This window comes from Plasmodium gonderi (assembly GCF_002157705.1).
Source record: "Plasmodium gonderi DNA, contig: Chr14, whole genome shotgun sequence".
Lineage (NCBI taxonomy): Eukaryota > Apicomplexa > Aconoidasida > Haemosporida > Plasmodiidae > Plasmodium > Plasmodium gonderi.
This window is the reverse complement of record NW_021628939.1, coordinates 17183-89271: the sequence shown is the minus strand read 5'-3', so window position 1 is coordinate 89271 and position 72089 is coordinate 17183. Positions and strand designations below refer to the sequence as shown.

The following is a 72089-nucleotide window of genomic DNA, read 5'->3' as shown; positions in this document are numbered from 1 at the left end:
TTTTTTTTCATTTGATCATATTATTCTAAATGAATGTGTGCTTTAAATGCTTAGTCTTTTTAATGTATATGCTTACATAAAAAGGTAAGGATATCTTTTTTTTTTTTTTTTTTTTTTTTTTTAATAATTTTTGTTTTGTTCAAATCTTATATTACATAAAGTTAAATAACATTGGTATAATTACATAAAAATGTAAAAATTAGCAAAGGTTCAATGAAATATATAGTTAAATGAGGGCAGAATAAAATAAATAAACTGTTTAAAAGCTGCTTATAATTTTTCATTAATAAATATATAAAAAAGGTAATAAAACGTTTAAAAGTACACGTTCTTTGTATTATGCTTAAACGAAAACTGCTTATTTAAATAAATGAATAAAACATTCAGCATATTAATTAAAACACTTGAACATTCACGTAGTATACATGCACAAATATATTTGTAAGAAAAAAAAAAAAAAAAAAAAAAAAAAACCTATATAATCGCATTTTTTCGTAAAACTACCACAAAAATGTTTATGTAAACAAATAACATATAAGGGGTGTGGTGTGTGCGTGGGTTTATATAAATTATTCTGAGTATATGTAGACCATAAGAGATAATGTTTCTGATTAAATGGAAAAATTTAAAAAACTAAAATATTATCACGAATATATATATAAAATTAGTCATTCGTAAATTTTTACCATTTTTTGTAAAACTTTAAAGAGTGGTCTCACCAACATTACATTTTGTTTTTAAAAAATACCAAGTAATTTTTTTTTTTTTTATATTCTATTCAGATTTTGTTGACTTTTGTGCTTTTTTCTTATTTATTTTTTCTACTTTTTTCTTGTAACGACATTTTTTTACTTTAAAACCAGTATACCCTATTGCTGATAGAGTTAACAAGGATGCGAAAATATAATATGTAACTGTTCCAAACGAGCTAAGAATAGCTATTAATATTACAGCTACGGCAATTGGTAAAAGAATTTTAGAATATTGGATATAATTAAGTATTTTTTTCTTTTCACTAATATCTTTCATTTCCTCATCATCTAAATCAGAACTGAATATGGATAATAATTGATCTTCATACATTTTATCAAATTTAATTAACATTTTCATCAACCACATTATTGTTTTTTTTTTTTTAGCGCTAAGTGATGATAATTTACTGCTTATATTGGAATTATCTTTCGACACTTCCTTTTTATGGGATATAGAATTATTTTCAAAATAATTAAATACATAAACTAGTTTTTCGATGTTGTCACTTTTTTTTAATTCTGATAGTATTTCTTCAGAATCATCAGAATATTTCAATATATATAATAATTTTTCCATTCCGTTATTTTGTTGTAATTCTTCAAGTATTTTTTTAAATCTATCATCATTTTTTAATGCATCAATGGCTGTTTCAACATTATTATAATACTTTAATTTATTAAGTAATTTATGCATGTTTTGAGCATATGACAATGCATTCTTTCTATTTTCAGTGTAAGGATTATTTCCTACGACATTTGTTTTTTTTTCAGAACTGGTTGTTCGTGTATTTTCTGCAATATCAATGAGTGGTTTTTCTACTTCATCTTTTGGATAATCATCTACAAGTTTTAGAACTCTCTTTTCAGCCTCAAAAGTTGTGTTCTTTAGCAAACCACTATACATTTTATCAAACTGTGTATTAGTTCTTTCATTTTTCTTTAAGTCATCAAAGTCATTTTTAGAAATTTTATGCATTATTTTTTTTCCATCAAATGTATTAAAATGTTGAGTTTTTTCTTTAAGATCATTGTTCTCATTTTTATATGCGCCATTAAATAGTTTATCAGAATAATAGTCGTCTTTTAATGCATTATATCGTTTTTCAAAATCATCATTAGTATTCTGTGAATTCGATGGCTCTGCACTTGATTTCTTTAAATTAATAAAATTCTGTTGCTTTTCAAAATTGCTAGTAGTAACAAATGGATTGGTCTCTTTTGTAGGTTGTTTCTTAAAATTAAAAGAATTGTGTAGTTTCTCAAAATCCCTTGTAGTAGAAAATGGATTTGGCTCTACTGTAGATTGTTTCTTAAAATTAAAAGAATTGTGTAGTTTCTCGAAATCGCTTGTATTAGCATGTAAATTGGGCTCTTTTGTAGGATGCTTATTAATATTTTTGTTATTTTGTACTTTTTGATAATCTTCAAGATCTATTAAATTTATATTTTTATTATCATTCTTATTTCCATTAAAAATGAATGAATTATGAAATTTTACAAAATCATCATCATATTCATATGGGTTCATTTGCTTTTTTTTATTTTCCTGCTTGATCAATGAATTTAATCCTTTTTGGAATTTTTCTTCTTGTATTAATGAATTAAATCGTTTTGCAAAATTTACATTATCATCTGCATCGTCTTCTTCTACGTCTTCTATAATACTGATCAATTTTTCTTTAAGGTAAGCATTTCTCTGTTCTGTTAGCATTTCTTCATCTTCTCTCAACCCCCTAGCAACTCTTACACACAATGTGCTATTATTGTTGCTTTCCTTATTCCATGTTTTTCCACAAGAAAATGTCTAAATAAAGGGGGAAAAAAACATTTTATATATAACCAAGCACGTATAATCATGCATTATAAGAATTTTCACCTTTGAAGGAAAATATTTACTAATGGAAACATATACATGCACATCTAATGATAGAAGAAAAAAAGAATGTGCATAAAATATTATATATAAATCTTTACTATACCTCATTAGAACACTGGTATATCCATACCAGAAGGGTAAGCGTAAAAATTTTTGTTAAAGATGATTCTTTTATTTTTCCTATCATGTGACCTTTTTTAATGCTTCCAAAACATTCGTAATATTAAAGATTTTTTATACATATATATTATGAAAAATTTCGCAATTACTAACAGTTGAGTTTTCTAAATTTTATACATTATAATTTTTTTTATTAATATAATAAAAATAAAATAAACATTTCAGCTTTTCCAAATTATATACATAAAAAAATATATTAAAATATGCATAAAAAGAAAAATCTAAATTAAAAATATTTTAACAAAATATTTATTATACATAAATATCAGTAAATAATAAATATAAAATAAAAATTAGTATAAAATGCAAAAAATATACATAATAATATTTTGCCTAATGCAATGGTAGAAAAAAGTAATAATATCTAAATTTAATTAAAAAAATTAATTTTTATTCTTAAAATTTATTTGAAAAAAAAATGGGGAAAATATAAAAAAAAGTGAAAACGTCATAATTATATTTTTTTGTATTTTATTTAGTATAAATTGGATAATGAAATAATAGGAAAAAAAACATTCCAGTTTTTGCGCATATAAATTTAAGGTGGAGATAAATATACTATTTTTCATTGTATTTTATATAAATAGAGTTAAAATAAACTATAAACATTTTTAAAATTGTAATATAAACCACGTCTCCATAATATATAATAATTTAATAATTTGTTTTAATATTAGAATAACAAAAATACTAAAATACGAAAATAATAAAAAAAAAAGCCGTATAGGGGATGATAAATAATTATAAATTCATGTGCCCATGAATTTATGTATACAAATTAGTATAGTTATTTCATAAAATATCCTTAAAATAGAAAAAATAATGTTTATTTAGAAAATAATCACAAACACTGCAAAAAAAATAAGAAATCTATGTAAAAAATTTAAATATGTAAAAAAATAATAAATTTAAAACTTTACAGTAAATATTTAATTACTATATATTATAATAATAAAATAATGAATTTTTACTAAAAACATCGAAAAGTAGTATTTCAAATGATGTTAATTAAACATAATTGCAATTGTGTAAAAATCGTAGAGCTCTTTTGTAACGTCATACGGAAAAAAATTACTCAAACCCCTAAAAATTTGACGAAAAGAAAACAAGTTTACATTCTTTTTGTTAACTCACGTTTTATCTTCTATTCATGAAAGGATGATCGGGGGTATATGTAGTTGTAAAATTAATGAAAAAAAAAAAAAAATATGATAAAATGCCTTATATATTTTATGCAAAAAATGAAAATTACACATGGTTCGTAAAAGAAGGAACACAAAAAGTGTAGTTTAAAAAAAAAAAAAAAGTAGAAATTATAATCAAAAAAAAAAAGAAAAACAATAGAACAAAAGTAAAAAGTCGGAAAACTTGGAATTATAAAATATTTTTAATAAAAAAGTTCTTTGAGTAAAACGTTGCTTAAGTTTCTTCTTATTGGTGGTGAGGGAGTCGCATACATTAATTCTGTTGTTTTATTTATATGAAAAATGATAGAAACTTTGTTAGATAATTAGTTTTTCTTATGTGACAACAATTGCATATAAATCTTACACTTATATAATATACATGAATTAATAATTTAATTATAATTATGGAACCTCGTAGTGTAATCTAATTTAATATTGTAATTTATACCTATATATATATTTTTATTTAACTTCTAAACATATATACACCTTAAATATAAATTTATTGTGCCATAAAAAAAGCCTAATTTGGAAAATTGAGATTAGATAATCTCCATGTCGATATAAAATTAATATAAAAACTAGTATTCCCCTAGCATCATGTAGGTATTGTGAATATGCCTTTTATGTACATGTTTTATCATATATTTTCTGCCATATAAAATCATAATAAAACAATAAACATCAAAACAGCATATGCCAATATATATCACAAATTTTAGAATATAAGGAACTGATTTATTTTTATTCTTGTTTGTCATTTAAAAATTAATTAACTTCAGCATTTGACATACTCTTCTTTTCTCCTTTTTGCTTTTTTTTTTAAACAACGTTTTTTTTTTTAAAAAAAAGAAAAGAAATATTAAATTGATTATTATATAAATTGTACAAGAATTATTTTGGGATACCAAATCGTTTATATATAATGAAATCTGTAACACAGTATACATTGTATATTTTTTGGTGTTGAAATACATTTAAGAAAAAATTACTGAAAGATATATATAAAAATCATCATTCACACAATGAAAATTATTAAAGATAAAATAAAGTCCATTTTGAATCCCCTCACAAAAAAAAAAAAAAAAAAAAAAAAAAAAAAATTAAGAGAAAGCATTTGAAACGTTAAAATGAAGTAATAAAATATTATTACAACTATAGTGTATGATAATACAAATTAATGTAAAAGATAACAAAAAATTAGTATAACATAGATAAAAATATCAATAGGTTTTTATAATGTTGAGCAAAATCGTTTAAAAGGAAGAATGTTTTTCAACACGTTCAAATAGTTAATCATTTTTTAATTTTATCTTTGCATTTTTATTATTATACTTTCATGTGTGTTTAGATATTACATCTTTTAATTTTTAAATTACAAAAAATGCTTAATATCTTCGAGTGCATAATAAGTACTCTTTTAGTTCTTCTAAAAAAGTGTAAACCATGCTTGTATATTTATATATTTCTAATGTATTTTTATGTCTGTCTATCTGAGTCGAAAATTTAGCCATTTTTATTATACATGTAAAATGGGGAAATTTCCTATATACACAGCACGACAGAATAAAATTAGTAAGTATTCTACAGTATATGCATTTTCACTATAATATTATATATATAATTGCAATTTGTTTTTTGTTTTTTTTTTTCATGTGTTACCTTTTTTTTAATTATATTTGTATGTATCACCAAAAAATTGTGAATGTACAATATTTATTTAGATTCGTTATACTACCGAGTTTTGTATTTGTGCTATGCTTTGAATTATGAAATGGTGCTATATATATAATTAAATTTAAATGGATCATAACAATGATATTCCAAATAAGTCGATGCTTTTAGAATTTTATTATTTATGAATATTATGTTGGTTGATAAGATATATATATTTTTCAGTTAAGGCAATATACATTAACTCATTCTGAATTATGAGTTCGCAATTGTTCTGTGTATGCTTTCATCGTATTGATAGGTGATCCAACTTTTAAGACGAATTTTTATGGCTAACTAGTATTAGGTCAAGGAAAACTAGCGTACATAGAAAAAAGTGTAAAAAGGATGTTATTAATTTACAATGAATTATTTTTAAACATAGTACATTATTAATAGTAATATAAAATGTTAGTATTCATAAGAGAACTTTTTTGATTTGTACTGTGTAATATAGTGAAGATTTATCAGATATTCTAAGGAATATGAAAGGGATATGTGACAATGTGGTAAAGTGGTAACGCTGGTGGTGAAACATGGGAATAACTAGTCATGTTTCCATAGATATCATCTGTATGAAATGGGGTATCTCAACCTAAATATATTTCTTTTTACATAGTATCGTATATATCCTTCATTATTTCATCATTCTAAAACATTATTTATGTGTATCATGATTAATTTGTTATCTTTTCATTTTAATTTAGATAAGAATATATGTGGAATTTTTTTCTATACCAATTTGGACTAAATCTTGAACGTTTGTTGTTCATTCTTTTTTAAGATGCCCCTCAAAATTAGGTGTTACCAATATGTTATATTCAATGTAATTTGAATACCATTAACAAATGGTTTAATAAGGTTTAGTTACCTTAAAAATTGTTGAGTAATCTACAGGGTATTGATAATTTTTTTTTTTTTTTTTATTTCACTTAGAGTTGGACAAAAAAGTATGGAACAATATCACATATATTATTAAGCAAGTTGAATCGTTCACTAATAAAGTAACATCGTATGAGTATAAACTTCCCAGAATGAATATCTATTGTATTATCCTTTTCATAACAACGAATGTCTGAAAACACATAAAATATGATATAACTGAAATGTTAAAAGCGATTATGTCTCATATATTTACTATTAATTTGTGATCTATATATTAAATTTTTTTTAAGTGCTTAGAACAAGGATTTGTATTTTTGGGATCCTTGTAAATGGGACTTATAGAATTGCAATACTTGCATTGTCTTACTGATAAGGAGGAATCATTATTATAAAAATAAACAAATCATTTGAAGATAATTTTTTAAAATAGTCGTTATGAAAATTAGGAATAAAAGGTATAATATATAAATGAATACATATTTTGGAAAATAAAATTCACTGTGTTTTATGAAATATATACTATTTAAACAAAGAGTACTTTAGTTTTGTTATTTGTATTAAATGGAAATGGAGCTTTATCTTCATTTTGATACATTTACCTGCATTGGGGATTATTTGAAATAGATGGAATTGCAATGACCTTTGGGATTTATCAGGATAATGTGCTAAGCTCAAGAGGGAAAATAATTTTCTATGATAAACAATTGAAGAGCTATTTAAATGTATATATACCAATTTTTGCATAGTATGTGAAAAATACATAACGAGTATGATGCAAATATATACTTAGATTTTTATGCGAAATTCTACTACTATAAAAAATATAGATATGTGCAATAAAATATGTGGGATATAAAGAACAAAAAATACATTTTATGTGAAATCTACAGAGATAAAATGAAGACAAAAACTGAGTCAAAACATAGAATAAAATTTCTTTTGAAGTATTCTATTTTAATGGTTTGCAAAGTATTATTAAAAAATGAATAAGACAAATAACAAAGACATACAGTAAAAAGAAAATTTATGTTATATTTTAAAAGTATGGAGTCAAAATAGTACTAAAATATTTTAGTGTATTAAGCACTTGTAAATGTAAGCGCAAAATAGGTTAAATTTTAAGAGTATAATTAGTTGGTTTAAAGAAATGTCTTTTATGCTATATATTTAATAATAACATACAGAAAAAAAAAAAAAAAAAAGCCTATGCAAAAAATATCACGTTATACAACTAAAATGTAAAAAAGGTTAATATAAAAAGAATTATTTACAAAATTAAAGAAATAAAAGAATGTGTAAAAAATAAGCGGCTTTTTCAAAAAATAACATCTTTAACCATCAACAATAATACAAAAAATTACATGTGTACCTAAATGTGTTTCATAAATCCTAATGCTTTACATTAAAAAAAAAAAAAAGAAGGTTTTATTAAAATAAAACAAATGTGTGCTAAAATATTTTTAAACAGTGGTATTTTATCTGTTATATTTTAATTGTCATTCTGCATAAAAAATTATTGATAATATTAAAAAAAAAAAAAAAAGATACATAGTGAACAGTTCATTAAACCTTTGGATGATATTAATTAGATAAATAATATCCTTAATTAAGAAACATCCATACAGATTAAAAAATTAATAATAAAAAAAATTATAATTTAATAATAATAGACTGCACATTTGGTTTGTGAATTTATATTAAAATAATAAGTCATAACATTTTCTGTTTTACGCAAATTTGTTGCATCTCGAATAAACGAAACAAATTAACAATAGTGTACAGCAAATGTCACCTTGTTATTTTTTTATTATATACATAATATTTTGCATTAAGTCGTGTATTTTATCATTTTTCTGAACGACAAAAATAATAAAATCCTATTTATCTAAAGTGTTAAATTATTAATATATTTAATTTTTAGTAATTTCTTGAATTTTATGAATAATTCAATTGTAATGATACATAAACAATTTTGACATATATTAGGACTAAAAGACCTGTTTATTATTCTAAGATGGATTTAATTGTAATTGCAATATAAATCTCAAAATACGTATGCCAAAAATTCATTAAGTGATATTAAAAGAATTTGTTATCTACAATATGTGTGATTACATATACATAGTTTTTTATAATTGTACCAAATCATTTAGGTCTTTTTTCAAATAAAATAAGTTAGATGACAAAATACAGAAAAGAGAACTTTTTTTTTTTTTTTTTGTTATTTTTATATTTTTGAAAGAAAAATAAAATGGTTTCCACTAAGGATATATGCCCCAAAATTTTTAGTACATTTATGAAGTTTATTTCATTACCTGATAACATTCAAAAAAACAAGCGCTCGTTTTATTAATAATGATACTACAGACGTGGCTAAGTCTACGCGTTGTGGCCTTTCTGGTAACACTGAACTTTCAAATACCATTAAAAATTTAAAAGAATGTTATAAAGCAAATGAGAAATAAGGTAGTGTATTACCTAAAGCATTATTCAACTTGTTACGAATCTTAAGTAATAGGAGTTATATAGATACTTTAGAACAAATTTTATCTTTATTGAATTTCACTGAATTATGTGAAATAAATATTTTATATTACAAAGAAAAAGGTAAATATATGTTGGCATATTTAGAATACATGCAGAAAACTTCACGATTTGAATTGAGCTTTTTAAAAATAATTGATAAAATGTTGTTACTATTGATGATGAATTACTATCAATAATAGTGAAGAATATTTCAATCATCTGAATTGTTAACGTGTTATGTACCATTTTATCTGCAACTATTATGATTATATTTATATTCATATTTTATAAAGTAAATATTACTTTTATGGAAATTATTAATATTTTTTACATTAAAAATACTTATTTAGTAAAAAATAATTCATGATTATATAACACACATAAAAAGATATGAATAATATTTTTAATGTTTTCATTTGACTTATAAGTTAAGATATGTCTTATACAGATGCACTAAAAGGAAGAAAAATATTCAAAATTATAAAGAAGAATGAAACTTTGATCTACCTACCTCACATAATGCATCATTACGTAAAAACTTTATGAATAATAATTATGTCTTAAGATATAAAAAAGCGGAATAAACAATATTACAAAATAAAATGTAACTCCAAATATATTGATTATAATAAAGATTAACTTGGTAAATAGATAAATTTATAATGTCGTTCATTTTGGATATAAGGGGAAAAAAACAAAAAACAAAAAACAAAATCGTTAGATAAATTCTATATTTTCTGTATTATAATGATTTGCATGCAATGAGCAAAAGACAAAAGTATATAATAAATTATCAAGTAAAAGTATAAACTGTATTAACATTTGTATAAGGAGTTAATTTTTTCATAGAACAAGTTACGCAAGAAAATGATACAAACTGTGGTCAAGCGTAAAATCCGAAATAATTTTTTTTTTTTTTTTGGAGTATCGGTTCATAACTTAAGTATGTGTAAAAAAGATAAATTAATGTATTGTTACATGGTTACGAGAAATACAAGAACACATTCAAAGGATAGGTTGAACCAGAAGAGTATATATTTCGAAAGGGAGTTATAGTCTATTATCATTGAAATTAAAAACACCATGATTGTAGAGGTGCCATTAGTTTAATTATATAATATATTTGAAATTGAAGAATTTATGAAATTGTAACGTTCTACAATGCATTGAACTTCCATTTTGATATATTCCTAATTTTTATTTTTTTTAAAAATAAAGATGGTTATTTTTTATCACATCAATACAGTTACACAGGAAATAGTAACTTCATATACTTAATGTGTACTACCTAATACTTAATATTAATGTACTTTTTAACACGAATATAATGCACATGATAAATATACAACATATGATGTGACATCGTACAATTTATACATATATTTTTAATTTCTCAAAGTGTATGATTTGATTTTATTAGAATTTATGGTATGATGGATACTTTATTAAATTTGCTGCGTTAAATATTAGATTGATATTACATTAATTATTAGGACATTGATGCTACAACATTGTATGTTTTACATAAATAAATCATTGACTACTGTATCTTGAAATAATCCTATAAGTATACATGTATTGAATGTTTTTGCTTTGTCCATATGGATGTTAATTTATCGAAATTATAATGCCATATTATGTGTGAAAAATTGGAGGCGGTTGCAAATAATAATAGTCATGAAAATATATGGAACACATTAAAATATCGCAATAAATGCATTAACAAGGAACTTTTTAGCAATATCTATAGAAACTTAAAATATTTAAACGCTATTACTAAAACAGAGGAACGCAGAAAAAGATATTAAAATTAGAGATGTTAAATTTATGGAAAAATAAAAGAAATTATTATAATAAAGCTGGGAATTAATGTTTTGGATGTTATAAAAGAATTATAAAAATGTTCATAAGATAGTAATTAAAAAGATGACATCAAATAAATGGTTGTAAACTTCCTCTTCTCAGGAATGATTCTAATCATCTAGAATGTTTAATAAAACATAAACAGTTGAGCAATTATTTTAAAAGCATTTATATTTTTAAGAATGTTATTAAATGAGAAAAAGTTGTTCTAAAGAAATATTCAGATTATCTGAAGCATAGTACTAATTTTTATATAGGGCATGATGGTTGATGTCATCATGGAAAATGGTATAATGATTATCCACATTATTTTATTTGTTTTGCGTCTCATCAGAAGGGCAATATACTAGAAAAATTAAAATGCACTTATCAAAAGCTTTCTGAAAACATCCACGAAATAGCTAAAGAACATGTTGTCAATCCAGCAGCAGGTTATGATAGTTTCTAAAATATAAATGTCAAATGGCATAAATGTACTAAAGTAATTAATATTGCAACAATCGATATATTATTTTAGAATGTTATCGATGTAAGTAATATTTTAGGAATGAAGCATGATATATTTAAGTCACATTATTTTCGTATTGAACTTGTAGTTTCTTCCATATTAGGAAAAGTTCAGGTTTTATCCCTATGCATTAAAGAAAGTAAAACTATAGCTTTAAAACATAAATTTATAATATTAATATTTATATCCTTTTTTAAATGAATAATTAAAGTACAAAATAGATTATACACATTTTTTAATTTTATATTAATCTGTCTGATCTGTAAATGGGTTAAGAAGAAAAGAAGAAAAAAAAAAAAAAAAAAAAAATACAATAATGATATTTAAGGAAAACACATAAAACATTTGTCAATAGAGGATTTTGAGTTTGTAGATATAAATTCCTTTAAAAATGTGTTTTATATGAATTTCCATTTTGCATGAACATCAATGAGTTCTGTTTATATTTTATGAGAAATGAGGCAAGGAAAGTAATAATAGGAAAAAATATACATGTGATTTTGCTAGTAATGGTTAATGTTGAGAGTGAAAGAACAATATAATAATAATTAAACAAAGAAGATATTCCATAGAAAAAATTAAATACGGTATAATTAAAAAGGGACTACATATAAAAATTTAAGATTGCTAAGGAAATGTTAAAGTTTGTGGACTTAAAAATAATTGCACAAAACAGTTGCGTGAACATTCATATTGTTTAATAGTAGTCAATTAACATTAAATTCAAATCGACAATTTTAATACTGAAAATATTACACATTAGGAATGTGATAAAAGAGAGACAACATTACAGATAATAAAGTTTAAAAGAGGGGATATGCATTAATTAAATTGTGAATGATAGAATGTCTAAATAAACATTGATGTATATATAATAATAAGGAACATAAATATCTTATATGTAAAAATTTGTATATGACATATATATTTATGTTAAATGGGGTAAAATCCATTTCTAACATATGTGTAAACAGTTTTTGAATAATTTGAAGAAAAATATTAAAAATTTAGCAAAATCGAAAAAGTAGACATTTCTATCAAATAACTCCTTAGGAATAATTTTATGAACTAGAAATAATAATGTAAAAAATCGCTTTTTTTGTGCATCAAAATATAGGTATTTATACGTCATTTATGCTTTATATATATATATATATATATAAAATTATAACATATTAAATTTTTGCATTATTTTATTTTATTTTATTTTTTTTTTGACTATGGAGAGCTTTCTTTGCACTACATGCCTTAATTGGTGGGGAAAAAAAATGTTTCTTTCTTATAGAACAGCATTAATAATACTTGTATAAGCACATTTCTATTTTACAAAGAAATTTAACATTTAGTTTTTTTTGTAACATATCATTTGTTACAATTAAAAACAATAATTGTTTTATTACAATTGCGCTTGCCTTATAATATAGAAGAATAATTTTACATGTCTAAATTTAAATATATATTATAAAAAATAAAATTATTAACATATAAGCACATGTGGCTTAATATCAAATATAAAAAGTTGAATTATTAGTAGAAAAGAGGTGTAATAACTTTACATATATATACACATTAGTACAAAAACTTTTTTCTTCATAACTTAAAAAAAAACTATTAATTTTATATTCTTATGTTCTTAAAATGAGAGAAATTATGCAGCATATTACTGTATCACTAAACTTCAAAGCTTAATACATTAATTAGAACAACTTATATATTTAATACCTTTTAGTTAATCTACATAATTGTGTTCCCATTACTGTAAACCTAAATAATTTATTCAAAATTTAATTGTATAAATTATAATATATGTTGTAGCATATTTAAACCATTTAAACAGTGTGTAAAAAGACGCATTATTGTATTCAACTGCATAAGGCGTGTTTACATTGTGAATAATTTCTTTATGATTTATTAAAGTTGCTTTACTATACATATATACTAAAAAATTGTTGATTCACGCTAAATTATTGCATATGGATGTAATGGCAAAAATAACACTATTAACAATTTTTTCTAGATTGTTATGCAATTAGTATGCTAATATTTAGGTAAGATATATATACGCGGTATTAAATAATTAATTTTTTCTATTTCCCCTATGCTTTATGTAACTTGTTTTGTATTTTTATTGATATTTACACCTAGCAGCTGTGCAACACTTTTATTTGTGCTACATATTTTGTAGGGGTTACACAAATGCAATATGAAATTATGCAACTTGAACAAAATAAACTGAACTATAAAATAATTGGATCATGTAAAAAAAAAAATAAATAATAATAAATAAAAAAATAAATTAATTTTATGAATACAGCCAAAATAACTAGAAATAATACAATTAAAAAGTATTAACAAAAAAATTTTATAGTAAGAATTTAAATTAAAAAATTATTGCTTGAAAAATAATATACACATTTTTTGGTTTTTGTTATGGAGTAGCCATATATATGTGTTGTAATTCAAAAATCGTAACAACTAAGATGCAAAACAATGTTAAATTATATTTCAATTTTATCGAACAATCAGTAGGGGGTGAGAAAAAAACAAAAAAACATATATATATATTAATTACACGTTATATTATTTTTTCACAACATCATAAAAAAAATATTCAGGATTCTATAATTATTTTTTACTATAGATCAACATTTAATTGTAAAAAATTTTCAATTCCTGAATAAATATATTAACAACATTAAACATAAAATTTACACAAATTCGGAAAAACTATACAAATCTTTAAATTAATGAATATCTATTTAAACAGTAGGACCATGAACTACATATAAGTTCTTTGGAAGAAATTATATGAACCCACGTAAAATTTTCTAAAATTTTCTCATTCATTTATTGTTGAAAATTCAGTATATATATAATTCTTCGAAATCTAAAAATGTGTATTAATTAAATGAATAATAGCTTAAAATGAATTTTAGTAGAGAAAAATATTTAGCATATTAATTAAACCTATATAATAAAATAGGTGTGAATGAATTTCTTTCACCGTTGTGCAAACACAGAATATGCATCCCTATTTAAACAACAAATTTTCGTGTTGCCAAGTAATTTTTAATATTAAAATGTGGTATTACACCTCTAGTAGTATATACATATATATTTAGCAACGTATTATTAGTGTATAAAAATACGCATATACAAAAATTATAAAATAATAGGGAATAAAATTGAAAGGCACTAACAGTTTGTAGGATTCTACATGTGTTGTTTGTAACATTGATTTTACATATGATGAAATATAAAAATAAATACCTTAAAATTTGAATAATGAATTTAAATAATATAAAAATGTTTTTAAGTATAATAAGTGTATTCTTTTTTGTAATTATTATTTTCTGTTAAAAATTAATAAAAAGAGTTTTATTTGTGTAATATAAAATAATTAATTTATATTTTTTTAACATTTTCAGTGAGATTTAAAAAGTAATAGTTTCTTTTAAATCTAATTGTTAAAATATATTGCATGCGATAATTTTATTAAATTATTTTTATTCAAATTTTTATTTTAGTGTAGTGTAATAGAATTTGTTTCATTTATATATAACACATGTATGTATATATATATTTATTTATTTAATACGTTTAAAATACCATAAATGGAGAACTATGAGGACAAATAAAAATAATTTAAAGAACGTCCGCTCACTACTGACAGTGTAAAAGACTATGTGATATTCTATTAATTGTAGTCATGAGAATATTGCTAATGTGTAACATGGGGGCGAAATCTAAAATAATATACTTTATTAACATTTGCACCTTCACTTTTTTAATGTGTGCATTATGGGTTTATTACAATGATGAGGTATTACAATAAAAGTGTTCAGTAACTATTTTTTATGATATTTTCCTTAACTTATTTTTTGAAACTATAGCATTTCAGTAAGTAAATAATAAATCATTTTACAAATAAATAAATTGTTTTTTTTTTAGAATATTTTTTCTAATTCAGTTAATAAAGAGCACAAGATAGCTAATGTAACATATTTTATAAGATCACGTCTATTAGCAGCATACATGGATAGCCATTTTGATTCTTTAAGGTTTAGACAATTTTGGGTTAATCACGATGCGGAAAGAAAATTAGCCCATAGAAACGAATATAAGTTAGCAAAAAACATTAGAATGGAATTAGCAAACAATGTTAAAATGAAGACATCAAATAATATTAAAACACAATTAAAAGAAAAAAAAGTAAAAGAGTATTCTAATTTATTTAAAGAAACATACCCACGTCGAAAAAAAAAAAAAAAATCCCTAGCTTATGTAATTTTTAAAAAGATAGATAAGTATTTTGAAAAAAGGGTATATAAAAATTTTATATATATAAGGAACCTTCAGAAAGATCCTACTATTAAAAAAAGTAGGTTAATAAAAATACTATTTAGAAGATATCGCTTCTTTTTGATTATGCCATTTGTAATGAAAACGTTTGGATTAATAATATTTATAATACGTGCATCAGTAAATTTGAATTCCACCCCAATCATAAAAACCATTTTGCTTACAATGAACGCATTAGTTTCACATGTTTTAAGTATCATCTCTATTATATGCCTCATTTATATAATTGTAAAAAGAGTACAATTTGATGGGTCATCAAAAAATAAGAAAAACTATTGTTATATGTGTAACGGTTACGTATAGAATGCACTTTTTTACAAAATTATATAAATATTACGATGAAGAATATTCCTTACGAGATAATTAAGTTCCACATTATTTCATCATTTTAAATTGACTTCAAAAAGTGTAACACACATGTTAGATGAAATAAATGAATATATATATATATATATGTATTTTTGATATAATACGTTTTTTTTTATCGTATTTGGAACAATGGTTTACTATAATTTTTCCGATTAAGTTACATATACTTTTTTTTGGTGTATACTTGTATGAAGATAAATTGCACAGGCATTAAAATAGCACATGAGTGAATTGTTTGAACCGCGCCAAGGAACTGTTAAGTTTACATTTTTAACTTTACAAAGAGGAAGTTATTATCTTTTTTTTTTAGATTCTTTGTTTTCATGTTTTCATCTGCACAATATATTCATTCTTGGATTAGGTAAATGTTTGACATTTTTATCAAATTAAGTTAAAAAAAATTTTTTTTTTTAAGTGATAACATAAAATAAACTTTCATTCTATTACTAAAAGCGTAATTTTACTAATATTTTTTACAATTAGTAATTGTCGTACACATAGCATTGTGTATACTTGATATAGTAAAATAAAAAATGTCTGCCTTTTTTTTTTTTTTTAATGTAGAAAAATTAAAATATTATGACAATATTTTCAAGCATTAATACTTTTACTGTTAAAAATATGAACTTTTTATAATTAAAGATATCTGTTATTTAATCTGAACACAACATTCGTCTTATGTTTATTCACGTTATTCTTGTTTTTTTTTTTTTTTTTTTCATTTATAAAATTATACATTTGTATAAATGATATATAACAAGAAATAATTATAACTAAAGAAAATGTATCCTATTTGTTGTTTAACAACAGAAATAATATTAACCATGTACACATTTTATAGCTTATATCAACTATAGAATGTGAAATGTGTAAATTCTTATTATTAATAATAAAATGTCTTGTGTAAAGTAATTTTTTAGCTGTTATTTACTTATTAATTTATTGATATATTACCCTTGGGGGATAGAAAAAAGGATACTCCCATATTCACAAATGGTTAAAGGAATGTATCAATCCCAATATATGACGTTATTTATGAAAACATTATATATAATGATAGATGTTTTGAGAAGGTATTCAATAGTGGACCTATGATTTGTAACATACATATATATATATATATATATATATATATATATATAAATTATGTAAACAGAATATTTAAGGTATCTTATTGCCTTGTATGAAATTTTCACGTTACAGTTATAGACAATACCTAAACATTTAGAAAACTATTGAAGAGTGCAAAAGTTGATTTACATATATAGTGTTATTCAGTAAATGTGAACAAATAAAAAGACTGTATATATATAGTTCGGCAAAAAGTGTGAAATATCGCAATGATTCAGCATAACGAATGCACAAATGCTTACAGTTACGACCAGATTGTAAAATTGGCATCTCAGTTTTAGACTCATTTTAAATAATTAATCATATATATATATATATATAATATAATATAACTGCATACTCATAAGAAATATTTGTTTATGTTTTCGTTTTTCTATTCATATGTGTGTACATATATCAATAATGTAATATTATATTTTATGCTTTAGATTATAATGAAGTATTTTGTTGAAATAACATACATTTTCTTTTATTTGCTAAAAACATATAAGACATTAATGTCCAATTCTTTGTTTTACACTTGTGGATCTTATTTGTTACACTATATTTATAGCGAATAAACAAAAATTAATTTAAAACGCATTAATTATGTGTAAAATTAAAGGATTTAAAAATTAGCAGATTAGGTAGTATAAAAAAGGGAAAGAATTATAGAACTTTTTATATAGTGTAATGTTGATATATACAATATGCACAACCATGTTAATAAGAAATTTAAATATTAATGGTTTTTAAATTATTGAGTATAAGAAAAAGTAAATAAATGGATATAAAGAATGTCATTTTAAATCATCCATAAAAAAAATTGTTATTTTTAAGAAATACTTCAATTATAACTAATGAATATTTGTTTATAATGTTTCTTTTCTCCTATATATAATGTATACATTACCTTATTTGAATCGTTGTATATAGATTTCTTAGAATAATTCAGAAAATTATATTTAAGGGGAGCAAACCCATTCCCTTTAAAAATTCCGTCAACTTTTTATATATCTTTTATATAGATATAAGCTTTAATTATTCTTGAATAATGTGTCTCATTCATTTTTATGCATAACAGAAACATATATTCTATATACTAGCTATTTTTTTTTTTTTTTTTTTCTCATTAGTGTTTCCGAGTATATCTACACTTTCTATAAAATCATAAAGGACTAAAAAATAGTTTAATTTCTTTTTGTTTTTCAATTCTTCTATATTGATGCGTCTACAAAAGTTTGTTTCCCATTTAACATTTTTGTTTTTACTAAAATTACGATTTTAATAAAGAATCTACATTCCGTTGTAAAACTATTTAGAATGCATATAGAATAATAATTACTTTTTCAAATATTTTCGTATATGTAATAGTATAAATGAATGTATCAATTATTGTTCACAAGATCATTTTTCACTAAACACGTAATATTCAGTAGTTTTAATATAATTTCCGTTTTGCAACAAAGATCTGCAATTATCTTGTCAAAATTAACAGCATTTTTATGATTACAACATTTTGACATGTGTATGAATAATTAGATTCATTATTTTCTTGATTAAATATTCAGCACACTAAATGTACTTTAGATTTGTTGGAAACCTTATTCCATGAATAAAATAAGACATAAAAAATTACCAAATATTCCTGTGCTGCGTTTAGCGATTTGTTCTTTTTTCCTCATTCAAGCATTAAAATACATATGCCAAAATAGATAAAGAGTTATTTTTCAAAAAAATTATTGCTTATTACAACCTACAGAAATTCAAGGATTTTATGGACAATGCCATCATTCATATTAACAAAATATAAATACTTATGATAATGTCAGAATTTATAAAAACGAAGTAACAATGAGTAGTTCACACATAAACTAATAACATCAACTAATATGAAAAATTAAGCATATATTTCTTAGTAAGAGTAATTCGATAATAACAATCTGTTAATTTAACATTTAAGTGTGATTAGTACCTAAAAAACTAAAAAATTTTTACTTAAAAGCAAATAAAGTGAATACATGAATTGTAAAAGCATGTGGAAATTTCAATATTATATGAGAAATTTTTAATTTGTATCCCTTTGTTTTACACATCTATAACATAATTTCATTAATGGGATATATAATTGAGTACATAAATTTTTTGTTTAATTCAGTATAAATGTATTTTTGTGTAAGGTATTTATTCATGCGATTTGTTTATTTGAGCAAATTTACATGAAATTTTTGGATCAGTAGAGACTACTACTTTATGTAAAGATATGAGGATATCTTACTTAGAATTACATTTTTATAATTATTGTAAAAAGATATTTTTTAACAGTATTATATATGATAATTATTATCAAAAAATAATCTATGTATAACAAATTTTCATTTGCATAAGTGAAATTAAAATATAACTTAAGGTTGAAATAATGTGGCTTTAAATATGTGGTTATTAGTTAATGTGTTGGTGTTATAATTTTTTTTTCTTCAATTTCAATTGTGCTACATAAAAATATTGTTTTTTCCCTTTTATTCGTTGAAACACTGTCTCTTTTGGTGCACACTAAAAACAAGCTATCTTCATGACTACCTTTAAGTTGTTGCTTTGTGTTTACAATATATATACACATTTGTGCTAATACTATTACATGTGCCAATGGACCGAAAAAATAAGACTAATTATGTTGCAAAAAAATAAGATAGATATGACGAAGTATATTTATTATATAATTTGATAAATGCATAATTCTTTAACAATGTACATATGACATCGTATTTTTAAAAATGTTAAAATTCATTTACAATTATGTGTTAATTATTTATACATAATTAAATCATTTTCATATAGAAAAATTTATACATTTTACTCGTTTTTTTGATATTCCTTCAATATAATTTTATTTTATAATATTATAGTAAAATAACATGTATTTTTTTGTTTTTAAGTCTGCTTGAGGAGAAGTGCGTGTATCTCCATTTTATGTGAAATATTTCGTGTTATTACATGTCAACTGGGTAAATTTACAATTATATTTTGTAACATAAAGAATTTATGTATATCATTTATTACAGTATATCTTTAAAAAATTTATCTCTTCACATTACATATTAAGTACTTTACATAAAATAATATGTTATGATGCAAATACGGTTAGATGTATTTTTGTTTGAGCTACTAGAATTAGACACTATTAAATTATTTGCTTCATCACACCTTTTCTACTTCTTAATTAATCGAGGGTGTATGAATGAGAAAAATGGAATAAATCAGAACTTTTAAAAAAAAAATATATATAACATAAATATATTTTTAATATACAAGCTAAAACTGTAATAGAATATAAGCCATGCATCATCTAAATAGAATATTTACCTTGTACATATTAAATAAACTAAATAGTATTAAATAACATCATAGTAAATGAAATTATAGACACAACTAAAATATTACATCCAAAGACAAATAACTGATTATTGTGGTTCACCAATGCACGTTATTTTTATCATAATATTTTCATAAATGTTCTCAAAATTATTTAGATCAGTACAGAAATTACTTTGTTACATTTACAGGGCATTTATTTATTTGATTCCTACACATCACAAAAAGTTTTACCTTAATCGAAACTGTTATTTTAGAGTGATTAGTAAAATATATTTTAAAATTATTTTTTACAACTGTAAAATTTTCATACGTTTTTACTAATTCTCTATTAAACTTTATGTAATTGTTAGATATTTCCCAAATTGTACAATTTACAAACGCTTCCTACCATTTTTTATAAAATGTTAAATTGTTGGAATTCCTATTTTTCAAAAAATCTTTTTATAGTCAGTAATAATGGTACCTAAATGTAGAAGCCACATGAAGGTTGTTAAGGCATATGAATTATAATTCAATAAATATAGCACAAAATTACAATTTTTTTAAGAAAATACCTGTTATTATTTTCACATATTAAGCATGTTTTCATATATGATCTCTAATAGCTGAATGTGTAGAACTAATGAGAATAGGAAGTGTTTGTAACGCCCTTATCACATATTTTTTTGAATTTATAAAACAAAGTAAAAAACATTTTGCCGCACTAGAGTTTCGTTTTAGAATGTTTATCAAAAATACCTTTTTTAGCGAAGTTTTTTTATAGTTGTTGCATTCTATTTTTGCAATTGTAATTACGATAAATAACCTTTTCATAGTGAGTCATTTTCTTCTATTGATTCGTAGAATTCTTAGCATAATTTAGAAAATAGATCGATGTAAGCATTTATGAATGCAATAATTATTAAATAATATATTTGTGCCATCATGTACTTTCGTTATACCCTTAATTTTCATTTCTAATTCATATAAAACATATTTAAGGGTGTGAATAATTCGCTTGTTGTCATTTACAAAGACAATTAAAAACTATGCACCCTGTATTTAGAATTTCATATTTCCATAAAAACTGTGCATTGATTAAGTTTCATCTAGCCTAATTTTTGATGCATTTGGTATAAATTCGTTCATTAAGTATTTCCTAATCATCACAACTTCATCAGATGATTGGCCAGAATCTATAATCACCTCACAATGTGTCATTATCGTTTCCCCATTTTTCTTATTTCATTTTCGCTATGCGTAACAATTAATACTCTTTTAGCTTAATTCATAAATATAATCTACTGAACGTATTCTCTTGTTCATTATATGTCTTTATTTATTTTCCTATATGGTAATTCTTTATATCCTTTCAACATTCAACATTTACAGAACGTGTCATATTGTCATCATTTAATGAGTACATTAAAACATTGGACACGCGAAATATATATATATATTTGCATTATATCATACAATGGGATCTTTTATTACCCCCCACTTTTTTACAACGTTCTCATTATGTGAGGAGTTCATATATAACATTTCGCTTAATTCATATTCATTGGTCATTCATTTTTGATATAAAATAATATTTTACACATTTTTCGTGTAAATATATAGTATTTTTTTTTTTTTTTTTTTATAATTATTTATCGTGGAGATAAAAATATTTCCTTCATATACATTTTGCTTGTTAAGGAACATTCAATTTATATGTAATGATAAACTAATTTTAATTTTTCTCCATAATAATATAATTTTAACAAATTCGTAATAGTAGAAATTATAAAATAAATTATTTCTAGTGTGCTATATTTATGGTGAAAAAAAAAAAATTTAACACCTTAAGAGCGAAATGAATGTTGAATTAGTCATATAAATTTTCCCATAAGATATGTAATATTCCTTTTTATCACATAATAGGTATTTTCATGAATAAATTATAATATTAGGTTCATCTAAAATTTATAAAATTTGGAAGTTATGTGATCTTACAGATTTAAGATAGTAACTATTTATTAATTTTTTTAAAGTTTAACAATGAATAAATTATTTATCCTATATGACAGTGCTTATGGAAATAACACATATTTTTACATTAAATTTTTATGATGCACCCACGCGATATGTTATTAGATGCATAAATATATCATTTGTTTTTTAATGAACAATTCAGCCAACATAAAAAAGAATTATAAGGTGAAAATTATACCGGTAACATTTTGCACTCAATTAGAAATAACAATTTTTGTGTGCATATTCTTTTTTTTTTTTTTTTTTTATAGCACGGGAAATTATAATGTAAGAATTTTTTACTACGCTTTCGAGACGCTTTATTTCTAAGTTTGACAGAACACAATTTTAATTCATGTAATATTCATTAAAAAAAAAAAAAAAAAAGGATGGCAAAAAGTTGCAACTACTAATTTTATCATGAATAATAGCATAAGATAAAAAAAATAAATAAATAATAATTATATTACAATATTAACATTTTTTGATTATTTTTAATTTATTACATTTTTAAACATATATATTTTTTTACCTAAAATGTGAAAATATATTAAAAGTGTAACAAATGTAAACTCATTATATATATTATTGATGATCCTAGATTTTACATTACTTTATATATATGAATAAAATTATCTTAATAGCAGAGAAGCAAGTTTCCGCCATAGAACAAAATCATTCTTAATATATCTATATATATTTAAGTTATTAATAAATAGATAAATAAATGTATATGGATATATATATACAATTATAAAATTCATTCATCCTGCTTAATAGGCTAAGGTTAATATATATATATTACATTAAACTCTTCAATACATATTGCGTATCAAATTTAAACATTATTGTTGAATATTACAATCGTGTATGCTAATAACCTCCAATCATTTTATGTAAAAAAAAAAATTACCAAGAGTGAAGCATACATATGGAAATAAGGCTAATGCATATTAATCCTAAGAAAATAAACAGAAACTAGGAACCAAAGAAATATAAATATTTCAAGGTATAAATATTACAAGCATGAGTTATAGATGAAAACATATATAATTATAGTATGTGCATATTAAGTAAATTTTTTCTATTTATACAATTTGTTACATAGAATATGTTATATATGCATTTTTACAAATTATTTTAATATTCTAAAATTATACCTGTGTGTAATGATATATCAGTAGTTTAACTATATTAAAATGAAATAAATTAACTTGTATAATTTTCTAATTTTATGGTATTTTAAATGTGAAATTAACAATTCTTATATGTTTATGGAACAAAAATGTAATTATATTCATTTTCGTTCGATTGTATTTATAATCCCAAAATGCCTGTTTTCATTCTTTTAGTAAACAACACACATGCAATGTCCTATATATAGATGATTATTTATAAGTAATAAATAACTTAAAAAATAAATTTACAACTATTTTAACATTATGTTTGCTATATTTAATAATGAACAAATATAATATGAATACATTATTTTTATATAATACAATTTATATGTATAGGTTAAAATTTAGTTTTGTTTTTTTTTTTACATTTTTATTTTAACGTATTTATTAAATAAAATAAATATAAATTAGAAAGTCTTTATAAGATCATCTTTATTAAAGTTCATGTATACAAGATTTAAATATTGAACACTGTTTGCATTGTATTTTATAAGTATAAATTTTTTAATTTATGAATGTACACTTCATTTAAATTATTTTAAAATATAATGCTAATGGAATAGCGACATATAAAATATATAATAAATATTGTTCTATTCTCATATATTACTTATTAGAACTGCTATTTATATATATTTTTTTTTTACAGTATTAAGTATTTATACCATGAAGGGAAATATTAAGACCACGCTTTTTGTTAAAATTTTTACATATATCATTTTAACATACACATGCCACTATAAGAATAATGAGGTATTACATTAATATGTATGAATAGATTTATATTTAAATAGAATTATTATTACGTAAAATGCATACACTTTTGTTATAAAGGCATTTACTTTATTAAACAATAATTTCATCCATGTTTTATTTAGCTAACATCTGGTAATTACTTTGATAAGAGATACAATATTGATAAAACATTAAACATAAGAAATAAACGTTTATTGTCAAAATATGATTTTCAAAGCGAAACGAGGTATCCACCGTCAAGTGGTTATTTGACTTCGGATGCTAGTAGTAGAACATTAAACAATGAAGAAAAACCCATGTTAAAAAACAAAAAGGGAAAATATTATGGACATTACATACGTCATTATGGTAGCGGAAGTGGGAACCCAATATGTGTTTTACGTAAAGGCATAAAACAAATTGATAATAACATTGAAAAAAAAGTGTTCAATTATCTTGGAAAAGAGAGTGAATATGAAGAAAACAATAAAGTTATGAATAAAAAATATAAAAGAACCATTTTCAAAAAGTATGATATATATGTATTTTGGGGCTATGTCTTGCCATTATTTGTAACAACCACTATTATGTTGTTAGATTTTTCACTACGAATTAAAAATGGATCTTATATTTTTGGTGCATTTGTAAAAAATTTAAGTACTCATACGTATATTTTAATATTATTTTTAACATACGTTATTTGTGCATTAGTATTTTGTTATTTGGGTTACAAAATTGAAAAATATACAAGAGTTAGACGCACGTAAGGTGAAGAAGACAATGTATTATTATATTTGTGAAGAAGTTTTTCATATGAAATAAAGAACTGCAGTTATCATTATTGTTACACTTTTTTTATAAACATTCTTGTAATTTTTTAAATTATACATGATCATTAGTATAAAAATTCGAATATTGAAGAATTAAAAATATTTGTATAAATGATAATACGTACATTATTCTATTAGAAATATTCATGTGTACTATATGTTAATATTGGGGAGTAATTTAATATTGCGACTCATAATAAACTACATACATATTTTTGTTACTCATTCTTTTATCTAAAAAAAAAAGTTATTTAGTTAATTAACTAATATATGCACCTAAATTCAAATATTTTGTTTAAAAAATCATATTTATGTAAATTGTATGCATTATACATATGTTTGTATATTATAATTCATATTTACCTGTATAAACAGGATTGTTATGTTGGATAATCTCAAATCATTTATATTTGTGGCGAGCATTGTTGATGTATATATATTTGTTTTTTGTGTTAAATATTAGTTAATATAATTAATGTTTATTTCAGCCATTTAAAAATTTTGTATATATGTTTTTATAGAATTAATTATCGCTGTTTGTTTCATATCTAAAAACAAATTAAATATATGATTTTTATGAATTACAAGTGATAATTTGTATTTAAAACTTATTTGGAATTAAATATATTGTAATAAAAAATTTACAGAGAATGTATATTTTAAAATATAACCGAAAACTTGTGCAGTAAAAAATTTATTATATCGTTTTACTGATTTAAAATTTTAAGGATTTATATATAAAGGAACACATAATGATGACTTACTTGTATTATTTGATAAATAAAAATGTTGGTATCTTGAAAAATATTATTACAAATTATTAAAAATGTGTAACATAGAAATATAGCAAATGAATAAAATAATTACTGTTACATATGTCTTTAATATGGGAAAATTTTTATTTAAGCAAAACTTTTATCTTATACGAAATATATTTAGTCTGTAGCGATCATCTTCGTGATCGCTCCACTTTTTTGTGTTTTTTAAATAATGTGTATTATAGAATAACATAATTTAATAGTAATATTCCTAATTAACCGCAATATTTTATGAGCTATATAAAATATTTTTAGTTATCTTTAGGAATGCACTATATTTTACTGTCTTTTTAATGAGGATTTAACATAATCATCATTACTTCGCAATCATAATTATGGATAGGATCTGAGTCTTATAAATTAATTGTATTCTGAATATGTATAAGAGCTTTTAAAAAAACAATACTTAATTATATAATTACTTTGAATTAAATAACCGTGGAAAATCTTTTATTAAGTGGTCATTTTGCATGGTTTTGCTTAAAAGATTTTTATGAGCTCTTTTGCAATATATAGATTATGAAACAAGAAAAATAATTACACATTCTGCTATTATATAAAACCATGGAAGCATGAATCGGTTATATACATATTATTCTTAAAAAGGATTCTCTCCTTTGTTTATTTTAAGAATTTTTATCAAAATACATTTAAATAATCTCTAAGAATTCAAAAAGAATTAAAATATTTTAAAAACAAAAAGTAATGTATTAAGTATTAAATGAATAAAATGAATTTAATTTAACAGTAAAATAAGTTTGGACAAAAATTTAGGAACTGTTTTTATTTTGAATTATGTGTTTGCTTTTTATGTAAAATGATAACATTAACAAATAAGTAAGCAGAATAATATATATATATGCTTTTATGCAAAAAGGTTAATTTTTAAACATACTGTAAAATCTGTAGCACAACTTTTTTATAAAATTTAATTGAACTGAATTCTCTCTTTTTTTATTATGGTTAGTTTACTTTTGCATTTCAATATTTGATTAAAACTTTTAAAAAATAATTGTTACATGTATTTTTATAATTTTGCAGAAATTATTTTTATAGAAAATAATATATAAAAATTATTTTTTTCTCTATTGTTAATAGTATTATTCCTTTAAAAAAAGTAGTTACACAAAGGTTGTTTTAGGGGAAAAGAGCTCCTTGTATTTATATATATATTTATGATTAATGAAAAAAATATACGTTCATATTACGGAAATAATATATAAAGCTGACTTTTAAATAACAAAGATATAATCACTAATTTTTTGAAATATATATTTCATATTTAATAAAATGGGAAATTTATTTGTACACTATCAACGAGTACTCAACATGTTTCTGAAATTTACTTCATGACTAGAAATTGTTCATATAAATTCTGGTTAAATATGGCAAAAAAAAATAAAAGGACACAAAAAATAAATCTATTAGGTATATAACGGAATTTAATCAAACCCTAGTAAATCCAATATAACAAGTTTTGAAAGTAGGTTTTTATCTCTATATAAATTTACTTATAAAAAATTAAGTATATATGTGTAAGAGTGTATCTTTTAATGGATAATAGGATTATTAAAAAAATTTTATTTCACAGTTAGGGATGATGCCTATATTAATGTTAAAAAGAAAAATAACATATTTAGACTTTGTTATTATGAATGTATTACTAGAAAATATATTAATTAATGCTTTATCATGTTACATCAAGCTACGTAACACAGCATTTTATATGGATTATATTATTCATAATTTCTAATTTATATTAAAAAATTAGAATACTACATTTTTGCGCTAACTATAGTATGCTATTAATTTTTAATATTAAAAACTAACACATGAATTGTTATAAGTAATAAAAAACGTTTAATTTTATCATTCACACGAAGAATTATTAAAAGTTTATTGTTTGTGCGTCATTACACTTGTTATAATGTTATACACATTCTATGTAATATGGTTATTCACTAAAGTTAACTATGCTAAGATAGAATGACTGGTTTAGAAAATTATGAATGGGTAATTTTTAAAATATTTTAAATATAACTAATATTTGAACGTCGTGCATGTTATACATTTATTGAAATGCACTGAGAAATAATTCTTGTTTTGAAATTTATTATTTTTTTGCAATGTAAATTAATTCTAATTAAATTTCAGGAGGATATATTAAAAGAGCTACCTTCGTATAAAAAATATAATGAATTGAATAGAGAAATAAATGAGGATGAACGTAATGATGATTGTGTATCGTTTACAGATGAGGATGGTAGTGCTAAAGAACTGTGTGAAAAAATGGCAAGGAATTTAAGGGAATTGGGAAAAATGGAAATTGGAGCCATTAGAACAGAGAAATGTTATTATTTGCAGCACTGGCTGTATTACAACACAAGGAAAATACTTAGTTTAGAAGAATATATACAGAGGAAAGATAATGTTAAATATAAACTTAGAGAAGTAGCGAAAAATGTTAATAATAATGCATTAAATTCTTCACCATGTGGATGTATTTTCGATGGTGAATTTATTGATTGGAAAGAAGAAAAAAATTTGCATGATTATTTTAAGAACTATGATTATATTAAGTGTGATGGCTCTGACAAAGGAAGATGTCAAACTTATATTGACTATGTTACTTATATTAATGAACTGTATAAAAAATATTATGATGAATATGGTGATTATGACTGCTGCTTTGGCTTAGATTACTGTAAAGCATATTTTAATTGTGATATCGAATATAACCCAAAGGATTTGCTATTGAAATTAAAAGAGACAAATGAAAAATTAAATGCATCCATTATTCCAGGGGATAAGGATTCAAGACATGCAGAGGATGAGCCATTTATTCTTTCACGTTCACAAAGTAGACCGTTGTATATGACAGATGAAGAAGGATTATCCATAAGCAAACATGACACGTTGGATAAAGAGACTACACCTATTTCTAGTTTCCTAGGAATTAAAAATAATGTACTGAAGACAAATAATTTTTATCGCTTTTTCTTCCTCACTTCAATATTGGGAACATCTTTATTTTTATATTTTTACTATAGAGTAATATAAAATTCAGTATTATCATATAAACAGTTAATGATAATATTTATAATTTATTTATATTTACTTTATAATAAAAATATACATATTATACATGTTTTACTCTTTTAAATTGTTTATTAGTCTACTTTAGAAGGATTTAGACCCAACAAAGGAGGAATAAAGAGGAAAAAATTTAATAATTATCATAATGACAATTTTGTACCTAAATTTCAACATCATAGTGTAGAAGGCGATTTATCAGATTCTCAAACGACTCAACTATATTTACCATATTAATCTAACTGTCAATGTTTTTATTTGTTAATCATACAATTTGAAATGTTTTATGAAGATAATAAGGGGTGTAAACAGCAGTATATTTATATATACCGTTATAAACCATATGAATAAAAAGAAAATATAAATGTATGCATTAATTTTGGTCTATTATTATAAATACGGTTACTTTTTGAAAGAAATATATCATAAGAAATGAAAAGTGATTACACTAAATAATAAATATAAACAAATCATATAATAAAAATGATTTTACTAAAACGTAATACTTATATCAGACAACCGCAACTAAAAGGGTTCACTTTAATTTAAGGAGAATAATGTTTTAGTAATTTATATTTAATATAGGTTTAGTGTTAATTTTAATTAATATAACGATTTATATATGATAATACAAATATGGAATATGCTCACATATTTGGAGGCACAATACGGAGAACCCGTAAATGATGATGGGAATATCCACATCAAAGATTCAACAAATGAATTTATAAATTATAAATTTAATTATATTTTTGTATACCTTTTTGTTATTTTTAATTTATAAACGTTACTTTAAATATATTTTTTGTTTTTTTTTTTTACCAAGATAATGTCAAATTATTATGTAGTCAGAAAAATGCTCTGTGCTGTAAGATTTATATCACTGATACATAAGTATAAAAGGCATGAATAACAAAACAAAAATGATAGATCCTATATATTTTAATGATGACATTTTTCGTTAAAAATTATTATGTCGCATGCTTACAAAATACGTTCTATTTTATATATATATATATAGTTATAAAAAGTCTATATAAGTTTACACGCAATGTTTTTTAAAAAAATGAGTAATATTATGATCATTATATACTTTTTTTATTTCCCTTAATTTTTAATTAAATTATAAATTCTTTGTTTTTTTAGATTTTATAAATTATTCTGTTAGCTATAATCATAAGATTAATTTTGTACCATATTTTTTAGTATTATGTGACTCGACTTTTTTTTTTGTTCTAACGGCCAAACTTTATATGAAGAGAGGTTAATATTATATTTAAATTACATGCAACATATAATAAAAATTTAAGCATTTCTTGTTATAGTGTAAAATCAGTTCATTAGTATTAAGTAAAGTGAACAATATTATAGCTTGTAAAAAAAAACTAAAGACATTAATAGTAGCAACGAATATAAAAATTTAAATAATTTATATATTTAGTAAAGTAAAATTATATTCGTATATGTTTATTATGTATTATAATAAATTAAGCGTGCCAATATATTTTCTAAAGAAGAAATAATATTAAAAAAGAGGTCGGTAAGATTTTACCCCTGAAAGAATCAATAAAATGTATTAACAAATTAGAAAATATTAAGAAAAATGTCTGTATTGTTCTTCATTATAGTAGAACATGAATCTTTTTGTAATGCAAAAGGCAATATAAAACAAAATTGATGAGATTGTGCAAAATTTTAATCTATTGAAAAATATTTAAAAGGTTAGAATTATTGAATTATTACTATAATTTATATGTAAGATATTTTTATTTGCTCTCATAGTAAATATTAGTAAAAATGTTTGAATCTAATTATCCATTATAATTAACACAAAATAAATTAAAAAATAATAATATTTGAATATACATAAGAAAGTGCGGTAAAAGGTATCAAATAAATAAATAATATATATGAAGAGCACCTCTACAAGTTCTTTATTGTTGGTATCATGAAACAAATGATATATTAAGCATAAAAGAGCAATTCTAAAACTTTTATAGTGATAAGGTATTATATAAGTGCTTTTTAATAAGGAATAAATAGTATATCATCCTATGAAATGATAGTATAATAATAATATAGGTATATTACGTTATTAAATTATAACACATGATTCACACAAATATTTATTGCAAACAAGTTAGAATAAATTATCTATTTTATATATAAATAGTTGTGTTGTAAGGATTTAATCAGGTATTATTTATCCACTTATTCTGTGTACAAACAATATTTAACACTCATGATAACACAAAATGGCAAGGTTTAAATTGCATTGTATATATATGAATTTATATTGTCCATAAAGCTTTTAAATAATGAGTTTAATAAAAAAAATACAAATTGATAACGTTATATTTGAGTGGGAAAGCAACACATATACACAATTTTGTACATATGTATATATATATAAATGTAGTATACGAATTTCACATTATAAAAAATATACATTATCATAAGCATGCACTAAAGGATACTATTTTTGAAAAATACTAATTTATATATATAGTGAGGAAATTATACTAATGTGTAAGTGCAGGAGTAGTGCAATTTAATGGAAGAACTGTTGGCGTAACGAATTGTATTATAATAAGAAAAATAAAATTTCTCTTGATTTATATACTTATAATTAATACATTAAAATGGAATATTTAAATGTATTTCTTCTTTTTTTTTTTTTTTTTCTTAGTGTAGAAGTGCTTATAACTAATGATTGTGTAGTTAATATCACAATAGAATCTTTGCTTAAAATTTCAGGTTCATTTTTTTATTTACTTTATGACACACTGAAATATAGTCTGTTATCACTTCTCAGACTTGTGTATATTTTCATGAAAGGATTAATAGGTTGTAACATATTGAAATTGAAGCAATAACCCCATTTTAAATATCTATAATTAATATTATATAAGGTTATTTATATAATATACAGACAGATATAATTATTTTTTATGATATAACAAATTTTATAAATCGAAATTGCAATATTAAACTTTTTAACAATTTTATATAATCTCTTAAATTTTCAAGAAAAAAAATTATTAAATATGTTTATGTGATTGAAAAAAGTGATATGATTACTTTTTTTTATGTTTAAAGCTGGAAGCGCTTCCTATATTATTCATTAAATATATTTATACGAGTTCATTGATTTTTATAGGAGTAAAAAATAGGTATGTGTACTTATATACAAACATTTATGATATCTGCTAGAAACACTTAAGTATGTTTAATTATTTAAAACTTTATTTTAATTTTTTATTATTTTATATTATAATTAAATGTAAAACTAAATTAGATTTTTTGAATTCTGCTTTATTATTTATAATTACATTTTAAATAATGATAATTATTACTGGTTTATGTTGACTTAATACATATATAAACAAAACATACACCATTTTATTATTTATTATTTTAAACCCAGAGACATCTTATTTTGTATAATATGAAAAATAATAAATAAAATGTCATTATTCATATATTCCATTGATCTTGTTATTGAATAAGATATACATTTTTAACAAATTTATTATCCATGAATCATTTAACGAATGTTATATGTATTGATATATTTTAATATACCCTAATCAATATAATGATTGAAGTGATATATCACATTTATTCTAGGAATTTTTTGAAATTATTGCAATAGAGAAGGATTAAAGAAAATCAGATTCATTCTAAATGTTTTGAATTCGACAAAGTTCTTATAAATATTTGGTATATTATGAGATATGTAAAAATAATATGGATATAGGGCTAATAAATGGCTATCTTAAATTAATAACATATCATATAAAAAAATAAAATTAATTCAAATATATGATTCACAGGAACGAATAGATAAAAGGATATTAAATAAAATGAAAAGGGCAATTTTATATATTAATTTATACATAAACTTATAAGAACAATGCTGATTTTATTTGGTACATTGTTCTTCTTGTAACTAGTTCATTTAATACGTTATAAATTAATTATATATAATTTTATATTAATTTTGATATATTTATATATATTATGTTAGTGTAAAATTATTATAACCTTAAATGTAAAATTACATTTTTAGATTATAGTTTTGAAGCGCAAAACTCTCGAATATGTAAGAAATGATAAAAAAAAAAAAAATAAAATAAATAAAAATATTGTCCCCAAATGAAAATGTTAACATCCAAGATTTATAAAATTATTCATTTAGTCCTGATAATTAATGAAGAACACAAGTGAGTATTCGATTCTCCCCTTATTATATTTTATATTAAGCTAAATAATATAACATATATTTTGAACATATTAATGAAATATATTTTAAATAGTAAAAAACATATTATAATAAACAAAATATTATGATATAGAAATATGTTTATGCGCATTAAACTGGTTGATATACATTACGTGATATTGTTGTATATCTATATATTTGAAAAAAAAAATATATATGTTGTTTCTATACATTATTTTGTTAAGCGTGCATAAGAATAGACACACACAGAAATATAATCTAAGTAATAAAAAATTTCGATATAAATTAAAACATAAAATGAAATTGTAATAAATTAAGTAAAAATAAGGAAACAAAAAAATATAGTAATAATAATATGTTATAAATTGTGTACATCCGAACATTAACAAAGCATAAGTGTATTAAGAAATCATATATTCATATAATAAATGTAAGAAGTTATGATATGTTAAGTATAAAATCACATTACATGTATTATAATAATAAGTATAGATCAATATTTATCATTAATATGTATGTATTATATTAGAATTACATCTTCCAGTAATAGTATACAATAAAATAATATGACATATAATGAAATAATTAATATCAAATATATAAGGATATTTATATTAACTGTAATATAAATATGTATATCTATATTATTTTAAATATATAATTGTTATTCTATTTATAACATTTTATTGTTATTATAAAATTAAAAAATCATAAAAGTTGACGTTTAAAAAAACATGAATATGAAGGAATTTATACATAATTTTTTTTTTTGGCTGTTTACGAGCTTATGGAATAATATTTTGAAACGTTATTTAATTTAATTGACAAATTTATATTTTTTTATGCCTATTATACGAACTATTTCACATTTATGTAAAGCTGTTAGTAGAATTCTTCTTCATGTATAAATTTTACAACTTTTTATATGTGGCATAAACGAATTACTTCCTTTCTATTATATTTTTAATTGTAAAATTAAGAAGAATTATATTACATATTATACCTCTTATTTTTTGGAACAATGTTTCATATTTAAGAATTTTGCATTAAATTACATCCTTTATCTGTGTTATTGCGTATTTTTCTTTTCTATTTTATAGCACAGGGAATACATGAACCATAATGGATAAATTAATTGATAATGAAAAAAAAATTTTTAAGTACAAAAATAAATTTATTAAGTTATTTGATTTTAAAATAACTTAGATACGTAAATTTATGGCGTTACTACGTACAAATAATATTTTAATTAACTTTATAAACAATAAATAAAAAAAATTACTCATTATATCTTAATTTTAGACTAAAAAAATAAAATTACAAACATTAAGAAGGTTAATCAATATTTTATAAAGTAATGAAATGTACACATAAGTACCAAATAAAATATATTTTAGCTTGAGTAGTTCTAAAATAATTTAATTTTTTACAAAAAATTAAAAAAATCACATTAATTAAATGCAGTTCTATGTACTGTTTTGTTCTGGATACCATGTTTTAATCTATGTTACATCATAAATACTTCAAAATGTTATAATTCCACAATATGTGAACAAAGAAAATATAATTAATTATAAACTACTAAAATGTATTGGTTAGTTAAAAATTTATTAAATATTTAATGCAAAAACGTTTTAACATTTTTTCAAATTTTCTATTGAATCTATATTTAAGTGTCCAAAGAGCTATATGAAAATTCGATACATGCTTCTTTTACTTTCGATGGCTCTAATAACACTTTCTGTAATTTTTCATTCATATATTTTCTTTTCTTCGTTTTTTTTTTGTTAAAGTATGTTCCCAAAGGGGTTAGCTATATAAAAGTATTTTTTTGTAAAAATATAATTTAATTATCACAAACGAATTAAAAATATATAAATATTATATTTAATGTAGGAAATTTTAGATTACTTTCAAAAGAAATGAGAATAATAAAATAATTGCCAATGGAACTAAAATCATTATAATATATTTTTTATATGGTATTCCTTGGTCATTATCACTAGACGCATCTAATACAAGAATATCTCCAGTATTTCCTGTAACCTCTGTTCCCTCCGTTGCTCCTAAATTATTTTTTCCTTTTTCTGTGCTTACTTCTGAAGAAGTACCGCTTTTATTTTTTCCTGCAATCTCTAATGAAATATAAAGAAGTTTATATCAGAACACTTTTCTACAGTATATAATTTTTTTTTCTCTGGGATATAATCATCATGAAATATATCAGAAGCACCTTTATTAAGAGATAATAATATGTTCGTACGAATATAGCTGTTATTTGAACAGTTTGAATTTGTCGAACCATATGCTCTAATATCATTATGTGCATATATAGAAAAATGCTCTATTAGCTTCTTCATTACCCGCTCCTACATCATCCGTGATTGGTTGATTAGTAGTTTTTGGAAGAGAAATTTTGTTATAGCATGCAGAACCGGTAGATCTATCGGAGAGAGATACACAATCATGTTTTTCTTCATTAACTATGTCAACGGAAACATCTTGTGATTCAGCGGTTTTCCCCCCAATATTTTTACATTTAGGTAAAATATTTTTTGGTATATCTTTATCTACATCATTTGCCTGTATTGTAATACACGAATCATGTACCTGAGTGCCTTCTGTGAATAAAGGTGAAGAACTATCTTTATTAGACAATTGTTTTGTCGACGAAGAATCTGAGACAGATACAAATTCTGTAAGATTTTGCCTTTGCTCGATTGGAACCGATAGATTTTTTTCTGTTGGTTCAGATACATCGACTTCAGTTTCAGAAGATTTAGAAAGAACATCTTCGTTCTCTCGGACTTGTGAACTATGATTTTGTTGATGTGACACTTCTGTTTCCTGTTTTAATTCAGTAGTAGATTCATCACTGTACACGACATCGCTAATGCATGCAGATATATTAGAACAATTTTGAATAATATACTTTACTATTGGTTGTTCGTTTATGAGAAGAGGTATGTAACTATCTTTGTAACAATCATTTAATTCAGCTTGTTTTTTCTTTATAAATTCATTTACTTCTTGACATTTTTTTTCCTGAATTGTACAAATATTATTATTAAAAATATTAGTATATCCTTCAATATCACTTAAATACTCATAATATTTATCTTTGCATTCTGTAATCTTAGAATTTTGGTTATTAGCATTGGTAGTAACTTGTACAAGAGCCATACTCTACCCATTAATTCTTATTATGTCTGTCTATATATTTCCTTTGTTTAAAAAAGTAATATCAGCAAATAAATTATGCGAGTGTATAGGAATTTGTAAAAAAAACATTGTTATTTAAGTGTCATATCATTGCATCATCACTTTTAGGTAAGATCAAATAATAATGCTAAGGAATGTTATAAATTATTGTATTTTAACATATCATCATGATCTTTTAAAAATTAATATGTGATCCCTTTAAACTTATATTATATGAGTGTATAATTATTAATTAAGAGAGCTGTAAAATGATTGAATTTGTTAATATAAGATTTCAAAATTTGTAATAATAATTATTATTGAATTAATACAACAACGTTTCCATATAACATACATAGACTTTAAATATTAAATGATGTTAAACTATTAAGAATCATATATAACTTATGTTCTGTGCTCACAAAAAAATAAAATAATGAATGTTGAATGGGTTCTTTTTAGTAACAAACATAAATGAATTAAAAACTGCTATTTAAGTTGTTGTTTACACATATATGTATATATTTCTTTTATTTTAATCATAATAAAATGCATATAAGTAATTATATATATAATTGCGTTTATAACTATTTTTTGACGTCTTATAGTGTAATCTTTTTCTTATAAAAAGTATTACAACTAAAAAGAAATGCAATTATATTTTAGTGTTAGATAAAAAATTGAATGATTATATATTCGCTACATTCCTATTATTATAATGAATTTTGCATTTAATTATGTTGCATATAACGACAAGGAATAAATAATACGTGGACTATATGTAAGCTTATTTTACTATTATAAAAACAATTTTTAATTAAAATGACAATTTAATACTTAGAACAAATAATAATCCATATGGATTGGAATTTTAACTATATATATTATTCCTATGTACATAGGTATCAGTGAATCCTATCCAGACATCTTCCCTATCACGTATATGACTACTTATTATATATCGGAATATTTTTTTTTTTTCATGGATCATTAATTGTGTTGCGTAACTAAAGTGATTTAATGTAAATGAAGTGAAAGAAAATTTTAACATAGATAAAAAAGAATATAAAAATATTTAAATTAAGTAAAGATTTTTTTGAAAATTACAGAAACATATACGCAGAAATATTTTTTGATATTAATGCTAATATAGTTATCAAAGAAATATTACTTATTTATCATATAGAATTGTTGAGGAATATATTTAAATACATAACAATAAAAAAGTATAATTTGTGTTATATTGTTACAATTATATTAACAATTTTCATGCATTACCTTCATTCTATTAATTAGATTTAAATGGTTACTATTTTCCCCTGGATGAGCAGTATACCGACCTGTTATTTGGAGCACATTAATTTAACCTTTATATTGCATATATAAACCCAATATAGACGGAAATATACATTTAAAATTAATCATATTTTTAACGTTTTATTTCATTGAAATAGAGTATTATGAATTATACACCATTTTTTTGTGAGTTGATGTGGATTAAGATTTTATCTTAGTGCTATTGCGATAGTTAATAATGGGAATAAACTAATGATACATATGAATTAGAAGATTTTGTACTATGTATTGAAATGTTATTAACTTGTATTCATTATTTGTGATCTCATGTACATTATTTATTACTGCAATCTGGTGATTACATTATTTTTTCAGTGGATGTAAAGATAATAACATTATTTCTTATCCTCTTGAACTCAATATTTCATATGAGGTAGCCTTTAAACATAACAACCTTCTTAAATGATAACTGTCATTTTAATATTAATAGGATGTCTGCATAGAGGAGCCATAAGAAATAATGAAGCATATCATTTCTCTTCAAATGGATATAATGTATCATTAATAGTTTACTCTTTTATTTTCCATTTATATATACATTACATATTTATAGAAATATAGTCATTGCTTTTATATTTGTTGTTCTTATAAATTATATTTAAGCTATCGTGTGTTTCCCACTAATTCAATTGAGGTTTTTTTTAATTTTATAAATGTTTGTTTAAGCATTTTATATGTCATTAGTGTAAAATATATGTATTTATGTATTTCAAGATTTTGTGGCTTCCCTGGAAATTACACATATTGTTAGTCATTCTGCATTTACTTTAGCTTAAAGTGATCAATTTATCTCATATAATTTTAAAAGTACTTATTTAAAATAAAGTATTTTAATTTAAAAAATGTTCAATTGTTGCTTAATATGTCGTAGCATAATGATTTTTCACACACGTCGAAAGAACTTAAAATTTTAATACTGTAGTTATAAAGTATTTTCTTATAACTAATAATACAAAAAACAATTTTATAAGTTGTATTATACTACTGGAAACATATTAATTGTTATAATACAATTTTCAGAATAATTTGGCATTGCACATTTTTTTCTTCTTAAAACTTGTCGTGAACTCACCCTTAAGTGCCATGCATCTGACACTGAGAAAATATCCCAGTGTTGTAATATGTGAATTAAAGTTCTTATTCAAAATAATTTCAATGAATTAATGTTCATCATTTCGTTGTTTTAATAGTTATTTGCAAAACAGGTATATTAATACATGCTGATAAAAAAAAATTAAGCGAAGTCGCGGTAGAAGTTATAAGAATATATATATAAATGTGCTTATACTGTTAGGAGAGTGTTTGAAAAAGATTATGCTCTTCAATGTTGAGGAAATAGTTTATTCTTATATTAGGAACGTAAATATGCTTCACATTATAAATGTAACACAACAAAAATGGAATATTACTTCAAATTATTCATATACAATGACACACAGTGCAGAAATTAGCATTTCATTGTCCATAAGCTTTAATTATGACAGTGATTATTTCAAAACACGCTTTTAACAGCGTACTAATTTATAATTTTATGACACTAAAATATGTAAAATGTTTTATCATTGTTACACATTGTTTGACAAAAAGAATAATTGAAAATCCTCAATTTATGAGAAATTTTAACAACAAATGCAAGAATTTACTACTTTTATTTTTTAAAAAAAAATAATATTAGCACCTTTGGGATTTTTTGAAAATGAAAGAATTAAAAAATAAAATATAAGGTGTGTTTGTAAAAAATCCAGCAGGTTAAATGCTCTTTCTTCTGATGCCTGTGAGATTCTGCGCCACTGTGCTTTGTGAATTACATTTTTGGAAAACATAAAGGTGCTTTACAATCACATCTTTATGTTTGTTAGCCTCATAAAATGTCCCTTTTTTTCAAGATGGATTTGTAACAAAAGTTTATTTTGTATGCATATAAAAAAATATTAATCTATATATGCTTGCTTATCGTATATTAAAAAATAAATATAACTACATAAAAAATTGTTTTTAGGTGTATCAAATTTTAAATATAGATTTCCCAAGCTTTATCATGAAACTTTACAAAATTGAGTATTGGGACACATACATAATTTATATGATTTTGTGACAAATATGTTTTTTACACAATTTAAGAAATTAATATACCAAATAGCATGTTTATTAATTTGTGTCAGATTACTTTGTTTTATTCATATTAAAAATATTTAATATGAGTATTTAAAAAAAATGCAAAAAAAATAATGATTAACCTTAATAACTTGTGGATAGGGTAATATATGTAATAAGAACTAACCTTTTATAGAGAAGAACCAAGACATCATTTATCCATTGAGTATTCAATTGTTATTATTACAATATTTGCTTTCTATAGGTAATATGTGAAAAGAAATATCCACTATACAGTAATATAAAGACGTTACTATTCGTTAAGTACGTAAATAACATTGATTTTATATAATAAGTATTATTAATAGAGTTGTATGGAAATTTATGAAATTGATATTTTGCAGAGCACTAAATTCCGGTATAGATTTATGAACAATTTAAATTTTTCATTTCTTATGGGAGTAATAGCACAATAGAAGAGTTTGAACTGAATTAAAAGTATGCTATAACTTATATTTAATTTTTTATCTTTTTACCATTAATTTTAGCTGATAAATACTAAATCAGCTAGGTTCGTGACATCTTATTTTCATGTGTAAATAAACATGTCTATAAAACAAATTTTTCACCAATTTAACGCATATTAACATGGGATGACCGTTTGAGGAAGGAAAAATTGGGTATATTTACATTTTTATTATATAAATAATTCCCTATTTGAACATGCTACATGATTTAAAGAGAAATAAACTATTTTTTTCTTTAAATGATGAATATATAAGTATAATATCATTCTTCTGTTCTGCAAAATTATTAAGAAAAAAAATTTAAGAATTACCTTCATATCAATGATATAGTGATATAAATATTGAATAGTTTTTAAATGATGCAAAAGGCTACTGTAATGAATAAGGAAAGGGTTGTACTAAGGTTAAGCACTACGTAAAAAGGTAGCTAATTTTTTAGTACACTGTCTATAAAATCAAAGAATGTAGGCAAAGTACACTGCTATTACATGCAACATTGCTTCATTGGTTACTGAAGAAAAATGTTTTGCATAGGAAAAATTTAATAAACTAGATATTCTTAATTTTCGGATTTAGCACAAAAAATTAATTCACAATACAAAAATGACTTTTCTTGCAATTGCATCTTTCCACGCACCCTAATGGATTTGAATGAAAAGAAAGATTTACATGATTAATTTTAAAATTATAGTTACATTGATAGCATTATTAAAAGTATAAATAAATGTACACATCTTTTAGAATATGTAATATATGTTATGGATGTAAATGAAAGGAGGGTTTCACATGTTGTGATGACGGAGAATACGGATTCTGTTATTGTGCTGCTTTTTATATTATACGTGATGAAGATTTGCATTAAAATAAATTATTAAATAAATTAAAAGAAGGTTTTAAATGAAAAAAAAAAAAAAAAAAAGTGTACATCTAATTAATAAGACACATTAAAATGTTTTGAAAACATTTTCAGAAAGACGTAAAAGTAAATAGTAAAGATTGCATCAAATATATGCATGTTCCCACATATTAAGTAAAACAAATCAATTAGTCATATATCTGCTATTAAAAATAATGAAGCAATGACAGCTTTTAAACTTATATCATTTTCTCATTTTCATCGTATATACTTGAATAAAGTGTGATTTTTTTTTTTTTTTAAAATAGTTCATAGTCAATAAAAAATTCAGCATAGGCATATTAATCTTTTATACTATTTTTTACTCTCTAACTTGTTAATATTTATAGTTCTCAAATGATTATGTATCATATATGCTTTTGTATGGTAATCCAGAGCGAATACCTTACAGCTTTATAATAGCGGATTAATGTGCAAAAAATAGAGTAAACGTAATTTTGTTAAATTGGGGTGTTAATTATCTTGGCATAAGCTAGAATCAACATACACAAATCATCAAAAAAGGAGATTATTATCATACCTATTTATCTGACAACTTGTTTGCTATTTATTGATGTAACATGTAAACACTTCGCAATGCCTCATCTGGAGTAAGAAGTGATGCAATAGTATGGGCAATTATTTTAAATAAGAATTAGAAAAAATGAAAAATTGTTTAATGGGCAGTATATATATCATCAGATTTAATCCTTTGAAATAAAAAAATAAATATGCAAAGTTGTAGATACTATATTTAACATAGGACATATAAGAAATCGTGAGAATAAAATTAGATAAAAAATATAAAAAAAAATTGAAACCCTTATTTTACTTGTAATTATAGAAAAGCATTGAATGTCAGAAAAAATAGTTAACGTGAAAATAGTTACAAAATGCATATTTATACTGAAAATTAATGAGTCTTCACTCACTAATTTACAAGAACTGTAGAGCAAACATTAGTCAATTCATCAATTGTCTTATTCTTAAATTTGATAGAGGTTATATCAAAATGTCCTTGCCAAAAGGAACATATAATTGTTTGTTATAGAATGAATTAAAAGGGAAATAAAAATATATATTAAAAAAATGGTATTGATTATTTAAATCTAGAAAAATAAAACGTTATTCGTGGGAATGAACTATAAAATAAGCACATTAGCAGGAAATATTTTTTAAAGAAAATGTTATAAATATCATTATTGTATTTAATACAAAGTATTTTATATTTTCTATTTATTTTATTGTAAAATGTATGTTACAAATTTATTATCATAATTAAAATCTTTCTTTTTTCATTTTCTTTTTTTTGTTTTATCACTTATAACACTACTAATTTTTCTACAAGGTAACTTTTTTTTATTTTATTGTTCATTTCCTTTTTTCGGATTCACTTACACTATTATTAATTGTTTCATCCTATTTTTTTTTTTCCCCTAATTTGAGAACTCTTATTTGTTTTTTCAGGTTTCCCTTTAGTTAATATTTTTTTTCATTAAGGACTTTGAATTACACAAATAAGTGTGAATAGATGTATTGAAAATGTATAATATATGGATGATGTGCTATATCTATGACAATATTAAATAGAATTTGTAACATTGTGAGAATCGTTCACACTCATTTGCGTATCAAGTGTGCACGTCAATTAATTATTTACTAAGCATGTTATCATATTCCTGCATCGGTATTTGTGCATTTCTTTCCTATTCATTTTTATTCTTTTTCCATATTTTGAACTAATTTTTTCCACAATAGGGGTAATTTAGAACACAGTGCATTTAAATCATTATTGTTTTTATATGGTACTTTTTCTCGAAAACAAAATTTTTTATGTGGTTCTTCCTCAGATATTTACTCCATTATTCGTCCTACTGGTTGTTATAATAAATATTGAGGCACATTTTTTTTTAAGCATTGGACTATTTTCAAGTGTGCAAAACAACGAAAAAGATTATTATGTTTTTTATTTTTTTATCATCAATTTTAGTCATAGAGATATAAATTCTTTATGTGATCATAACACATGCGCGAATTAATGATGACCACAAAACATGAACACATTTGAATACAGATTATAATTCTAAATTAAATGCACTAAGATCACAAAATAAAATTTAAATAAAATAAATCTTATTTTAGATCGAAGAAATAATTATACTTTCATATTAATACAATTAAAATTATAACATTTAGAACATGAATTTTCATGTTTAAGTTTATATGTTTATGCTTGGATGTAAATGTCGAAAGTACAGACTCATGGTTAGAATTATTTTTAAATAATGACAGGTAAAATATAAAATTGGGTATAATACCTCAACTTTTACCCTATTAAATGCAACATTTAGGATGATTATTTTTAGCATGAATTTTTAGAAGGAATAACTTCAACGTTGCTATGGTTTGTTTATTTGTAGTAAAAATAAGCGTCTTCTTATTAAATTTGAAGCAGTGTTTATTCAATTGTAATTATAAATTTTAAAAAATTTCAAAACAACTGTTTTTAAGAAAAGAATAATTTATAACAATAGAAAATGTGAAAAAAACTTGTTTTCTGTACATATTTAAGAGACGAAATTTTGAATAAACTTTTTTTTTTTTTTAAATTTATACATATATACATCGCTTTATACATTTACTTAGGTAAGAAAAATTAATGTCAACATGATAATTTATTTAGATTAATAAACTAATAATTAAAAAAAAAATATATAATTTAGTTTTTTTTAAATTCTCGCTTTTTTTAAATTTTCTATTTTATTGTTTACATTATGTTTTGAAGGTTTATTAAAAGTACAACCATCTATATGATTTTATGATTTGGTAGATATTTTGACAATAGGTTTTTTTTTTCAAAGTATTTAAATTTATTATATAATTTTTTTCTTTTTTTTTTTAAAGTATGTAGTTGACTTTTGTACATATATTTACTATTAATGCATTTAATGTATTAGTAGTAAATATATGTATAAAAAATAATTTTTTTTTTAGTAAATCATCTTTATTATATTTGTTATTTTTTATGATTTGTTTTTTCGTTTGTAATAATAAGCTATTTTTTTTGTTGTTTTATTATATTTATGAATTATTTTCATAATTATAAGCACAATGCTACATGATCCAGAATGTGGTCCAGAGCATTTTGTAAAATCTCAAAGGCTTGATGGAAGACCGCAGCTTGGAGCATTTAAGAATAAACATGGGGTATCATTATCTACGTATGGATGGCTAGTAAAAAACGCAATAGGCATTATTATATTAATTCATGGCTTAAATTCACATGTTAGGTTTTCCTTTTTGAGACACAACGTTGATATAGTGGGTACTGATAAGGCTATATTAAAAGATGGTGTGAATTATTATGTTTACAAGGACAGTTGGGTAGAACGTTTCAATAAAAGTGGATATTCAGTATATGGAATAGACTTACAGGGGCATGGGAAATCTGGTGGCTGGGGACATCTGAGGGCTAATATAAGGCATTTTGATGACATGGTACACGATGTGTTAGATTATATTATGAAAATTCAAGAAAATTTCTGTGGAAGTGAAAAATCAAATAACATATTATGTTGTGATGATTTAAAAGGAAGTAAAAAATCTATTCCTGTTTACATAATTGGTCAATCCATGGGAGGAAATATTGCATTAAGGACACTACAATTGATAGGAAAAATGGGAGAATATAACGAAAAAAAATTAAATATAAAAGGGTGTATATCTTTATCTGGGATGATTTCTATTGAAAGATTAGTTGCATCACCACGTTCATATAAGTATAAATACATTTATTTGCCTATTATAAGATTATTTTCTTATTGTTTTCCAAGATTTAGAATTGTAAATAACATGCGTTATATAAAGTATAAATTTATGAATGATCTTTTTAAGTACGATAAAATGAGGTATAATAAAGGAATAACAAGTAGATTTGCATGTGAGTTGCTAAAAGCAATGGGTAACTTAGATAGAGATATGCAATATATTCCTGAGGACATTCCTATTCTATTTATTCATTCCAAGGATGATACTTTGTGTTATTATAGGGGTGTTGTATCTTTTTTCAAGAGACTAAAAAATGATAATAAAGAGCTGCTTATTCTAGAAAATATGGAGCATATGCTAACTGTGGAACCGGGAAATGAAACGGTTTTAAGTAAAATCATGAATTGGCTTTCAAAATTAACAAGCGAAATAAAGAACGCCAATTTAAATAAAAAATGATATCTCATTTTTTATAAGTGTATTTTTAGTGTCATTTTTTTTATAATAAAAAAATAAAACAATATAGTAAATAACCTCTGGTTATGTTCTTACATGTCTGTAAACCTCTATATGCAGAAATATGGAGGGACATGATTTGTAGTATGTATATAATTATATTGTTTTTATTTTAATTTTTTTTTTTTTTTTTTTTTTTTTATCTTTGATTAACTATTTTATTAAATTAAGATATTTGATAAAATTGTATATATATATTCTTATATTCCTCATAATTAGATATATGATGATATAAGTGTAGGGTTTGTGTTTAGGCCTTAATTCACATTTTGAGAAATTAATGAATTTTTTTTACAACATCCTTACAGGTTTTGTGTTTTGTTTTTATATCTTAGGCCCTTGTTGATTATCATGCTTTACAATTATATTAGAAAAATTGATAGAATAATATTAATATTTATTTATCATTTATGTGCATTCAATAAAATATGGACATGTTATGTAAATGATATTATATACATAATATTATTAATGATATGTATGCATATCTCAATATCAGTTAATAATATACATTTCTGTTTTTCATTTGAAAGTATATTATTAATAGATTTATTCTGTGATAAAAGCTTATTATGTTATAACTCTGGTTATAACGTTTTTTTACACATATATGTGTAATTAATATCCTATAATATTCTTTATATACACTATTCGCATACTACTGTTTTGTTTATTTAAGTATCATTATTTCTTCTACCATATCTTATAAACCTTTAATAAAACTACAACGGTATATTAAATAAATATTATATTACAGATAATGATGAATTTACGCACACTTTTGATTGAGGAACACACTATCCATAAATTTGTTTTACACAGTGTGACATACATATCTATTTTTTCTATTATTCGGTTTTTAATACATTTAAAATTACATTTTTCCAACATTATCAATAAGCTAAAATGTACGTAAAATAAAATAAATTAACAGTAGCTGTTCCATTACATAAGTAAAAAAGAAGACATATATTCAAACGTTCTTTATCGAAATATAATCAATAATAATTTTTATGGCGTCAACGAATGATTTTCTTGAATAATGATATAATACGAAACGGTGAAAATGAAATAATAAATAAGTATATCATATAAAAAGGCTCTAACAATTTAGTATAATATGCATTTAACTTATGTAAAAATTGTTTTCTTTAAGGAAAAAATTTGTCATTAATAAATTTTAAAAAAATTATTAGGCATGTTGTTACATATATTAATAAAAATTGACTTTCTAGTTACGTTATTATTATACAAATTTTAAATTATTTTTATTTTACAATACATAACACGTTATGATATAATAATTTACACATTTATTATAGAAAATTTGCACTTTATATTAGGTATGTACTTAGTAATTCTTAAATGTTGTGTACATTATAACCGTAAAATATGAGGAAATTATTTTTCTGTTGATTATTATAATTCTTCTTGTTATGAATTTGTTAAACTAATAAAATTCTAAAGGATCTTAATTAATTTACATTAATAGAAATTTTAACGTGTGAAAAAGGTAAAAAGACATAAAGGAAAACTTTATTGCTTTTTGATAAATAGCGTTAACACATAATACAATAAATTTAATGAAATAATATGCTAATTTTTATATTATTTAGAGAATTAATATTTATAAAAAAAAAAATAATACAATAAACCAAAACTATATATTAACTATGAACATAATAGGAATGGTCTATGTAACTATGATAATTAGATGTATCTTTAGTGGAATATATTACAGACACAAGATCTAGCTTTTTTACTTAAGTGCATCTATTAAAGGATGACAATAACATATGTTTTATAATTGGTGAGTATATCAATTGCAGAAAGTGTTAACAGGTAGTGGGATACAGTCATATATTAAAAAAGCAATCACTATAAAATAATAGAATCATTGAAGCATTAAAATGAGATATAAATTAAATTAAGAAAAAAACAGAAGTAATAAAACTTCAGGAACATTAATGAATGAATAGAATGATGATGGAAGGTTTTAACTTGTGATCCACAAAATATGTTTGGAGATAAAAATATTTAAGGAATTATGCATATGAAATTCTTCTGAAGTCACATGAAGGTGGGTAAGATGAAATGTGTGACAAATGGCGTAATTCTATTTATCAAATGGGTTTTTTGTTACCTTAAGCTTAAACATTTTCTGAGAAGTATATAATTATTTGTAAATATAAGCATACATGCATGAGAGGAAAAGAAGACAGATAAAATTAAAGTGCATTCGAAAGTAGTTTTACCATTTAACAATTATTTTTTCGATATATAAAGTTGAATATTATTATACATTGTAATTTCTTACAGTAGCACTATGGAGAAGATCATATTGATGCAAAATAAAACATTAATTTTTGGATCATCAAATAAAGAAAATAGTGCATAACAAACGCGATGGACATAACATAGAAATCATATTGTTTTCAAATAGCATAAAAAAAAACTTTTGTTTTAGAGATTAATTTTAAGTTTACCTAATAATTTCAGAAAAATATATAATAATGGTAATATAGACATTTCTCATCTTTCAAGTACTATATATAGAAATAAATTAATAACTATATTAGCAAGCGATAATAATACATAATAGGGTATAAGATTTTTTTTTTTTTCTTAAATAACTTTATACCCTTAGTCAGATTTAAAATGAATTGCAATAACAATCCTCAAGTTTATCCTAAATTTAAGCACGTGCATAACTGTATTTGTGAAATGATTTTAAAAGTTAGTATATAATATTTTGACATTTTGAAAAGCAAGAATTAAAGAATTATGCAATTTGGATGATAATGAAATACACAAGTATTGAATAAAAATTCTTAGAGAGTGTTTATTAAAAAATACAAAAATTTAATTATTATTCATTACTATTTAATAAAGCGTTCTTAAATAAACACCATGATATGAGATAACGTATGCTAAAAGTATATTTGATATATGTGTTATGAGTATGAGAATTAGTGTTTTAAATAAATAGATAAGAATTCTTCTTATTAAAAAGAAAATTTTAATAAAATTATAAGATTGTTGGGATAAAAAAAGCATAAATAATGTCTTGAAATATTGTCATTAATTTATAGATATAACATACTATTTTATTAAACAGTTCAATTTATAGTTATATTTTCATTACTAGAACATTCTATATTTATTGTGGACAAATTAAACTGGATTTTTATATTAAATGCGCAAATTTCCAATAGTATTTTTACCAATTCTTTGTATATGATATTAGTTTTATATGTATTTAACTTCTTAAAAACATTTGTTGCTTTTTGCACAATGTTATAAAACTCAATGGGATTCACGCATAACTTACCAAATAATTAATAAAAAGAATACATTTTATTTATGAGATAATTTAAAACGATTTAATGAATTCAAACGGTTATAGATCTAATAAAAGAACAAACGAAAGCCCTTAAAACAGTGCAAATTATTTTTTTAGCATATTTAATAAATATATATGTGGAAGCCATGATTAACTTAAGATCTACTGGAAAAAAATTGTTTACAGATGTAAATTATATATGTAATAAATAAACATTTATAAATAATTGAACAGAAAATTTTATATAAGAGAATTTCGCAAAATATCTATGAAATGTTCACTCTACAAAAGAGATAATGTGAAGTGCGTTATTATAGTCATGTTATTAGGAATAATTGTAAACATAATGTTGTAATTATGTAGAATAATATATTTTATTAACATTTTTAACAATATTCATTTAACTGAATATTAAATATTGATTGATCAGACAATATCTGATTTATATTTTAATATAAGAAAACATAAATCTATTACAATGAGAATCTTTAAAACCCTTAATTAAATAAAAGAGAATAATTTTATAATAATTTAGACAAAAAAATATTTTTGAATACATCTCTTTTATTAGAGGGTTAAATGAAATCAATTTATGGTAATAGGTTTGGTGTATAATATTAAACTACAATGAATGAATATATTTTTTTAATGCATTTTATTTTTAATAAAATGATTTTTTTTTTGTTTTGTTTTGTTTAATTATCTGAGAATTAAAATATATACATGTTAAAAGGAATACAATTATTGTTTAATATGTTACACAATAATTTAATACATCATACTTAATCCTTAAAGCAAGAACATACATAGGTAAAAAATTTTACAACAATGTTTTCTTTATAAATATTAATATATCTTTTTTTAAAGTTAATTATTATATGTATGAAAAATTACACAAAAGATAATTATTTATGTAAAATTATTAATTGTTCTCTTTATATAAGCTACTAACGGATACTAATATATACCCAACTTAATAGCAATACAATTTTTACTATGGATAACACACCTATACTTTCCAATATAAGGAATATGAAAAGTAATATATTTCTGATTGATTGTGAGACCTCAAACTGAGGGATTCATTGAAAAACATAATTTTCCATAATAGGGATAAGACTTGGAAATAAGAGTAGAAATAATATGCTACGTAGATGTTCGTATATTACTACAATATGCAATATTATCCGTTGATTTATATTATGAGTAAAATGAAAATCAACATAATCTTTGAGCTATCTATGTCACTGCTCTTATGGAGATAGGTCCCCATATCTGTGCATTATTAACTAAAGTAATATATTAGAGAATAATACAAATATTTATAACCTAGAAAATTTTTATATCTTATATCCACACAATGATATTAATAATAATACAGTATATTTATTGTAATAACACTCATTAATTGAACAGCATATACCATTTGGAGTATAGATAAATTAAAAAATTATAACTTAAAATTAACTATATATAATATATGGAAGCTGATAATTTGAAGACTAATTAATGAATAATTTGTATTAACTACAAATATGTATTTGGAAATATGAATATAATGTATAAAAAAATATTCACCACATTTTTGAGCCACTTATGAAGATGTATTACATATTAAAATACATCACTGATATAATTAGAAAAGTTAGAAATATTTGATTTAAACCAATAATATTGGTAAAAATTCTACGAAAAAATAAAATATAGCCCTAAGTTACAAGAAATATGTATGCATAAAAAGAGTTTATCCGAAAATTATAAAAATTAATAATATGACCAAATATTCTTAAGGATAAATTATATTGAAAATTGTTAATAAATAAAAAAAGCATAGGGAAGATGAATATTATGTCTTAATATATAATAATATAAATAAAAGAGAAAGAAAATGCGTATTTTAGAGTATATTTATTTGCTAATCCTTATTTAATAAGTTCCATAGATATATTGTGCACTTTTCATGAATTCACATGCGTACCCTAGTACGTACATCATATTTTTAGTTTACCATTGATATGCATTTCCATGTTTATTTCATTTTTATTAGGATATAGTTTAGTAAAACAAATATACTGTATATAATAGTTTTATATAGGTCTTTAGTTCAAGTCTCTACTTTTCATAGCACAAAAATAAACAAAAATAATAAAATGAAATGAAGATGTTTTAATAGGTGAAAATAATTAATAATATATGAAATAAAAATACGACATAGATATGCTAACAGAAATGCATTCACTTAGAAAACCATTCTGAATATAACATTAATAATAAAACATCAAATTTTGTTATTAATTAGTGAAATATGTTTATAATTTTAAAAAATGCACCCTTTAAGAAAAATTTGCTGTATGAAAAAATAAAATAATTTTTTTTATATTTCTTTATATATTATATTTTTCATATGTTATGATTGATAAATATTAATGAACTATTTTATCCTTTTATAAGAAAATTTATTTGTCATTCATTTAGGAATTTCAATAATGCATAAAAAAACATTTGTCTAAATGTGTCATACATTACCTTTATGTAATAATGAAAAAAAAAATTCATCATATGTATTCGTTTCCTATATATAATTGATTTTACACAATAATACGTTATTTTTTATACATCATATAAAATCTATTACTCTAATAAATTCATCACCTTTTTGCATAATATATAAAAAAGAAATAATTCTTTTATACTTTACTATTATGCGAAATCCTATATTTAATTATGAATATAAGAATGAAAATTTAAGATTATATTATTTTTATAACATGTAGAATAGCACATGTACAGCAAAATAGTAATATATATGTAGTCTAATATCATTCCTAATTCAAGGAACATCTATAAAGTTTTAATGTATTAGCCTTATAGATTTAATATGTCCTTTAATATGTCAGATTTTGAGAAATTTATATGATCATAAATAATATAAGAAATTTATATTTTTTTATTAAATAATTAAAGTAATATAAGAGATAAGCATTATAAAAAAATATTTAGTGAATTATATTGGAATAAGCCAATAAATACACTAACAGAAGTACTATATTTTACTTATGTGTAGTTATATATATCATATTAGTTATTATATTTCACAATAAGGAGAATCCTTTTAATATATCGAGCAAGAATAATTTGAATATATTGGAATTCCGGAGAAATAAAAATACGAAATATAACAATATATTATAATTTAATTTTACATAGAATAATGACACATAAAAAAGAATAAATAAATAAACACACTATATCAAAACACTGTATATTCATTATTATAGTTTAACTATTTTACTAAAGCATTATAATATGTCATGAAAAAATTAATAATCCATTAAAATTACAAAATATATGTGGGAATAATATACAATATAGAAACTTACATTTTAATTATTTTTTGTACATATAGTGAATATCCATGTAATATGTATAATATATAAAATAAACTATAAATAATACATTTATTCGTAAATATATATATATATATATATTCAAAGGATAACATTTATTTACAATATAGACACATTAATTTATGTATAATAATAAAATAATAAACAACGTGTATTTATCTTACTAAAATATGATTAACATAAAATAAGGTTTATTCATTTATTGTCTTTTTAACATTTCTTATAAGCATTTAATCAAAATACTAATAATTATTAAGAAAATTATTACAACAAAATATGTAGCGGAGAAAACAAATTTTTAAATAAAAATATATATACAGACCTATAAATAACAACCCATGAAACCTAGTACACATTTTTTAAACTAAAGAATAGTATTGTTATGATAATATATGTGAACTCTATAAAGAAATTAAAGACACATAAATAAAGTTGTTATAATGAAATAATTGATTAAATTATATAATTTAATTCATTATGAGATGTGAAAACATCATTAAAATAGAGCTATATATATATACAATATTATCACAGTTATATTGTTTATACTATGATATTATAATATATATCCAATGATGTGCACTTATTTTTGATTTTTATTATTTTTATTAAAAAACATTCATCCTACACAGATATAATAGCACTGACGCAGTTTAAAATATATTAATAATTTAATAAATTAAGAAGAAATATAAATTATGTGAAATTAAAAAAATTATATGAATAAATGCATGTGATATAACAAGTATATTTATTCAGATATTTTGATATAATAATAGTTTATTATGAAATGTATAATAATACATATTCATTTACACATATATATAATATAAAATAAGTGGCAGAAAAAGAGGTTAATGAAGGCGTATTATTAATAATCTTATTAAAATTATGATTTGTGAGCATAATTTTAAAACATATTGCATATTGAAATTCAAGCGCTAAATTTTTCTTAAAAATAATAATTATCATTTTTTTATTGATTATAACATTAATTTTTAACTCGGTTATACCTACGTTTATGCAATATGTACAAAAAAATTTACATGAGATATAGGGAATTTAGAGGTGCTCCTGAGGTTGATCATTTTACAGAGCTATGTAATAATTTTTATAAAAATGTAAGAAAAGATAATAATTCTACAGATATCTCTATATATTGAAATTTCTTGATCTAAATTTAAATAATGTAGAAACAAATAATGGAATAGTTAATAAAAAAGAAGGATGTAGTTATTTTTGTTGTAAACTGAAAAACACTATAATGGATAAATTTATATTTAACTGTGAGAATTATAATTATTGTTAAGAAAAATGACACAAGGATGTGTAGAAAGATTCAAAGTAAGGATATCTAATATATAGATATATCATATTAGCTATTATAAAAATATTAATAAAAATATATTTCAATTATTTGAAAACTTAGATGAACTATACAACAAAATTAACATATTTATTACTAATGAAAATCTATATTGGAGGTTTTTGACAAATTTAGGTGAGTGATATGATTCTCAGAATACTGTCAAAGTATGCATAACGAGTGTTTTAGTTCATTACTCGTAAACGCTAATAATGCATTTATAAACTTTGTAAGACGATTAAATACTAGTTCTTAAAGATTAAGTACATCCTTAGGTTATTTTACGAAGTTTTAGGTTTACAGTTTCATATATATAACAGTTTATGCTTTTTTCACTATCATATAATTCCATAACAATATTAATAATATGTAACTTATACACGTAAAAAAAAAAAAAAACTATGAATTAATAATATTATTAAAAAATATTCACTATTAAAAAATTTTGTTAATTAAAATTCATTTATTTGAGAATTTTTATCAGATAAATAATAAAATATTTTACCATTTATATTACTCTATTTCGGATAAAGTAATGGGAAATATCATTTTTTACAATATATTGTATATAACTTCATATGGATGCAATGAGTATTATATAAAAAAATATATATTTATTTTAAATAAAATATATGAATGATATGGTATCGATTATTTTCCCCTCTAAACAAAAAAAGTATTATTAAAGAATTACCATATTTTTTTTTCAATTATTACAAATAATGCTGTTTCTCTTGACACTTAGCATGGTTCCCATTGTATTTCAAAAATGAAAATTATGTTTTCAATATACTAATGTTAGACGAATTTTATTGCAAATTTAAAATAAAATATTTACTTATGTTTAAATGATATATAAATTTTACTTTATTTTATAGCTATGTACTCTATATGACAAGTATAAAGATATATGTATAATATATATATTTAGCAATTAGCGTAATATTCATCTTCTTCCTTATTTCACTTAAAGTAAAATGTAATATTATATTCTGCATATGTTATTGTTTATAAAATAAGTGGTTTAATATTAGATTACTGTAAAAAAATTTCATAAATGCTTTACAAGTCTTTTAACAATAGTCCAATTTCCTTTGGCACTTTATTATAGTACATTAATAAAAAAAAGTATAAAATTTTTTAAGTTAACACATTTGAGCTAACAGAAAATTTAGTATATTTTGGATCATAACAAATAGAATATATATCGATAAACGCAACTTATCAAAACATACTAATTTTATTATAAGATGTTGTGAAACATCCAAACTCCATTTATTAACATTATAATGACAAGTAATGTATTTTTAGCACAGCATTTACCATTATGTTACAAATTAAAAATTAGATATATAATAATTTACCTTTAATGGTTACACAAATGGAATGATAACTATTCAACACGTTAACCTTACATTATATTTCAAAACTGATATGTGTTAATTAGGATAAAACACGAACAAGCAATAATAAATAATAATCCAGTAATGCGTTCTCAACATTTTTGCATATAGGGCAGATATTTATTAATTTTCTATCTTTTTGTTTTTATTGCATAATTTTTCTTTATACGTGTGTTTTCATGAATATGTGTATAATCACTATTGTTGCGATAATCTTTATGTTATATTTATTTATTCTAACTGAAAAAAAAATAATTTCATCAAAATGAACTATTAATAGTCTGACATAGACCAATTTAGTGTGTAGTGTGGAATAGAAAAAATGTAAATTAAACCATTTATGAATAATTTAAAAATATTTTTTCATCATTGTTTTCCAAATAACATAAAGGAAGGATTTCCAATATTTTCTGATTTTCTTGATAAACCAATAATTACCAACTCAATTTTAAAAATGTACTTTTTATATTTTATATCATTATAATATAAAACTATATGAAGATTTATTAAAACTACAGATGGTTTATTTTTTTGTTAAAAATATTTAGCAGTTATAATCATATACAAAATAACAGTACTCGTGTAAAATACATTATTTAAGAATTTCAATGTTTATGTTTCATCGTGAATTTTAAATAAATATAGAATGTATAAATTATAAGAAATTGTACTGCAAATGAATATATGAGACTTGAATTTGAATAGAATGACATATATTTACATCCTAGTGTAGTGTGCTTATATAACTCTTATAAAAGCGCACTTTTAAAAAAAATAAATCTAAGAATATTAATAATGACATATATATATTAAACAAAAAAAAAGAAAAAGAAAGTAAATAAATGATACGAAATTTTTACTAAAAAAATGATAGAACAAATTTATATTTTAAACATACAAAAATATTAATTAACTAAGTATTTAAATATTATTCTATGGATTGTTATTTTATTTATTAAGCATAGTTATCATAAACATATTTTTAATAAAAGCATGCATATACATATTAGTCATATTTAAAATACAGTTAATGGATAAGCGTTTTACACACTATCAAATCATTAATTTGTAAAAAACAAAAAAATGTTGTTTTTATACAGCATGCTTGGTCAAATCATTAAATTAATTTCAAAAATATAAAGAAATTAATTATGTAATAAAAAAATATTCAAAATATCGTAAACCTAATAATATACATTCATAATTGATATGTATCAAAATAGTGCATATTATGCATGTTCTTTGCTTTATTTTGAAAATTAAGCACTGAGCAGAGATAGCACTACTTTTTTTTTTTTTTACGATTTCATATTATTTGTCAGAGCTTTAAAATATTATAATATGAACTGTAAATTTTTTTTTATATATTAAACTAATATGTTATACTTTTTATGTTAGATTTTTTTACATGATTATTTTTATTTTTATAAATATATCGTACCACGAAAAAAGCATAACCAACAAAAATGTAAGGGAGTAGGGGAAGAAATGCAGGTATTAATACTGTAACTACTGGAAATAATGCTGCTAAACCATTTTGTTTCAATTTTTTTGTAGAAATTTTATTTAAAGATTTTCTCATAATTTTTCTGTTCACTCCATAAGGTTCCTCATATTTGTCTAAATAATATAATGAATCAAATATTTTATCTTTACAATAGCTATTATCCCTTTTAGTCTCACTAGAGAAATTCCCTTTTTTCTTAATCCTCATATCTTCTTCTAGTTCTGGATATGACTCATAATTCTTGAATAATGTTTCATGTTTTGTATTGATATTTGATTTCGTATCATTTATTATGTAATCATAATCTACTAAATCATATTGTGATGACACATAATCACAATTTTCTACATCACATAACGACGACTTGTAATCATAGTTTTCTAAATCATATTGTGATGACTGATAATCACAATTATTTATATTATATGTTGACGATATGTCATCACACTCTGATAATTCTTCATTAGCACTTTCACAATTAAGGAATAAACTGTCGCAAGAATATGTAAATTTTGAATTCGCTCTTTTGCTATTTGCTAATAAGCGTTGATTTATTATAACAAATTCCATCTTTGTATTTAAATTTGTATTTAATGATTTAACAAATATATCCTAAAAATAAAAAACAATACATAAATTTTTATTATTTAAAAAGATGTAAAGATCATTCTATTTCGACACTAAATCAGTAGAGTTTTATAAAGTAAAAACTTAGAATGAAATTATAATATAAACAGAATAGCATCTTTATTATAATCATTATATACTAAATCATCATAGTCTTGGATTTTCCATGTTAAAAGTAAGATAGGGATGGCAACTTTAAAGAAATTGAAAAATTTTAAGATTTCATTCATTGTACTCCTCATTGATACTGCGGAATAATCGTTATGGTTATAAATATAAAATGAGTATTATAATGCTAATAATAAAAATTACAATAAGGTTTAATAACTTAAATCTATTTGTTTATTTCTGTGTTTTTTTTAAAATAAATAAATGTTACCCTAAATATAACATAAATGGAAAAATTATAAAGGAAATTAACTAAAAAGAAGTTCTAGGTATATTTTTACAAAGCTATTTATAAAAAGAAAAATAATAAAATTATTAAGATTATAATAATTAATTTTTAAAATTATGAAATTTTTAAAATCAATAAAATCTTTCAATGTAATAAAATATTAAAAAGAAATAAAATTATTCAGATGAAATTTCTTAAACTATAATGAATTATCAGAATATATAAATTACCTATTTTATTGTTACGTCTATAAAGACATTTTTAAGTTGTAATTTTTTAAAAAAAATGAAAAAATAAAATAATCATTTAAAAAAAAAAACCATAAAAGTATTTATAACACGCAGAGTTATAAATTAATAAGTAATATATTTCTCCACTATAAACAAAATCAATAGTTACAGAATATACTTTTTCCTATTTTTACTAAAAACTATTTTTGTTCAAAATTAATTCTAGTGGAAGCATTTATAAACTTAAACATTATTTTAATTATAAAATAATTATATATAAGAATTATAAAATGTTAAAACACTATTTTTTATAACTATAAGAGTGGAAAATTACTTAATAATAAGAAACCCCAAAAAAAATGGTATTGAGCTCATTATTTTATAAAATATGAGAATTGATAAAATAATTAAAATATAAAAATTTCGACTTGAGATTTGACAAAATAACATTTTACCTTTTTAAATAAAAATAGAACATAATAAGGTTTTAATTTTGAATTTCATTATTTTAATGCACATTTTCAGGGTTCAGGCTTTATGTTTAAGTTTCATGGTTTAGAGATAGGGGTTAGGATACATAATTTAGTGTTAAGGGTTTATTTTAATGTTTTATTATGCTGATGAATGATATTATTTTATGAGTATCAGTGTATTTATAATTGTTTACATTCTTATAAGTTCATTGTTCATTTTGAAAAAAGTACATTTTAAGTTTTAGAATATATTGATCATTATATCTAACCTTCGGGGATGTAGAACGCGAATGTTTGAAACAGAGCTGAATTACAATAGGTGATAATACTGTATGAGGAACTTTGCAAAATTGATGCAAAATGTATAAATCCTTTATTATGAACTATATGAAATTCAGAACATGTGAAAATCTATATATAAATCATATATGCAAAAAGAATAAATATATTATCATGGCAATATATATATTTGTGAGGGTAAATTATACTTATTAATTTTTTTATTTATCTTGTCATTAGGTAATCTTTGAATATTTAATGAATTTATACTGAATGTATATATTTTATGAATGTCCATGCATTATACTTAATAACTATGCAATTACTTTATATTTTGTTAGATAGCAATTTATTTTTATTCTGTTATATTTTTTATTCTAAAAATATGTAGGATAGATTTTAAGATATATTCACTTGTACACATTAAATATAGACATAAAGTATTCGTCTAATAATATATCATTAAAAGAAAAATGTTGCGAAATAAATATTTATATATATATTTATTATTGAGATGTGCAGAATATGCTACATTTGTGTTACAATGGCTATATAAGAGGAATTACATTATGAACGTTTTTACTATTATATATATTTTTAATAAATATTATAACAGCAATTACTTCACTAAATTATTTTCCAGATTTATATGGATAAATTTTAATAATTATAGAATATATTCTTATGCTAACCTTAACAACATACACGTCTATCATGTATAGCATATGTTAATAATAAAATTAAAAAGAATAATAAACATATGGGCCTGATAGTTTTTCCTTCATAAGAAAAAGTTTTATAAGATAAAATGAATCGTGGAATCTATAGAAAAACATGAAAATTGCTTAAAAATAATTAAAAAAGGCGCTAATTATTACATTCATATAAAACCATAGGAAATTGTTAAATACATATAGAGCAAGTAAAAGGACAAATGGAACATTAAAAGAGTAGAAAAGATAAATAGCACGAATAGTCCTCATATATAGATTAATTTATCAGTTGAAAATTACAAGAAAAGAACTTAATATTTGAAAAAATCATTTTGGCTAAACATTTACATGTCTGTTTTAAAATTTCACAAGTAGGTTACTGAATCATTGTGTAAAGCTAATTAAGTTTGAATCAAAATTAAGAACAAAGAAATTATAAAATTATATTATGTGTTTCCAGATTTAAAAAATTAAATCTATAAAAAAAAATTAAAATCACTTTTGTTACAATCATTTTTAAATAAATAATAATAATCCCGTATTAGGAAGAAAAAATATTCATGTATAATAATTAAAATTAAATGTGTAAATATAATGAAATGAATAAGCATTAAAATTATTTGGTTCTTGATGACCCTAATAAACAACAATGAAGTGTAAAATGTTTATAACTTTTTTTTTTTTTTTTTTTTTTTTGTGTTTAAGATAATAATTCCTTAAGAATTAGAGTACCCACTAGTTACTAATGTGTAAAATCCTCATTTAGATAAAATGAATAAAATTAAAATTAAAAAAGTATTTTAAATCTAAAATTATTTTTAAATAAAAATTAAATTATCTAATAGCACAAATGTTACTAATTTTTGAAAAAAAATTATAATATAAACAAATTAATTTTAATGCAAACTATACTAGATCAATATGAGATTTTTGATAGAATAGTGTAACGAAAGAACTTTTTTCGCAGTTTTCTAAAATTACCCATAGATTTACAACACTGTTATGGAGTACTATGATATTTCCTGATGTGGAAAAATTTTATATTTTGAATTGCGAATTTACACATAGATTAGATTGTTGTACATTAAAAAAAAATTAAATAAAAAAAACAAGTTTTTTTTTTTTTTTTTTTTTTGTGGTGTAATTTATTAAAGCTCTTCTATAATATATATTATGTGCTTTTAAGCTCCTGATTTCTACACACAATTTTTTCCCTAACATATAAAACCTGAAACATAAAATTAATGGTTTTTCCAGTAATCTATGTTCTAGTTGGTGTACGTATTTTTTTGTGTAATTCAGTTTCTATATATTTTTACTCCCTTAAAAATGTTATTTATCTATATTAACACTTCTCCTGCTTAACAATGTTGTAAAAAAGGAGAAAAAAAAAAATTGTTTTCTCTACACTCTTTTTCTATTTTATCTAAATATTTATCTTTCAATTGTAAGGATGAGCCATTCAGCATCATATTTAAATTAATAATAATAATTTTAGTTAATTTTTTTAATGTGATTTTTTTTTTCCTTTACAATCAAATATAGATTTTCCTGTTTTTTCCATTATAATCTTAAGATAATGTAATTATGTATGCTATACATATATATTAATCTACGTGTATAGGATAAGTATTGACTGGATTAGCTATATGCGAAAATTAATGCACACTAGGGCTTTCTAATTATATATATGATTAAGCAACACTTTTTTAAAACAATTTGGATGAAATATTTTTGATTAATAATTAAAAGAAAAGTTTCCACTTCGTTTATTTAGTATATACAGAAAAAAAATAAATGATTTGGACGTTATTGTATAATTTTATATTCATCATATTAGGTACATTTAATTTAGAAATGTATATAAATGAGTACGTACATATGTATACTTGAATGCATATAATAACTTTTTGAACGTTTACACATATATACATAACTGTCTTTTTTATTTATTTAAATAGAAACATGTCAAATTATTCATCAAAATATATAATAATTTTACTTGTATATTTTTATTTGCAGTGTCAAACATAGATGTTAATGGAAGAACATCCAGGAAGCCTCAGAAGAAATTAAAGTTCCCCATATTAGATGGAAATATAATTCGAAGTAATCAATTCCAGTATGAGAGTGAAGAAAAGAAATATGAAAATAATAAAATTAATGGTGATGAGAAGAAAAAATCACATGCATATAATAATATTTCATCTTTTAGAGCTCCGGAAAATCATGGATATGGAAGAAAATCACCATATTATTTGCACATAAAAAGAGACGGTGAATACAGACATGATACAAACTCAAATAATGAGTTAAGTATAAACGAAAAATTGAACACTATTTCAAATGCATTCATTCAAAATGGTAGAGTTACAAAAGGTAAAAATAAAAACACGCCAAATAACGCTCCAAAAGTAAATAATCCTCGAGCTTCATTAAATTTGCCTTCCCCCCAAAGTAGCACACTATCGAACACAACTGAAAATTTAGATTACATGGATGTGACATTCGATTCTATTTTTCCTGTAATTTCTCAATTAAGTCCATATTTCGCTTATATTTATTTTTTTGATGAAGTTAAGCGTATTTCAGTATCACATCAGGAAATTAAGGCTAGATATGATCAAATTTATAATAATAATGTCCAAAAACTTCTCAATGAAATACCCAAAGCAATCAATAGTTGTAAAAATGAAAAAGATGTATTGAAAAGATTAATAAATACATTAGAAGATCCAAATATGTTAAAAAAGGAAAATATAGTATACGATAAGAAATATAATGAATATGAAAATAAAAAGGATGAATTTCTCCAATGTTTACTAAATAAAAATAATGATAATATTTTTGATATGTATGATATGGAAACCAATATTTTAAATATGTTAGAGAATCTAAAATGCCAAATGAGTTGCGATACCAAGACATTTTTCAATATGATTAAAACATACTTAGTAGAATTTGAAAAAATCTCATATACAGAATATGATAATTATATAAATCAATATAAAAGTTCCTATAATTCTTTTTCTAATTATATGAGAAAAATTGTTAAAATAATAGATGATAAATATATTATAAATTCTATAAGTTTTACATTAATGGAGATGAAATATATCATGGAAAGATTTGATTATCACTTGGAAAAAGCTAAAAATTCAATGGATATTGTGGCAAGCTTTTCCAACGTGAATGAAAGAGAGATGAAAATTAAAAAGAATCTTATAGAAAACTATTTTACTGTCAGTAGCAATTATTCTATTTTTAAGCTTAGTGCAGACAGTCTTGTAATACTACAGAAAGCGTTAATACATAAAGAAAAAATAATTAAAAACCTATTTGGTTCAATAATTAGTGATTTAGAAAAAAAAATGACAAATATTTTAGATTCTCTATATTTTATGAGGGAATGTAGTACGATGATATCAGCATCTGAAGAAACATTAAAATTTGCAGAAGACGCATGTAATAGAGATCCCAGAATAATAGAAAGCTTTAAATTGTACACTAATTTGGAGATTACGAAAATTAAAAAAGACTATGACAAGAAAATCATTGAGATAAGGGAAGTTAAAAAGTCCATAGAATTACACACCACATCTATTAAGAGTGCATGTAATGATAATATGATTATAAAAGATTTCATTGAAGATAAAAAGAAATCTACACATTCTGATTCTAGTCCCCAAGAGAAAGTGAAGAATCTATTGAGCATAATAGAGTACATGGATGATAAAAAACAGACCATAACTGATAACGTTAATAGAATGAACGATTATTCCAATAAAAACAAAGAATTAAGAACAAAAATACATACATTAGTAGATGCTGTTAAAGATCAAGAGAAAAATATAGAAGATCTAATTAGAAAAGAACAAGAAATTAGGTTAATCAAAGAAAACATAAAAATTAAATTGGAATATATAAAAGGAATAATAGAAAAATTGAATGACATAATATATATTAATAAAAATATAAACAACGAATTTGAGGAAATTGATAAAATAATTAAAGAAACACTGTTCAACAAAGATGATTTTGATAATAAAAAAACCGAATTACACACCAAAATAAAAGAAACAATGAATACATTTTATTCTGGTGATTTGCAAGTATTTGTAGAAAAATTGTCATCATTTTTAAAAAATCATGAAGTTTTGTACGAAAAAGAAGATTCTAAAGGTAAACTTGAAGAACTGCTAAAATCAACAATTGAAGAGGAAGAAACTCTGAAAAGGATGAAATGTGAAAGTGTTTCTGAAATAATCAACACATTGAAAGGGGAAGAAAAAAAAATTTTAACTCTAAAGAATGACATTATTAATAAACAATTTGAAAATATCCATTCAGAAATGACGAAATTATCGAATCAGTTACAAATAGAATATGAAGATTTTGAACGCAGCGTATCAGATTATGAAGCAGAGAAACAAAAATTAGCAGAACATAAAGATAAAATAATTAAACGAAAAAATATGTTTGCTGAAAATGAACACGAAAATGATGAAGACGTGCCTGAAGGTCAAAATACGTATAACGAATTTGTTCAGGATAAGGAGAATATTTTAAAAAAGGAAACTGTAATTACAAGTAAAATTAATAAATTACGTGAAAAAATACAAAATGTTAAATCTGAATTACAAAAACATGGTGATGTAATGCAAAATTTTGAAATAAATTATAGAAAATCGGCTTCGAATACTAAAGCACTGTTAGAAAAAATAAAAAATGCCAATCATGAATTAAAATTAAATGAAGATGAAAAAAATTTTATCGTTACCAAGGGAATCCTTATGAAAACAATGGAAGAAATTGAAAATACAAAGAGAAATATAGGCACACTTAAAAATTTAAATGTCACATCAAAGCGCTCTAAAGTTAACAAACAAAATATTGAGAGTTTAATAAAAAATAAAGATATTCTTAAAGAAAAAATTGAAATACACATTCAAAACGTAGAGAATGATAAATTAATTGAACCAACATCAAAGACACAATTTATTATGAATTTAAATAGAGAGAAAAATAATATAGACCAACAATTAAAAGACATTTATATCAATGAGTTAAAAGAAGCAGTAGATAAAACGTTAAGTTATTGTCAAACAGTAAGAGAAAATGTTATGAATAATAATGGAACAAGTGCAGAAGTATTAGATAAAAATGAAATTGATTGGGTAGGCATGAACGTTAAAATACAAGAGCTACACGGTACTTACCTAGCGTTAGATAGAAATGTTAATGATTTAATAAATAAGCAGTATGGAGAAATTATAACATTAATTAGTAAACATATAATAGATGAGGGAAACGATGTTGAAATTAGAGCTGAAAAATTTATACATGATCTAGAAAAATTGAAAACAAGGTTGTCTTCCTTTGAAAATAATGAATACATTAAAAAATATGAAAATAGTATAAAAGAAGAACTTGGTAAATTAAAAGCAATGTCTGATAAAATACTAAAAGAAATTGATGAAAACTATGACAAATTAATTATCATTAAAATAAAATCAACTGACTATGTTGCAGAATCAAATAAGGTAAAAAATAAGCAAATTGATTCGAGTGAAAAGAATGATAAAACTAATATGTTCAATAAAAATAGGGATGATATGGAAAAAATAAATGAAAATATCTCACACGCATCTAAGGAATTGGATAGTATAAAAAAAGTGGAGAATATGTCAAAAGAAATAGACATTCTTGAAATTCAATATGATAGAGTTTTAATCAAGCATATGGTTCAAATGATTAATGATAAAAATACGGAGACCTCTGGAATTATGGATAAAATTAAATCATACATAGAAAATATAGAAAAAATAAAAAGTAAAATATTTGATGAAAGACGAAAAAATACATCTGATTTAATGTATAGTCAATATGATGAAGAAAGTAAAACTAATAGCAAAAAAGTAGAGGAAATTCTTGAGAATGCAATAAAAAGAAAAGAGGAATCAGAAAATGGTCAAAATATGGAAAATGTAAAAAATATCAAAAGCGAAGTTATTAATTATTTACAACAAGCTACAGATTATTATAACGCTGTGGAAAAGGCATTGGGGGATATTAAAAATGTGCACAATTTATTATTGTCAACTAATGGTAAAAGTATTGCTGAGGAAATATCCAAGAATACTAGTGAAGCATATACCCTTAGAGAAAAGACAAAAAACGAATTTGAAAAAATGCATAATGTAATTGATGATGTAAAAAAACAATTAGATCAAGCAAAGGACTTGCAAAAAAACATTCATACAGATTTAGATGGCGAACAAATAGATGATAAAGTAAAACAAATTAAACAAATCCACTATAATATTGAAAATAAGAAAGATGGAATTGATGAATATTTAACAAACATCAGAGCTCATAAGGAAAATTGCTTATTGGAAATTCGCAATGCTGAAAGGGGAAAAATTAAAATTGATTTTTTGCAGGAAAATAAAGGAAATCACGAACTGAGGGATATTGCTATAGAAAAAATAAATGAAAATATAGACACTTGTAAAACATATGAAAAAGAAGTTCTTAAAATTGAAGAAGACTCTATAAAAGAGCATGATTTATTCCTAACACTTATTAATAACATTTCCGATGCTTTAAAAGAATCATTAATTTTAGGAGTTGAAACAAAATCCAAAAAAAGAAAAATTGATGCTACAACAATAATGAAGGATATTGAAAAGGAATATACGGAGATTAAAGAAGAACTTCAACAATCCGTAGAATACTTGAACCAATTAGAAAAAAAATACACTATTATCACAGGGGAAGATGAACTCAATAATCAGACATCTATGGATGCAAAGGTATCACTACAATACAACATAGAAAAAGCAAAACATAATTTATTAAAAATAAAAAATATAGAAAATGAAGTGGAATCTATTTCAAGTAGAGCTAAGAATTCATTTGATTTAATGTCAAAATTTTCGGCTTTAAACGAAAGTAATGTATTAGAAAATGTTGAAAAAGAAGCAGAGGAATGTATAAAATATTTAGGAAAGATAAAAGAAGAGAAGAAGTTAATGATGGAAAAACGAGATAATTTCAATGTAATCAAATCAGAGAATAAGAATATCGAAGAAGATCTGAAAAAGCATTGCAAACTTTTTGAAATTGGACTTCTGAACAAGATAAATGAAATGGTTAATAACAAAAAATCATATATGGATTCAGCGAAAGAGCGTTTAATTTCATCCATCAGGAATTTTACTTCTCTCTTTAACGGATTCAATTTAAAAGATTATAAAATTGGAAAAAATTTAGAGGATTACAAAAGAAAAATAAATGAATTAAATAATGAGTTTCTTAAGCTATATGAGTTAATTCAGCATAATGTAAAAAATGGTTCAGAAAATTCGACAGACCCTGATGGAGCGAAAGTTCTCAGGGAAGAATCAAAAAATGAGTTAAAAAAACTTGAAAATATAGAAGAAGAAACAAAAAAATACTTGAGAGATGTTAACAAAATAGAATCATTTAGATTAATACATTACATGAAGGAAAATGTAGATGAGTTAAATGAAAAGTGCAAAAAAGAATATTCCGAAGTCGATGAAGGAAATAATGCTATTGAAAAAATCATTGGAGATATTAAAAAGTTGAAGGACAAAAATAGTTCATCAACAAAATTGGTAGAAGCAATAGAGAGAAATGACGATATAAAAAAAAAAAAAAATCATTTTTCATATAAGATAGATGCGAAAGATATATTTGATCAGATTGTTAAATCAGCCAAATTTATAAACATAACAATTGTAAATGAGTTAAGTGCACAAGCATATTTGCAAAATACAACACCAATGCAACTTGAACCAAACAGTGAAATCATATTTGAGAGTGAACAATTCGCAGAAGATACAGACAAATTAAATGTTCACAAAAATATACAAGATGCATACAATAGTGTTCTTCAGATACATAAACATTCAGACGATATAATCAAAAAACAAGAAGAATGTGAAATGTTAGTAAATGAAGGAAAATATATATGTTTTAAAATTAAATCAATAAACGAGTTAAAAGATACCATAGAAAAAACTAATATTAAAAAAAGTACAATTGCAAATGAAATTAACAATGCTTTTTCTAAATTAAGTGAGTTAAACAGAATAAAGTGCAGCTATGAAAACTGTACTGATATTTTAAAAGAAAATTATGCTGAAAATTTAAAACAACAAAGGGATACATTTAATGAAGCAAAAAGTAGCAATGCAGATAAATCCAAATTGAATGATTATATGAAGAGAGTTGAAAACGAATTCGAATCATTAAATATATTAGAAAAAACTATTGAAATATTAAATGCAAACGAAACGTCCCAAGAAGTCATAGAGGACAAAAAATCATCTATTCTCCAAATTATAACGAAACTGGAAGATATAGAAAATAAAATAAAAGACGTTAATTCTTCCTATGATGAATTACTAGGTAAAGGGAGACAATGTGAAATATATAAGTATACTTCAATAATAAACAGTCTTAACAATCAAATAAATGATTATTCTATAATAATTAATAGGAAAAAAGAAAATATTGAAGAATACTTAAAGCTTATTCAAAATAATTATAGATCCATATATAAAGACGTTGAATCATTAAGTGAAAATCTAGATGGAAAATCAATAAATGGGTATGATAAAGCAAAAATTGAAGAAGCAAATAAGCTTTCATTAGAGTTAACAACAGCAGTTTATGAATATGAAGAAATAATTCATACTATGAAAAATGAATTTATAGTTATAAATGAAAAAACAAAAATTGATGATTTAGAAAATAGTGCAAAAAAACTGAAAATATATTACACCAATCTAAACAATAAAGAAGATATCATAAAGGAATTTCATAATAAAATTAATTTAATTAAGTTGCAAGAAATAAAAGCGACTTCTGAAAAATATTTTGATATTGCTAAGATTTTTACAGATGTATTAGAGGATCAAAAAAAAGCATTAATGAATACTCAAAATAAACAAAATGATCTTAAACATAAAGTAACGGAAATTGAAAAAGAATTAATTAACCTTGACATTTCGTTCACACTAGTATCTATTAATGCATTCGATGAAATATATAAAAAAATTAAGTCTAAGGTAGAAGAATTGAGTAAATTAGAAGAAACTAACCTTAATGAGCTCAAAAAAGTTAAAAGATATAAGGAATATGGTTTATATTTATTAAATAGAAAGGAAAACTTACTGGGTGATATCGATAAATATGTAGAAAGAGATAAATTAAAAAATGAAAATAATGAAATGAAAAATGAGATAAGAAATTATATAACAGGAACTAATAAAATACAGAGTATTTTGTCGGAAACGGTGCAAATACTATTAGAGAATATTAAGAAAAATGAAAAATTGTGTGCATCTAATAATATAAAGGATTTCATTTCTCGCATTGTAAAGATAGCAGATGACACAAGAGAAAATTTCAAAAAAAGTTTTCCAGAAAAGGAAAAATTTTATCAAATAGAAAGCTATTATAAGGAGATTAAAGCCATTGTTAATGAGATCGATACAAATTCCGAAATAAACCTATTTATCGAAGATACAAACAAAAATATCCAAGACAGAATTGCAAGCACCCAAAATTCTGAAGACGTCGAAAAAATAAAAGAAGTAATAATTCATATAACGAATAATCACACAAAAGCAAAAGCTACGTTATCGCAAGTTAGTAACGCCTTGAATAGAATTAAAACAAAAAAAAAGGAGATGGATACATTATTTGTGTCATTATCCAAAGAACATATAAATAATTATAACTCTGCAAAAAATTTCATGAATGATTCGAATAATATAATTAAGATCTTTGAAGATCATTTAGGCAAAATATCAAGTTTAATAAAGTATTCTGAAAATGAAATTAATGAATTAGAAAAAAAAATGCATAATATATTAAATGCACCTGTTATTGATAATGCATCTGACGGTCAAAAGAAATTGCTAGGTGATATAGAAGAACAAAGAGAGAAATTATATGAAGAAGAAGTTCCAAAATTATCTCGAGAACAAAATAACTCGGATGAGAGCGACTTGAACGATGGTAACAATACTACTGAGAATAAAAATGGATATCATTCTAAACCAGGTGGGGATACGACAAGGATTTTATATGCACAAGTTATTTTGGGGCTATCTGTTTGTTATGGTATTGCATTCATTGCATTTAATCGGAATGATGAGGAAAAGATAGGTGATCATTCTCTAGATGAAGAATTTGAGGGTGGTGTTGCTTTTAATGGAGACGATAAGGAAGAAGTCATAGATGTTTGTTTTGACGAGAATTATGATTCTGAATAAGAAAATACATACTTAAACATATACAAATAGGCATAATGTATAAAAGCTACATTAAATAAAAAAATGATAAGAAATGATTTTGCATAAAGAACACTATATTAAAATATACACCAATGAAATGTATTTTCCATATAAAGCAAATACGAATAATTCTAATTTCAGAATCGCACAATAATAATTATAATATATAAGGGTATATTAATTCTGTTAACGTTAATAGATATATTTATCATAATATAATGAATACTGTGTGTTCATATATGCATGTAATATATTATGAACATACTTGTTAAAAAGATAAGGACGAACAATTGTAGCAAATAAATCACTGTTAATATATCAAATATCATTTTAAAAATAAAAACATACACTTAACATAAACCCTGAACCCTAAACCCTAAACCTGATATTTGAAAATATTAGATATGAGATTAATGGCATAATATTAAAAAAAGGTTGTAATGATAGTAATGGCCAAATATCTTCTTCACCCAATTCTCAAAATGAATCTCTCGTTTTATCTAGTTTTGACAATTCGGGTATTATTATAATTTCAACAGTTTTAATGTTATTAACACCCATGTTAGTATTTAATCTATATAAGGTTAAATATAAGTTATTATGCACATTTATGTAGTACCATGATTTTTTTAAGTAATATAGAAACAAAAAAAATTTTATTAATAAATTATATTCTTAATACATAATTTTTTTATTATTACGAATTAGTTCACCCCATATAATTCATGTTTAAAGCGTAGAATGAGTTAACTAATAAATAAGTGGAATAATATAAACAAAAAATGGAATATATTCGAGGCTTCTTAAATATACAGTGACATTTCAAGAAATAGTAGATATAATCTGTTACATAATTCTGGATATTTTTATAATTAAATATATAATTTGGGGAAAATACCATTGCTTAAAAAATGGACTGAAGAATATAGGTTAATTAAGTGGAGAATTATTCTATTAAGTATATAGAAAAAGAGCAAGATAATTTAAAGAACATAATAAAGCAAAAATAAATACTAATTTGTCAATATAATATAATAACTTTTAAAAAACATTACTTTATATTATCATAAATATTGAATAAAAAAAATAGGAATAATAAATATAATATGTACCTTGTTTTAAAAACAGTAGTTCACGTAAATAAAATACTTTTAAGTATAATTTAATATATTATAAGCAAAATAATAATAATTATATAGTATAATATGTCAAAATTATTCTAATAAGAAATTATGATAGTAATTGAATACTATTGATATAAATTCATTCTACATATATCAATGCTATTTCATAATATGATATTATCGAGAAATCATTTAATATAATATGTGCACATACCAATAATTAATTATTAATTATACCTTTATTATTATTTTTATAGCATTTCTCAACACTAAGGGTATCATTTGTCCCTATATTTAAGTCATCAATATGTGTAACTTTATGATACCAAAGTTTTTTGTATATACAAGAACAGAAATTACAAAATATTATTTATTATTTACGTTTTTTCTTCGCCTTGTATTTAGTTATTTTTTTCCATTTTACACTTTTTTTTTTGTGTTTTAATTAATGTCAAAATTTTTTACAATTTATAAAATACCATGATAAATTTCACTGTATACTATTCAACAGGGGATAAATTAAAATATAAACATATACTTATTTAAGACATTATTAAATGTCAAATAGATTGATATATATTCATTAAATCGATAAATCATTAAATTGCATTATTTTTCACGTTTAACACGAATATTCATTAAATTAGATTAATATTATATTTTCTAATATACTTCATGATACATTTTTTTTTTTTTTTTTGTAATAGCATAATTTGTGGCAGTATGATATTTTGATTAATTTTTAATTATATTTTGTTCCTTAACTTTTTTATTATTTTAATTACATTATCACGTCCTAGCATTTAAATGTGATAATACACTGCATCATTACTAAAAATGACATCTTTTTTTGAATTTACATAATCAATATCTCATTCGTATCTAATTTTATGAAATTTTCTGTTTTTCTATTTAAGGTGAAGAC

At 22.4% G+C, this 72089-nt stretch overlaps 8 protein-coding genes across 8 annotated transcripts; 5 read left to right on the top strand and 3 right to left on the bottom strand.

The window, feature by feature from the left end:
* Positions 1-774: 774 nt before the first annotated feature.
* PGO_140090 (Plasmodium exported protein, unknown function) lies at positions 775-2815 on the bottom strand (the record flags this gene model as incomplete). The annotated part of the gene is made up of 2 exons (XM_028690003.1): positions 775-2556; positions 2732-2815. 2 exons carry the CDS (start codon positions 2813-2815, stop codon positions 775-777), a joined length of 1866 nt encoding a protein of 621 aa, XP_028545804.1.
* Positions 2816-15199: 12384 nt separating this feature from the next.
* On the top strand, positions 15200-16155 carry PGO_140080 (Plasmodium exported protein, unknown function; the record flags this gene model as incomplete). The annotated part of the gene is made up of 2 exons (XM_028690002.1): positions 15200-15313; positions 15442-16155. 2 exons carry the CDS (start codon positions 15200-15202, stop codon positions 16153-16155), a joined length of 828 nt encoding a protein of 275 aa, XP_028545803.1.
* An 8393-nt stretch (positions 16156-24548) lies between these two features.
* PGO_140070 (variable surface protein) lies at positions 24549-25384 on the top strand (the record flags this gene model as incomplete). The annotated part of the gene is made up of 2 exons (XM_028690001.1): positions 24549-24635; positions 24761-25384. The coding sequence occupies 2 exons, from the start codon at positions 24549-24551 to the stop codon at positions 25382-25384; spliced, it is 711 nt and encodes a 236-aa protein (XP_028545802.1).
* A 2808-nt stretch (positions 25385-28192) lies between these two features.
* PGO_140060 (variable surface protein) lies at positions 28193-29595 on the top strand (the record flags this gene model as incomplete). Its single annotated transcript, XM_028690000.1, has 3 exons — positions 28193-28231; positions 28420-29316; positions 29440-29595. The coding sequence occupies 3 exons, from the start codon at positions 28193-28195 to the stop codon at positions 29593-29595; spliced, it is 1092 nt and encodes a 363-aa protein (XP_028545801.1).
* Positions 29596-35506: 5911 nt separating this feature from the next.
* Positions 35507-37158, bottom strand: PGO_140050 (variable surface protein; the record flags this gene model as incomplete). Its single annotated transcript, XM_028689999.1, has 3 exons — positions 35507-35737; positions 35978-36790; positions 37138-37158. The coding sequence occupies 3 exons, from the start codon at positions 37156-37158 to the stop codon at positions 35507-35509; spliced, it is 1065 nt and encodes a 354-aa protein (XP_028545800.1).
* Positions 37159-44788: 7630 nt separating this feature from the next.
* Positions 44789-45904, top strand: PGO_140040 (PST-A protein; the record flags this gene model as incomplete). Its single annotated transcript, XM_028689998.1, has 1 exon — positions 44789-45904. One exon carries the CDS (start codon positions 44789-44791, stop codon positions 45902-45904), a length of 1116 nt encoding a protein of 371 aa, XP_028545799.1.
* Positions 45905-56629: 10725 nt separating this feature from the next.
* Positions 56630-57856, bottom strand: PGO_140030 (Plasmodium exported protein, unknown function; the record flags this gene model as incomplete). The annotated part of the gene is made up of 3 exons (XM_028689997.1): positions 56630-56746; positions 56889-57599; positions 57755-57856. 3 exons carry the CDS (start codon positions 57854-57856, stop codon positions 56630-56632), a joined length of 930 nt encoding a protein of 309 aa, XP_028545798.1.
* Positions 57857-61503: 3647 nt separating this feature from the next.
* On the top strand, positions 61504-70019 carry PGO_140020 (variable surface protein; the record flags this gene model as incomplete). Its single annotated transcript, XM_028689996.1, has 2 exons — positions 61504-61546; positions 61729-70019. 2 exons carry the CDS (start codon positions 61504-61506, stop codon positions 70017-70019), a joined length of 8334 nt encoding a protein of 2777 aa, XP_028545797.1.
* Between the last annotated feature and the right edge of the window lie 2070 nt (positions 70020-72089).